This window comes from Silene latifolia, chromosome 11 (assembly GCF_048544455.1).
Source record: "Silene latifolia isolate original U9 population chromosome 11, ASM4854445v1, whole genome shotgun sequence".
Lineage (NCBI taxonomy): Eukaryota > Viridiplantae > Streptophyta > Magnoliopsida > Caryophyllales > Caryophyllaceae > Silene > Silene latifolia.
The window spans coordinates 95,831,402-95,903,490 of NC_133536.1; the positions used below are offsets into that span (position 1 = coordinate 95,831,402).

Below are 72,089 nucleotides of genomic sequence, written 5' to 3' on the forward strand. Positions count from 1 at the left end.
GCCCTTGGTATGGCCGAGGCGGTTTGAATGCACATCTCAACTGAGTAACGTCTTTTATGTACTGACCGATGCGTCCTTGTCGCCTTCGGCCAATTGCCAAGGTAACGGGGTTATGGCTCGGCAGCAATTCTTCTAGCGTACCGGTCATTGTGTCCCCGTCGCTCTCGGCCAATTGCCAAGGTAACGGGGTTATGGCTCGGCAGCAATTCTTCTAGCGTACCGGTCATTGTGTCCCCGTCGCTCTCGGCCAATTGCCAAGGTAACGGGGTTATGGCTCGGCAGCAATTCTTCTAGCGTACCGGTCATTGTGTCCCCGTCGCTCTCGGCCAATTGCCAAGGTAACGGGGTTATGGCTCGGCAACAATTCTTCTAGCGCACCGGTCATTGTGTCCCCGTCGCTCTCGGCCAATTGCCAAGGTAACGGGGTTATGGCTCGGCAGCAATTCTTCTAGCGCACCGGTCATTGTGTCCCCGTCGCTCTCGGCCAATTGCCAAGGTAACGGGGTTATGGCTCGGCAACAATTCTTCTAGCGTGCCGGTCATTGTGTCCCCGTCGCTCTCGGCCAATTGCCAAGGTAACGGGGTTATGGCTCGCAGCAATTCTTCTAGCGTACGGTCATTGTGTCCCCGTCGCTCTCGGCCAATTGCCAAGGTAACGGGGTTATGGCTCGGCAGAAGAATTCTTCTAGCGCCGGTCATTGTGTCCCCGTCGCTCTCGGCCAATTGCCAAGGTAACGGGGTTATGGCTCGGCACAGAATTCTTCTAGCGTCACGGTCATTGTGTCCCCGTCGCTCTCGGCCAATTGCCAAGGTAACGGGGTTATGGCTCGGCAGCAATTCTTCTAGCGTACCGGTCATTGTGTCCCCGTCGCTCTCGGCCAATTGCCAAGGTAACGGGGTTATGGCTCGGCAGCAATTCTTCTAGCGTACCGGTCATTGTGTCCCCGTCGCTCTCGGCCAATTGCCAAGGTAACGGGGTTATGGCTCGGCAGCAATTCTTCTAGCGTACCGGTCATTGTGTCCCCGTCGCTCTCGACCAATTGCCAAGGTAACGGGGTTATGGCTCGGCAGCAATTCTTCTAGCGTACCGGTCATTGTGTCCCCGTCGCTCTCGGCCAATTGCCAAGGTAACGGGGTTATGGCTCGGCAGCAATTCTTCTAGCGTCCCGGTCATTGTGTCCCCGTCGCTCTCGGCCAATTGCCAAGGTAACGGGGTTATGGCTCGGCAGCAATTCTTCTAGCGTACCGGTCATTGTGTCCCCGTCGCTCTCGGCCAATTGCCAAGGTAACGGGGTTATGGCTCGGCGGCAATTCTTCTAGCGCACGGTCATTGTGTCCCCGTCGCTCTCGGCCAATTGCCAAGGTAACGGGGTTATGGCTCGGCAGCAATTCTTCTAGCGTACGGGTCATTGTGTCCCCGTCGCTCTCGGCCAATTGCCAAGGTAACGGGGTTATGGCTCGGCAGCAATTCTTCTAGCGTACCGGTCATTGTGTCCCCGTCGCTCTCGGCCAATTGCCAAGGTAACGGGGTTATGGCTCGGCAGCAATTCTTCTAGCGTACCGGTCATTGTGTCCCCGTCGCTCTTGGTTGTTTCTTTATTTAAGATCACGCGTTGGGGTGTCCACATTGGGTTTTGACACCTCCGCCGCTACACAAAGTACTTTCTCAAGTTGTCGGTGTTCCAATGGCTCATCAAAGGCACACCCTCCATATCTGTCAGCCGGTATGTACCCGGCCTCATTTCTTCAACCACCTTGTAGGGACCCTCCCAGTTGGCCGTCAGTTTGCCGTGAATATTTCCTTTGTTGGTGGCGGCCGACTTTCTTAGGACTAGGTCTCCTACTTTTAAGTCCCTTTTGTGGACTCTTCGGTTGTAGGCTCTTCTCATACGATTTTGGTATACTGCCAAATTGAGGCGTGCTGTATCCCGGCTTTCTTCGACCAGATCTAGGGAGGCTTTAAGGCCTTCCTCATTTTCGACCGGGTTAAAGGTAGCCGTTCTGAATGTTGGCACCGTCGCCTCAATTGGTAGGACTGCTTCGGATCCATAGACTAAGTGGAAAGGGGAGTACCCCGTTGCTTCTTTCTCCGTGGTTCGTAGGGACCATAGGACGCCGGGTAGTTCGTCGGCCCACCTTCCTTTAAGGTCTTCCACTGTCTTCTTCAAACCGTTGAGGATCGTTTTATTGGCTGCCTCCGCCTGTCCGTTGCTCTGTGGGTGGCAGACGGAGGAGTATGCGTACTTGATGCCAAGCTCTTCTAACCAGTTCATTATCAGGTCACTCCAAAATTCTCGGCCGTGGTCGAACACCATGACTTGGGGCAATCCAGGTCTTGGATATGGTCTGCTTCTCCCAGTGCTCCGTTCAAGTTTCTTGGAGTCACGTTCTGGGCCCTGTTCTCCTGGACGGCTTCTGCCGCTTGTGTTGGCGTACCTGTGTGAGCTGGTGTACTCCCAATCAGGTCAGGAGTGTCTTCGTTTCGCTTATGTCAACCACCTGTCCCATGATGGTGACCTGGTTGATGGGCGGCGGTGTGTCCGGTAATGTCGGCATTCCGAATTCCGGTTGGATTATTCCGCCGGTGGAGGTTTGCACTACTCCAGAATGGTGAACTGTATCATCTTGGTGTAGCTCGGTTTCGTCGGTCACGACTACTTGTTGCTTTGACATCTTAGCTTTTGGGGTGGGTTTTTCTTGTGTTTTTGTTTTTGTTGTTTTGGGAATGAATGTGACTAGCTTTTAGTGTCTACTTCCCCACAGACGGCGCCAATTGTTCCGGGTGTAAATCCAGAGCAGATGTTTGATACCACTCGTAGCTAGTAGAATGATGTCCTTGCTAGAATCCTTCCTGCGGTCTCCTGAAACGATGAACAAACTGAGGGCTCGGCTTTGGCCGAGCGTACTCACTCCGACGCTCAAGTCAGTAAACTTAGAGAGGTAAGTCGTTGTTACTTGGCTAAGAGTGTATCGTAGAGAGATAAGGAAGATATTACCAGATGAATAGTGGTTATTAGGTCAATTTGTGGATCCTTTCCTCAATGAAGGTTGAGGAGTATTTATAGGCATTCACCTTTTGTCACGTAGTGGCCAAGTGGCCAAGTGGCTCATTAGGTGGAAAGACCGTTTTACCCTCGGCCGATGGACCTGAGGAGGCTAGCCGAGGGTCTTGGATATGAGTACGCGGATATGCGTCCCGGCTGGCTAGTTGTCTGGCCGAGACCCAGGTGACAGGCCGATGGATTGTGTCGGCTAGGCTGTCTAAGTCGTTGACTTTGCTATGGATACCCTTGACCTTGCTCGATATGTTGACTTGGTCAGCGGTGCAGAATATGCCCCATCAATGTATTTCCGTTTTATTCCTACTCCTACATGTACATTGAGGACAATGTCCAAAATAAAGTGTGGGATGGGAATTTATATTCCCAAAATACATAAAAATTAAAAAATTTCGAAAAATCCCAAAAATATGTTCTTTAATTTCATAAAAACAAAATCCTGAAAAATTTGAAAATTTGAAAAACCAAAAACATGTTCATTTCCTTTGTAGTGTAGTCTTGTATATATTATTTGTATATATTGTGTTTGTTCATCCTTGTTCACATTGATTGACTACGCCACATCCGAGACATAAGGATATTGAAGACCGCATGGTATGATCTTTCCAATCTCCTTTTTTCCTCTTTATGTTAATGAATATGTGGCTTTATTTTGATTGATGCGGTATAACAATGTGAACTTAGGACTTGTATTTAGTGTATATGTCATATTAGTTGGTAGAATCATTTGCATTAGGATGTTTATATGCTAGTTACATCATGGCATGTAGTTTGCATGTTAGAAAAATTTTGCGAAACCGTCTACTTGGGAAGTTTGACAAGTGTATATAGGCCCTAGTAGATGCTTTTTCTTCTTAAGACTTTGCTTGTTAGAATACTTGTAAAAGACCCTAGGATGTGTCATGCTAGTATCCTTTGACCCATGGATTAAGGCCTAGTCAAGAGTACCTTGTGGTGTGATAACTCCTTGGCTACCGTTTATTCCAAGGTGACCCTTGAAACCATGCATCCATCCATCATCCATGTTCTACCACATTTTTTGTCATCAAAGGGAATGGGCACAAAAAGAAATCAATTTGAGTTCAATGAAATGAAAAGTGAAAGAAAGTTTGCAAAAAAATGCATCAAATGAAAAGAGGAGCAAAAATAGAACTCATAAAGCTTCAAATATAAGCCATCCTCACTACATATGGGGTGACTTTGAAAATGTTCAAAAAGAAATGCAAAAAGTTGTCAAGTGTTGAAATGCCAAAAATCAAAAAGAAATGGCAAGAAAGTATTCTCAAATGTTATATGCCACAAGAAATTGGGGGGAAAAACAAAAGCAAAAGCAAACTCCCAAAGTGAAACTCAAATATCTATTCATCCCTTTATCCATCGTATCCATTTTTGTGCATGGTAGAGAGAGGACGACCCTTCTTCTTGTCTAGGCAAGAGGGGGAATTCCGCAATCCTCCAGTGTTTCTAACACCATAGGGAGTCTACTCTTGACAAAAGCATTTAATGATTGAGGACAAAGGTACCCTAGCTTGACACAATTTGGAGGTGATTTATTGGTATCCTTCTAGGCTTAGTAGTTTGAAGAAATTGCATCTATGAAGGAGTGTGTACCCTTGAATTGCTTCCCTTGTAGATAATTTCCGCCACTTAGATGAGGAAAGTGGCTATTCTTTTGTAGATGCATCCACTACTTGTTTTGTGTGCTTAATGTTTGGATGTGTCGCCATTTTGGCAAGACCCACCTTGCCTTGCCAGAAGGCATCCTACCTCATGGTTGTCTTGTTGTGAGTTGAAGGGGCGGAGTGAGACCCGCTAATTGTCTCATATCGGCTATGTTATTAGGTTAGTTTAAATAATGGTCCTAGTCTTTCTCACCTCTTTACTCGGGACGAGCAAAGGTTCGGTTTGGGGATATTTGATGTGACCATAATTAGAGCATATTTAGTCCCCGAATTAGCCTTGTTCCCATGCTTTTTAGTGCATATTTAGGTCATTTATTGTATTTAGTTCTTTGTTTTGCAAATTTTTTGAGGTTTTGTGTCCTTGGTAGGAAAGGAGTGCAAACCATGCATTTTCATGGCAAAACGAGACTAAATTGATTGAATTCAAATGACCAAGCATCAAGGAGAGACAAGATTAGAAGGCCTTTGTACATACTATGGTAAATGGGCAATGATGAGAAAAGATCCTTGCATCCCCGAGGAAAGCCCCAAGGATCTTATGAAGAAAAAGGAAGAAAAGAAGAAGAAATGAAACTGCACAGCAATCTGTGCGCATTGTCCTGAAGACGCCCGTCCTCCACCTTCACAATCCGTGCGTCTTCACTCCAAGACGCCCGGGCAGCAACTCCAGAAGGTGCCCGTCTTCTCCCCAAGACGCCCAGGCAGAGACCCCAGAATCCGGCCGTCCCGTGCTAAAGACGCACGGATTCCCAGGCAGACAATTTCGATTCTTCAAGCTTCAAGAAAGATGCCCATCCTTCCAAAAATACCGGCGTTTCCTTAAGTAGGGACTTAATCGTCATTTAAGCCCTTAGTTAACCCTAATTCTTACACCTAATCCCCACTATATATACCCCATTTGTAATAATCAAACCATCAAGTTTTATTAGACTATAATCAAGTTTCCATAGATTAAATCAAGTTCTCTTAGATTAGATTAGGAGTAGATTAGAATAGATTATCATTTAATCTTTGCACAAATTACACATTAATCTTTCCTTAATTATTGTTCAAGTTTATTATTCAAGTTTATTATTGGGTAATTAGAAGATTATTGGGATTATTGGGAGATTGACAACCTTCCATCAATCATCAAGTTCTATTATTCTTTGCATTATTATTTTGGAATCTCCATAGGTATAATTCTCTTAATCCTTGTTTTAATTATTGTTAATCTTTCTTACTTGTTCATCATGTTTGGCTTTGTTAGTATGATTGACAACCTTATTAACATGTTAAACTTGATCATGAGTGAGTAGTTACTTAGCTAGGATTAATGGGTAATTAGTGGAAATAAACATGGGGAATAATTCATGCTTAATCTAATATGCTTTCATAGTTTATTTGCTTGCTTGTTGTGATCTCAACTTATGCACATGTTATGTTTGATGAAATGCTAAGCCTATGAATCCTTGCATTTACTACCATCACTTACCTTTTCAATGAGACTTGTAAGACATAAACCAACTCGAGTCTCATTAGACCATGCATATAGTTGAGTAGGGTGGATTAAGTCGACTTGTAGGTGTTTTACAATCTAATCGATTCGGCTCCGGGACCCAAACCTCCCTAGGATTGTAAGATATAAACCAACTCAATCCATCACAACAATAATTGCTTGCATCTAGTAGGAAACATGTTAGTATGATCAACTCCCATGAATCCCTTATGAACCCATGATATCCTAGTACTCTTTAATACTTGTTTACACCTTTATTTACTTTATTGCTTTTCATTAGTCTATAACACAACTACAAGCCCAAACAAATCGTGACACTTGCATAAATTGAGATAGATGGACTTAGAACCCAAAGCACACCGTCCCATGGATCGACCTCGACTTACCACTAACTAGTTGTTTGTTGAGTATTATAAACGTGTTTGATTGGGAGACCCGACGACATCACCCACATCAGTGATTCGGAATTTCAAAAACCGTCTTCGGAAACAACACATTGTTTTCAGAGTCGCCTCAATCTCAACTCAAACTGTCTTTTGAAAACAAACTTAAGACAACTCTTCAACTGATCGAATTTCGGAGATCCCTACTCTTCGGAAGCCGTCCATAAAGCGACAAATGAATCTTTTTGAAAATTTCTATTTTCAAAAATTTCAGTCCACCTTTCCGATTCTGCCTCGAGTCGATTAGAGTCCAGTCGATTTCGAGTCAAGTCGTCTCGATAACGTCGAGTCTCTGCAGAAGTTAGTACCTACCTTCTGGTCTAGGTCGTGTCGCCTAATTGTCGATACATCTCCAATTATGGCGTTCGGAGAGTCAAAACCTCTCGGGTATAAAACCCATCTTTCCCCTAAATTACGGGTCAAAGGTCAAGTTTGTGTACATGTCTTGTCCAACGGCGTCACGCCAGTAACGCACATCCAAACTGAGTCAGAAGTCGTCTGTCTAGGCATCACTATGCCAAAGTCGACACTTGAGTCTAAGTTCAATGTCATGCACCAAGAGTTCAAACACCAGAGGTCATTCACGATCTTTAATGAACTCGTAACCTAGTCACACCATCGCATCTTCTAACAAAACTATCTTTTATACATATGTGTCGCACTTGCCTTTGTTTGTGCAATACCTTGCCAAGACAAGTTATAACGCCTATGGTTATGTCAAATAGGAATCCCTTGGGTGCCATCGATTGCCAACCAGGAACTCAAGAAGCCGATCAACCTTCGTCCGCCATGACTTCTGCTAAAACCAACAACATGGTCCTTCGACTCCTAGCTACCGTGGAAAACTTGAGCACTCGTCTCTCCCAGGTTGAGGACAAAATGGCAACTGAGAATTTTCTCTCTTCTGATATTGAGCAAAGGGTTAAGCTCCTTGAAAGCCGGCTATTGGCCAACGACCAAACCAAAACCAGACGACCTCATCGGTCCTTCCCTGATTTGGGTATGCCTTATGCCACAGCCTTGGAAAGGCTAATCTCCCAAGGAAAACTCAAACCGATTGGTCCAACTCCAGACTCTCTACCAAACAAGCGAGGACGTAGATTGGACGGAAGACTGTTTTGCCAATATCACCAAGGTCGCGGACACGATACTGAAATGTGTCTCCCCCTAAAATGTGCCATCCTTGACATGATTGAAAAGGGTGGGTTACCATTACCTCCCTCAACAAACAAAAAGAACAACCCTCCAGAATACCCTACTAAACACAGCCAGGAATCTTCCCTTGACTTCTCTCACCTCAGCCCTCCTGACGATGAGGAAATTCATGCAATTGATGAGGATGGCATACAAAGCGGTATAATGATGCTCTCCGTCTTCATCAACAACATATTCTCAAAACTGCAAGTGGCTATCGATGATTTGAACACTCGGGTGGCTAATTTGGAGAAGAGGTTTGGTAGTACTGAAAATGAACCTAACCATCAAGGAGAAAACCAACCCTCCGTTCACCAACCAACATCTGTTGAAAATGAGGAGTCATCCGATGGTTCCCACATCCACGAACCTACCAACAAAGAACATGAAATTGCCTCACCAAAATACCCTTCAAAATACCAAGCAACATCCCAAAAACTTCCCATTGACAACGACCAAATCCTTCTTCCGCCCAGGATTGACAAAAACAAAAACAAAAACAAAACTCACAAAAACATCCCAAAAAAACACCAATGTTGGAATCATGGGAAAACATCAAAGGGTATTCACAGATCTGGGAATAACATATGGCACCGCTCTGGAGATACTTGCTTCGGAAGGAATGCTCCAACCCATTGGTCCGACTCCGGACAAACCCGAACACAAAAGAGCCCGATCCTGGGATGGTAATGCCTATTGCCAATACAATCAAGGCAAGGGCCATGACACCGAAACCTGTTTCAAACTTAAGCATGCCATTCAAGATATGATTGAAGCTGGCAAAATCATAATTGCACCTCACAGTCAAGACAATCCTTCTGGGTGTCTCAAGTGAAACAACAAGGTTGAGCGTTCTCAAAGGACATTCATTAAACTCAACACAACCTATGCCGCAGCTCTTCAAATGCTTATGACTGAAGGGAAACTAAAACCAATCGGGCCCACTCCGGACCCGTCCGAATGCAGAAAAAGCCGTTTCTGGGACGGCAGTGCCTATTGCCAATATCATCAAGGAAAAGGTCATGACACTGAAACGTGCTTCAAACTGAAACATGTTATTCAAAATATGATCGACAACCATGAACTAGTAGCTTCATCCCTATGCCAACCAAGTGATGAAAATAACCCTCATGAACATCTCTTTCTGCAAGGAGATAAAAGCCTCATGGACTGTTGTCCTCATATCATCCCCAACAACAAGAGTGAAGTGCTCAAGTGGGTCAATGCTCAAAACCAGACAATCAAGCCGTTGAATGCTGCGAAAGAGACCATTGAGGAGGAAAGTGATGATTAAGAGTTCGTATCTACGATTAAGTTCGAGTCCGAGTCCGAGTCTTAGGCGTTCTCATATCTATCCTAGTGTCTGTCCTTTTATTCATAAGTGACAAACTGGGGGGCTGTCCCCATGATTCACATGTTTTCATCGAGTCTGGGCTAACATCTTATTTATCTTAATAAAAGCACAATTTCCAGCTATCATATATTCTCCTCTTTACCATTTCCCGTTGACAACGAGAATTGATTTGAGAGTTGATTTAAAACAAACAATATGTTCAAATTCAATGTGAGTACGCTCGAGTGACGTTCCGTACTGAGTAAGCATAGGACTCGAAACTCCGTGTTCATTCTCTTTACCTATTCCATGTCTGGCAATAGAAACCTTTCAATAGCACCCAATTTAGAACGAGCTTCTATCAAAGGGATCCTACGACGAACCTAGATAACATACCAGAACATCTCCTTGTTCATGATCAATGACGGAAGGCAAGCCCATTCCCCACAAAAACATCCAATCACCAAGTATCAACCTTTCACCAACGGGTGCATCCCCGTCTGCACCTCTACCTTCCTCGAACGAAGGACGACCAATAGCCATTCAACCAAAGCCAAAGCTCAAGGCCAAAATCAAAGGCCCTAGCCAACATCCATTCAGCCAAAGCGAAAGCCAAGGCTAATGCCAAAACAAAAACAAGATAGTGAAATTCAAATTCACTATTTTCACAAATTTCAAACGACGGAAAATAAAACCGTCACTTTCAAATCAAAAAACAAGATAGTGAAATTCAAATTCACTATTCTCACAAATTTCAAACGACGGAAATTAAAACCATCCTTTTTCAAAAAAAAAAAGATAGTGAAATTCAAATTCACTATTCAGAAATTTCAAACGACGGATTTAAAAACCGTCCTTTTCAAACAAAATGAAATAGCGAAATTCAAATTCGTTATTTCCCCACAATGTCAAACGGCAGATTTAAAAACCGTCCTTTTCAAACAAAATTGAAATAGCGAAATTCAAATTCGTCATTTTCTCACAACTCTACACGACGGAATTACAACCGCCCTTTTCACACAAAAACGAAATAGCGAAATTCAAATTCGCTACTTTCACAAATTCCAAACAACGAAATTCAAAACCATCACTTTTCAAAAAAATGAAATAGTGAAATTCAAATTCATTATTTTCCCACAATTTAACTTTTGAAACTTCGGACCAACAGGTCCGACACCAAAACACCAAGTCCAGGACCAACAAGTCCAAAGCCCAGGACCAATGAGTCCAAAATACCAAGTCCAGGACCAACACGTCCAAAGCCCAGGACCAACGAAGTCCAACACACCAAACCCCGGACCGACAAGTCCAAAACACCAAACACTAAAACCTCAACCAAAACTCCTTCACCCCTAAGTCCTTCTACAGACTGTTACAGGGAGACCTATCTAGGATCCTAGGGATTTCCCTCAAGATCATAACCAACATCGCTTCATCCCTAAGTCCTTCTAGAGACTGCTACAGGGAGACCTATCTAGGCTACTGAGAATTCCCCTCAAGCTCGTAATATCACACCTTAATCTTTAAGGTCCAGACATGGGAATCTGATCCCACGTTATTTACCAACCATTTCGTGCTCATGCCACATCAAGCCGGAGACCCCATTTCGCACCACACTACAAGCCGTTACTCATCGGCCTAAACACCACAAAATTCTTGCTCCAGATTTTTATCTGTTAAGCAAACCCATTATTACCAAGCTCCACATTCCCTAATGTTGAAGCCATTTTTCACCACAATCCCCACGGAGTCCTCGAATGCTTTGCTATCGAGAACGGGACATACATAATCTACCCTTAGAGTCCACTTTTTAGTGTGCTCAAATGATAAGGAACATTTTCCCAAATTACACCTCTTCGATTCATGATCAAGAGGTATTTATCTCCAATCAATCTTCGAGTCACCAAACGGAATTTTCCGTCGTGACGCTCAACTCCAGATTTTTATCTGTCAAACAAACCATTATTACCAAGCCCCACATTCCATAATGTCGAAGCCATTTTCACCCTGACCCAGATACGGAGTCCTCGAATGCTTTGCTACTGAGAACGGGACATGCCCAATCTACCCTTAGGGTCCACTTTTTAGTGTGCTCACATAATAAGGAACATTTTCAAAAATTACACCTCTTCGATTCATGATCAAGGATGAATTATCTCAAATTAATTTCTCGAGTCACCAAACGGAATTTACCGTGGTGACCCTCACACTTTAAGGTCCTAACAACTCGCTTAGGCACACACATTCAGAACTACGATCTGGTTTGATTTCACTTCACGTGAATACGTAGGCAGTCCTTCATGGGCGCAACCATACACCTCAAAATCACTTTAAGGTCCTAACAACTCGCTTAGGCACACACATTCAGAACTACGATCTAGTTTGATTTCACACCACGTGAATACGTAGACAGTCCTTCAAGGACACAACCATACCACTCAAAATCACTTTAAGGTCCTAACAACTCACTTAGGCACACACATTCAGAACTACGATCTGGTTTGATTTCGCACGCACGCGAATACATAGGCAGTCCTATTACGAGGACACAACCGCACATCCCTTTCAAAACATTTCCAATTTTCAATCCTCAATAACCAGCTCAGAACTACGGTCAGGTTTGATTTCGCAAACACGCGAATACGCAGGCAGTCCCCCAACAAGGACACAACCGCACGCCCATTTCAATCTCAACCAACAACATCAATCCAAAAAAGCAGCCAACCCAGCTGTAAAAATTAATCTTATACCTCTTTACTGGGGGCTTCTTCCTTAAGACGTCGCCCATTCCTTGTTTTGTCAAATTCCCACCTCTTCACTCTGGGGGCTTCTCTTTCGAGACGCCACCCGTCCTTTATCCACAAACATCTTTTGAGTCTCGACTACGGTCCAAAATAAACCACCTTTAGCCTAGTGCTCGGTTCGGACGATGACAAGATCTTGGTTCCGCTCTCCGAATCATCATACCTCGAGAAGGAATCTCAAGTAAGCAAGCAGGGGCAAAGATGTCAGGAGAAGATAATCAATTCATGTTCCCCAGCCGAGCGGACCTTCTACCTCAGGGATTTGATACGCGTTGTCACCCTTTTCTTGGCTAAGGAGTTGCACTTACCTGTGCAAAGTCTGTCAAAGTAACCCCCGTGTCGTGTCGCTACCGAGTTTGTATCACGTTCACGACTGCCCATTTGTCAGTCTGTCAATATGCGTCCGTGTGAGTCAATGTCGGAACGGTCACGTGTCTCCAATCTATCAAATCACGGATCTACAAGCAACAAGATTCAATATTAAGCTTCACAGCTTTCAAAACTTCTATCTCCCTTCGCGTGAGATATTACATACTAGTTGTTTATATGCTAACTGCTCACATGCTTATGTGCTCATGTGCTTATATGCTTGCATGATACGTGCTTGTCTATGCGACTGCGGATTTGTGTTGTCACTAACCATGCAGGTAATCTTGAGAAGACAAACTCCCTCCAACTGAGTACTGGGTTCTTCCCAACAAACGGCGACCCATCAAGTCCAAGAGCTTTAACCCCGCCGATTAAATGGCTTGCGCTACTTCCCAGCGAGCAGCAACTCAAATCCCCGGCGAGTCCTGAGAAGTTTCCAACTCCCCAGCGAGTGCCGATTTTTAATGGATGTCACACATGCTATTTTCCACAGTCAATCATTCGACCATAGATGGATGGCGAGCCTTACAACGCATATGGTTGGCGAGCCTTTGTCCGCAAACAAGATACAACTCAAGGACGTATCCCGAAAGATGCCTCGGGTACGACTCCTTTTCACAAGCTAGCGAGCCTTTGTCCGCAAACAAGGTACAACTCAAGGACGTATCCCGAAGATGCCTCGGGTACGACTCCTTATCACAGCTGGTGAGCCTTTGCACACACACAAGATACGAATCAAGGACATATCCCGAAGATGCCTCAGGTATGACTCCTTCCTATGGCCGGCGAGCCTCAAAACGCACCGCCTTCAACACCGGCTGGCGAGCCTTTGCGCGCAAAAGATTCAAGGACGTATCTCGAAGATGCCTCAGGTATGACTCTTTATCACAGCTGGCGAGCCTTTGCACGCCCAGAAGATACGACTCAAGGACATATCCAGAAGATGCCTCAGGTATGACTCCTTCTTATGGCTGGCGAGCCTTAATACGTAGTCTAATGGACTTTAAACGACCTGCATCGGAATTCGACAGACTCTAAAATGTTCCCGACGGCAGGTCCTTGACTCGAATCCCCGAGTCGCCTTGGCGTCGCCCTTCCCGACGGCAGGTCCTTGGCTCAAAAACTTTTGAGTCGCCTTGACGTCGCAATGGTCTTCAGGTCTTAATCTTCGATTGACCTAGAGATCATACGTTGACTTTCACCCTGTCCAAGCCTCAGTCAAAGTGGGGGCTCTGTAGATACCCAGTATCTGCACCTTCCAAAAACCACACGATGATGATCGGACTATAACGTGTTTTTGATATGCGTGCATGGATTGGCTATACATGAGACGGTTTAATGCACTACTCGGATATGAAAAATTATTTCAAAAGTTTTCTAACTTCATTTGCAATAAAATAACACTATTTAGAGTTAAAACCGTCTTCGAACCCAAAACCGACTCAGAAACCCGCTACTCGAGTCAACCTGAGTCAACCCAAATCTCGAATGTCAAAAATAATGCCATGAATGTTTTCATCAGGTCATTTCCATTAAAATGACCCTAATTAGAGTCAAAACCGACACCGAGCCAAAAACCGACTCCAAATTCAAATCCCGACTCACACGGGTCAAACCCGAGTCAAGCACACAAATCACCTACCCCAAGTAACACCAAAATCATCTTATTAGTTGCCCATATTGTTACACGACATCCTATTTGATTACCACAAATCAATAATGGATGCAGAATTAGCCACGTCCAAATTGAAAAGGACAGGGCACCCCATTGCATAGCAGGCTTGCTCGCGCCTCAATGGGGTGTCTGCTTAGCCTCCAAGCAAACTCAACCGACCTACCATCCTACATGTCTCTATAAATACCCACCATCACACGACACAATCCCTACGCGAGAGTCCGCCCCCTCACATCTCCCTTAAACTTCTATACTCGGGTTCCTAAGTCACAAAATCGACACGTGTTTACGACCTACCGATCGTAAACACAAGCCTTACACATATTGTTTGGTACCATCGCCGTGCATTCGACCGACCCATTCGACCAACTCAACTCATTAATCAACATGTTTTAATTAACATATTTTCAACTCATTTTCAAAACAAAATCCTTTTTTAAGGCACTCTTTTTAAACTTCTTTGATCGTGAGTAGTCGCTACGAAAAAACCGTCTCTAAAGTCGTCTACGTCGCAAACATCAATACACGTAAGTTTGAGGGTGTAAACAACTCACTCTATTTCATGTCTTTACTGTTTTTATGAGTTTATGAGCATGAACAATGCATAACACGATTCAAATATAGGTTAGACGAGCCAAAACCGAGTTTTGACCTGAGACAGGAGCTCCTTGCTATGCAGGGAGGCTCGCGCCTCTTGTGGGTGTCTGGGTCAGACTCATCCGTGTTTGAGTTCGTCTTTCCTTCAACACTTTCTTTTATTTTTACTTCTTTTCTTTTACGGGTTTTACCATTTCAAATCATTTTTATGACAAATATTTTGACCATTACAAAAATTATCCTTGGTTCTTTATACCATGACGGTTTATTCCGTGACTCGATGATATTATTGGTTAATTACATTTTAATGGGTATTTTAACACCCTTTTCTTTATTTACCATTTTTCTCTTTTATTTACACTTGTAAACATATTAGTCATAATCCATAATCATCCTTGGTTCTTTATACCATGTCGATTTAATCCGAGTACGATGACAAACTTGACTAATTACAAAGAAATGAACTTAACATATTTACTTCAAATCAAACATTTTACATTTCTATTTTTAAACTATGCCTTTCAAACATGCAAGTCCGACAACGAATATTACTAACATAATAGTAATTATTCCGAGTCATGCAAACAACACTTGCAAATCATTCCTTACAAAAAACCGTTTTAAACAACCATTTTAACAACCAGGAGCACCTCTTGGCTCGCCCCATGGCTCGCGCCTCAAGAGCCTGCCTATTTCTATATTTCAAAACTTGGGCAGAGCCCTTCCCTCGCCAATAGGCTCGCGCCCCAATGGGGCTGCCTGCCATCGTTCTGTCCTACTTTGGCACTTGTCTAGGACTATCCCGATTATGGTTAATCCGAATACATGACGGATCAGATTGACAAGCTTATGTTTTTACACTTTGTCATTTGACACCCCTTTTCAATAAATGGATTGTGTTAAGCATCATAACCCGAATCTGGTAAATGGATGTTTAATTTCTTTTCTTACATGCAAATCAACCATAAATCCAACTTGACATCTTATGCTTGATATTTGGATTAACAAACAGACTTAGAAAGCTCACATGTTAGGTTAACACTTTTGGATGTGCATTCATGCATTTACACCGTTTTATCAACTTTTGCACTTAAACAACCACGATCGATCAGTAGAGGCCGCCAACGTGGGCGGGATTGGGTGTCCGATTAAACGGCTTCCCAATACGTACCTTCACCCCTAACTCAGAACCTTTGGATAGTGGATGGCCTTATCCAGGGCATACGAGAGTCATTTTAGTCATAGAATGCTAAAAGGGGGACGAGTCCTTATCTTTAGTACCTATGTCAAACACTACTTTGTGCTTCGTTTGACCGAGGTATAAAGTGGATTTCGAACGGGTTCCAAGCATCCCACAAATTCTTGGTGGCGACTCCGAACATCTCTAATCGTTTCGAGACCTTTGCCGAGACGAAACCGACTGATCTAAAACGATCCGGTCTAAAGCATTTTTTACGCCGCCGAGCGTGGCTTTCAAAAGACCGCTGCATGTCCACAGATTGGCCTGGCGTGCAGGTGGCCTGTGACCGCAGATCGTCTTGTGGCCCAAATCCGCAGACCGAGACGTGGCCCATGTCCACAGGTGCTAGGACTCTAAACTCAAAATTACCAAGAGCCCAAAATGACTCAACAAATGATCAAGATAAAAATTAAAAACAAAGCTAAAGAAGGGGTAGGAGACTCACAATGGAATAGGTTGATGCTAAGCAATCAACCCCGCACTTGTGGTGTCCTCCATTAAGCTTTGTCAACCTTCAATTCTCGCTCATCGCGACATCATCATCATTGGCCTCATTACCGGCATTATCATCATCAATTTCATCACTATCTACCTCCATCGGACTAGAGGATTCACCAACTTCTTCATCATCGGAATTCAGACTTTACTATTCTTCACGGCAAGAACCAATACCTTCCTCATCTTCCTCAACAACAATCTCCCCTCCATTAACCACCCGGCTATCCTTGTCGGCATCTTGAGAAGTACTAGGGAATAACATTTTCTTATCCTCCCAACAAGGAAAAGGACACAAAAATCAAGAAGTCCTTGCTTAGCAAGATATAGTAGTGGTGGATATTGGGCGTGATAAGCATTTACCCAGTCATCATAAGCTTCTATATGCAAGTGTTGCATCAATTGGGTCAAGTAATAATTGCCTACCTCAACATTAGAGCCTCTTGGTTTAAACTCTTGGTAGGCGAAATGATAGGGTGGAGTCACAATGGTGGAGGAAGAGGGCTTTACAATCGGATCCCTTTGTTTCTTGATTATAAAATCGCCTTCTTTGGAGACGGGAATGAGGTAGTTGGTTCGATGGGTGGAGATACGGCAAATCTTGGTTGGCAAGACAATGGACTTGACTTCCTTGGTGAGCCATTCAAATTTATGATCAAGATTTTCATTTTTTTACCCAATCAAACTTGTTGATTGAATTACCCATGTCAAGAAGGTTGCTTCCCTTAACCGGTTTGTAAGTATTATCCTTGTTGAACTCCGGGTTAAAGTGTTTAGCTAACCTTGTCACAAAGCCCCCATTTACAATAAAGGCCGCTCCCTCTTTCCCATTATCAATCTCTAACAACCGCTCAATCGATAATTGAAGAATGTTGTAGTTACGGATAGACTTTCCATTAACATTCATATAGGACTCGAGGTAGACAAAGTCGAGTTCGGTGAAGTGGTTGGCTCCTTTTCTAGCGATTAAAGTATTAGCCAAAAACTTGTGCCAAAACCTTATACCCGGATGGTGAACATACAAGGCATGGCTCTCCCGGAAGGAATTGAATTAACGACCGGTTATAGTCTTCCATAGGGGTGCGACATCATACTTCAAAGGCTTCTTTTCAAAATGATCATATTTCGTATGTCCAAACACTTTACCAAATTCACGCTTAAGCATTCTTCTACTCTCATTTCCATGTCGGAACTCAACATAATTTCGAGTCTCTATGTTGTACTCCCTCAAGGAGCTTATGAACTCCATGGTCAAAGAGGGGTAAGTCAATTTATTCATATCAAAGAGGGTTTTCAACCCCATAGACTCAAAAAATGCTCTAGATTGCTCAAGTACACCCAATTTTTGCAAAGTATCTTGGCAAATAAACTTGGTAGCTTAAACTTTATTTTTGGCAAGGGATTGAAATGCAAGCCTATGTTTGTCGGATAAGAAAGTTACCACCGGATAGTTTGGCAATTGTTCCACAACCGGAATAGAAGGGGTAGCTTCCTCAATGTGATTGGCGATTTCTTGGGCTTGCTCCCTTGGTTGAGCTACTACCAAAGCTTTAATGCTAGAAGAGTTTGTTGCCTTATTGACAAATTTGGGGTTTTGGGTGCCTTAGTTCCGTCTCTAGTCCTTGCCATTGTATGCTCTTTATCAATTTGATATCAACAAACCAAGATGATTCTTGAATGCTCCTTGATTCTTCAAATTTTAGTCAATTCCTTAATCAATTAGGGATTTTCGGAATTTGCCCCAAACCCTAGAAAATTTACTCAATATGTGCGGAAATTGATGATTAAATGGTCTTTTGTTGCCGAAGGAGTGATTTAATTGGTTTTGAGCAAGTTTTGATTTGATTCTGGTGAATTTCGGTGAGAAATTGATGTTTTTGGACGAGGGGATTGAAGGCTGAAGTGAGGGAAAATGGGTGTGTTTGTGTTTGAAATAGGTAAATGAATTGGGAAGAAGGGAAAAATCTCGTGTTATGCTATGTAGCAGGTCTGGGACGGACGGCTTGAGTTTGGCTCAAGCGAATTTTCTTACGGGAAATTCTGAAAGGGGCAAAGCATGTCTGGGACGGGCGTCTTGAGTCCGGCTCGAGCGGATTCTGGGATGAGACGCTCGAGTCACCTTTGGGATGGGCGGATTTCCTTACAGGGAATTCAGAAAAATTTGAAGCCTCCGAGGACCCACGACTCGATAATAGGATGGGCGTCCTGAGGTTGGAGGACCCGCGTCCTGAGATCAGCTTGGGCAGATTCTTTTACAAAGATTTTCCCAAAACATGAAGCTTCCCAGCTCTCACGACCCAAAGCCAGGACGGGTGTCCTGAGGCTCGAGACGCTCGTCTTGCTCCTCAGCTCCCACGAGCTCAGGTCTGCTCGTGGGGATCCTCTTCTCGTGTCATTCCTTCTTCCTTTCCTTGTTAATTGTTGTTGGTTGCACTATAAAGGGTTGGTTAGCCTAGGCATGTGCCATCCCCACACTTGATCAAATACTACACATTAAAATATATTAAAATCCCTCCCTCACTTGCTCTCATGTCAAAAATCTTATAACAAAGCACGAAAATGCAATGCAAAAATGACAAAAATACAATAAAGGAAATGAAATGCTAGTTAAAGGGGTTAGAATATTTACAAATGGTGTTTTAGGGAGGACTCCACCAAAATCTCCTTCTTGTGAGAGGTATCAAGGGGGCAAAGCCAAGGTGTTGTTGATGTTGCTCAACACCTTGTAGAAGTTGTCAAAGGCTTGTTCATTCTCATGGTAAAGGTCTTGCATAGACTTCTGTGCAGTGATTTCTTCATTGTTGTAGTCCGAGTCAAAGTGATAACAAGGATCTACAAAGCCTTGGTCCAAGGTGATAGCATTTCCAATATAAGGATTGACCAATCCTTCAAATTCATCGTCGCATAGACCACAAACTTCGCTTGCTTTCTCCCCTATGTAGGGTGGTTCATGAGTTGACAAGAGCAACTCTCCTTCCTTGCTATTATGGCCAATGAGGCCTTATTCATTACTTGTCATGATGGGTGAGCTATTCAAGCTCTCATTGTTGTTGTTGAAAATTCCATATGGGCGATGTTTCGTTACCCTTGGCTTGATCTTTGCATAGAGATTCTAACTTCTTCCTATCACTTTCTCGGCTATAGTGATCGACCATGAAGCATGGCTCATCTAATCGGGGATCTCTCATGGTTTTGTCAAGATTGAAAGTAATTGTCTACTCCCCTACTTCAAGTGTGAGCTCTCCATGTTTCACATCGATTACCGCTCCGGCGGTATGCAAGAAAGGTCTTCCTAAGATGGTAGGAATGTTAGAATCCTCCTCCATGTCTACAATGACAAAGTCTACCGGGATGAAGAATTTGCCAATTCTCACGGGCATATCCTCCCATACCTCTAGAGGTATCTTTGTTGATCGATCCGCCATTTGAAGAGTAATGTTAGTGCATTTGAGCTCTCCCACTCCTAGTCTTTCACATACAGAGTATGACATGACACTTACATTTGCTCCAAGATCACACAATGCCTTGTTGATTGTAGTGTCGCCAATGGTATATGGGATAGAAAAACTCCCCGGGTCCTTGAGCTTTGGAGGGGAATTCCCTTGTATAATTGCACTACTCACTTTGGTAAAGGCAATAGTCTCCAACTTTCGGATGGATTTCTTCTTAGTAAGAATATCCTTTATGTACTTTGCATAAGCCGGAACATGATTGATCAATTCCGTGAATGGGATTGAGACTTCTAAGTTCTTCACAATTTCCATGAACTTTCCAAGTTGCTCATCAAGCTTAGGCTTAGCTTGGCGACTTGGGAATGGAAGTCTAATCACAATAGGCTCCTTATCAACATTCTTGGCCTTTTCTTCATTTATCTTCTTTGAAATTTCATTGGTATTGGCTCTAGTACTTTAGAGTTCTCCACAACTCTTTGCTTGCTACTATCATCCACAATATCTTCATCAATTGGCCTCTTCGGCCCCTCATATCTTGTACCACTCCTCAAATGGATGGTACTAACTGTTTCATGTCTTGGGGGGTTACTTTGAGGAGGTAATTGCCCCTTTTGTCTTTGGGAGCTAGAAGATGCTAGTTGAGTCATTTGAGTCTCTAACATTTTGGTGTAGACAAGTATGTTGTTGATGGTGGTTTCTTTAACTTGGCTATCTTTTTGCATTTGGGTGAAGAATTCTTGTTGGTTTTTTTGCATTTGGAGGACTGCCTTTTGAACATCAAAGCTTCGGTCATTGGATTGGTTGTAGGAAGGTTGATTTTGATATCCTTGGCTTTGGTTGAAAAAGGGTCTTTGAGTTGGATTTCTCATTGGAGGTGGGGTGTATGTTGGTTGAGGATTTTATACATTTTGGCTCTTGTATGAGAGATTTGGATGGAATTTGGTATTCTCATTGTAGTAGTTGGAAGAAGGGGTGCCATTCTTGTATGCTTGGAAAGAATTCACTTGTTCATTTGTTCCCCTACATTCGTTTTGATCATGTCCCAAGGTTCCACAACTTTCACATACTCCATTTGGGATTGAGGATGATGCCATCCTAGCATTGACATGTTGTTTGGGTGATTTGGAAGCTTCATCATGCTTAGCCATGGCTTTCTCAAACTTCATGTTGATGGTGTCAATATGAGTACTTAGTTGAGCACCCAATTGTGTGATGGAATCTACCTCATGCTTTCCTCCTCTATGGCCATTCGAGGCCTACTATATTGGGAATTATGAACCGCCATCTCTTCGATTTTGGCCCATGTTTGGTTGTCATCAACTTCGGTAAACCTCCCATGGGATCCCATATTAAGCACATTGCGTGAGTCTTCATATAAGCCATTCCAAAACTATTGTACAAGGAACCACTCACTAAGTCCATGGTGTGGAAAAGAACGACAAGTGTCCTTAAATATCTCCCATGCTTCATATAATGATTCCTCATCCCTTTGTTTGAACCCGGTGATTTGGGCTCTCAACATGTTAGTCTTTTCCGGAGGATAGAATTTCTTGTAGAAGGCAAGTGCTAACTTCTTCCATGAATCAATACCAAGGGTAGCCTTGTCTAGGCTCTTTAACCATTGCTTTGCGGTACCAATCATGGAAAAAGGAAATAATACCCATCGGATTTGGTCTTGAGTAACTCTGGTTTGAGAAATTGCATCACAATAGTCACAAAAAGTCTCCATATATAAATGAGGATCCTCACTAGGCATCCCTCCAAATTTACTTCTCTCAACTAATTGTATGAATGCGGATTTGGCAAAGAAATTACCGGTTAAATGTGGTGGTGTAGGAGTACCGTTCGGTAGGTTCTCCTCGGTTGGTACGGAATGAGATGAAAATTTAGGCATTGTGGGTTGATTTTGTGGTTGGTTTTGAATTGTGTTATCCTCTCCTTCTTTTGAAAAATGGTTGACAAACTCAATGTTATTTGGTTGAATTTCCACAATCTCTCCAATACCCACAACTCTTGAAGTACCTCTAGCAACTCTTCTATTGTTGGTTAAGCTCCTTTCAATCTCGAAATCAATAGGTAATGGATTACCTTGTGATCTCCGAGTCATGCAAAATATCAAACAACTAGAAAACAATTAGAACAACCTTGAGGAGATTGACTTCCCCAAGGTAAAGAAAGACACAACTAAAAACAATTAACGAAAATTAAATCAATTGAACACTGTCCCCAGCAACGGCGCTATTTTTGGCGTGTCGTTATTGCTCGTCATTAAAGCTTTCAACCAAAAAAAAATTTATATCTTTACAAACTACTCTTAGTAGAGTGATAAGTAAAGGCCGAATCCCAAGGGACGGGTATCAATTTAAGATTTCAATTGCAAGTAGTTATGTCTTAAGGTGTCACAAATTTGGGTTGAGATGAGATGTGGTCTAAACTAATCAAAAGATGAATGTAAATTAACGAAAACAAAGTAAAACAATTAAAGGGGTTTGTAAACAATTGACTAAGGGCACTAGGGTGTCATGGGTTCGTAAGGGAATCATGGAAATAGATCATATAAACATGTTCTCAAATAATAGCAAGCAACTTATTGTTGTGATGGAATCGAGTTAGTGTATATCTTACAATTCCTAGAAAGATTTAGGTCCCGGAGCAGAGTCGATCAAGACTTTACATCACCTACAAGTCGGCTTAGTCTCTTCCTATTCAACTCTATGCATGGTCTAACAAGGCTTGAGTTGGTTTATATCTTACAAGCCTCATTGAAAAGATAAGTGATGGGTAAAAAATGCAAGGTTTCATAGTCTAGCATTTCATGAAACATAACATGTGCATAGGTTGAAATCACAACAGGCAAGCAATTAATTATGAAAGCATATTAGATTAAGCATAGATCTAATCCCATAATTGATTCCCCTAGTTCCCCATTAACCCTAGCTTAAGAGACTATTCACTCATGATGAAGTCTAACATGCTAATAAGGATGTCAATCATATTAGCAAAGCAAAACATGATGAATAAGTAATGGAAATAACAATAATTAAGCAAAGGTAAAAAGGGATTATACCAACTTGAGATAATCCAAATAATAAAGAAAAGAATAATAGAAGGAAATTTGATGATTGATGGAGAGTTGTCAATCCTCCAATAAACCCCAAATAATCTTCTAATTACCCAACTAAAACTAAGAACAATTGAGAGATTAAGGAAAGAAGATGTGATTAATATTGAAATGTGTATTACAACTTTGATTAACACTAAATTAAGAGATTTAGAAGGAGATTAGAACTTGATTCTAAGATTGATTATGATAAGATGCTAATCTAGGTTGTACAATAGGGTATTTATACTAAAATTAAGTACCAGGATTAGGGTTACTAAGGGCTTAAATGACGATTAAGACCCTAAGAGAAGCTTGATAATTTGCAACTCCCGAGGGACATGCGCGGCCTGAGTAGCAACTCCCCAGGGCTACGCGCGTCCTGGCTTGAAGTATGCTCGGGTCTGTAAGGGGATCCGCTCAACAGGGACTCGGGACGCTCGGATCCTGGGTCTGGGACGTGCGGCTTGAGCTCAGGACGCTCGGATCCTAGGACAAGGTTCTTCTCTTGTTCTTACCTTCCTTACATTCCGTGGGGACTGTCTTAGGGATGCACGGATCTTTTATCATTGCCCAATTCACTTGATTTATTTGCTTAGGCTTCTAGTGTTGGTCTCTTCTTTGATGCTTGGTCATTAGATGGGATCCATTTAGCTCTATTTTGCTCCATAAATGCAAGGCTAGCAATTTTCTCCTACTAAGGACACAAAACCTCAAAGAATATGCAAAATAGGGAACTAAAGATAAGAAATGACCCTAATAGATGCTAGAAAGCATGGGAACGAGGTTAATTCGGGGACTAAATGTGCTCAAATATGAGTCACATGAAACATCCCCAAACGAACCTTTGCTTTTCCCGAGTAAAGAGGTGACTAAAACTATGACCTTTATTTAAACTAACCTACTAATATAGCCGATGTGTGACAATTAGCGGGTCTCCCTCCGCCCCTTCAACTCACAACAAGACATCCATGAGGTAAGATGCCTCCTCGCAAGCCAAGGCGGGGCTTGCCAAAATGGCGATACATCCAAGCATTAAGCACACAAGACAAGTAATGGATGCATCTACAAAAAGGAATAGCCACTTTTCTCATCTAAGTGGCGGATATTATCTAAGAGGGAAGCAATCTAAGGGTATACACTCCATTATAGATATGGTTTCTTTAAGTTACTAAGCCTAGGAGGATACCAACAAATCACCTCCAAGTTGTGTCAAGCTAGGGTACCTTTGTCCTCAATCGCTAAATGCTTTTGTCAAAAGTAGACTCCCTATGGTGTTCCAAACACTGTAGGATCGCGGAATTCCCCTTCTTGCCTAGACAAGAAGAAGTGTCGTCCCCTCTCCACCATGCACAAACGTGGAATCATTGGATAAAGGGATCAATATGCTTTTGAGTTTCATAATGGGAGCTTGCTCTTGATTATGTTATTCCCCCCAATTTCTTGTGGCATTTGACATTTTTGAGAATAATTTCATGCCATTTCTTTGATGTTTGGCATTTTGATACTTGACAATTTTTAATTTTTGCATTTTTTGAACATTTTCAAAGTCACCCTAATTTGTAACGAGGGTGCTTTTATTTAAGCATAGGAGTTCTCATTTTTGTACAATTCTTTTCTTTGATGCAATTTGTGCAAACTTCTTGATTTTAATTTTGATGCTTGAACTGAAATTGAGAATTTTTGTACCCATTCTCTTTTTGTGTGAAAGATATGATAGAAGTGGAAGATGGTTGCATGGTTTCAAGGGTCACCTTGGAATAAACGGTAGCCAAGGAGTTATCACGCCACAACGTACTCTTGACTAGGCCTTAATCCATGGGTCAAAGGATACTAGCATGACACATCCTAGGGTGTTTTTGAGGTATTCTAATGAGCAAAGTCTCAAGAAGAAAAAGTATCACAAGGGCCTTATATACAATTATCAAGCTTCCCAAATAGATGTTTTCACGAAATTTTTCCTAGAATGCAACTACATGCCATGATGCAACTAACATATATACAACCTAATGCAAATCCTTCTATTAACTAGTATGCCATATAAACTAAATAAAACTCCTAACAACACATTGGTTTGTACCGCATCAACAAAAATAAAGCCACATTGTCATTAACATATAAAAGGAGGAAGGAGATTTGGAAAGATCATACCATGCGGTCTTCTATTTTCTTCATGCCTCGAATGTGGCGTAGTCGGTCCAATGTGATAAGAGTGACAAACAAGTACAAATATATACAATATGTACAATTCTACACTACAAAGGAATGAACATGTTTTTGGATTTTTGAGAATTTTTCAAAATTTTATGGTTTTTGTTTTTATGAAATAAAAGCACATATTTTTGAGCTTTTCGATATTTTTTCAATTTTTATCATTTTTTCGATTTTTGAAAGGCTAAGTTAGAATTTCCCATCCCCATACTAGTATGGGCATTGTCCTCAATGGCCAATACGATAGAAAATTATACAATGCAATCTATATGAAAATGCATGATTTCTAAACTAGTATGCAAGCTATATGACATATATAACAAGTGATGCAATCTAATCTATCCTATATGATGCATGCTTTCGATTAATTGGAGAGCCAATTTGAATTGACTCGTATCCCTTGTGAGTGAACTGCCCCAAACCGAACAAGACACTATTTCTAGTCTAGAAAAGAGGGGAAGTTCAAGCACAAGGCAAGAATACAATGCATGAATTCTAATTTGTCATTTTGGATTTTGCAAATGGGAACAAAATATGAAGCACCTAAATGGAACCGAGGTGGGAGTCATTTGAATGGTCCTAGGACACAAAAAATATCAAGAGCCAAGAATGACTCTACAAATAATCAAGATAAAGATTAAAAACATGATATAAAGACAAAGCTAAAGGAGGGGTAGGAGACTCACAATGTAATATGTTGAAGCTAAGCAATCAACTCCACACTTGTTGTATCCTCTATTAAGCCTTGTCAACCTTCAATTGTCGCACATTGTGACATGATCATCACCGGCCTCATCATTGCCATCATCATTATCGAAAATATCATCATCATCATCAATTTTATCATTATCAACCTCCATTGGACCGGAGGATTCACCAACTTCATCGTCATCGGAACTCGAACTTTGCTCTTCTTCTTGGCATGAACCAATACCTTCCTCATCATCAACAACAACAACCTCCTTTCCAGAAACTATTTGTGGGTTGGTAATGAGCAATTGCGACTGTTCTGGACAGAATAGAGAGGATTTGCAGAAACTATTTGTGGGGTGGTAATGAGCAATTCCAAAAAATGCCTAATGTTGCCTGGGAGAAAGTTTGTTGTGATAAGAAATATGGGGGTCTTGGAATTGTGCACTGCAGGAAGTGGAACTTGGCTATGTTGGGTAAGTTTGTATGGTGGTTGGTATCCAAGGCTGATCATATGTGGATCAAGTGGGTGAATCATATTTACATCAAGGGGCAGGACTGGCTCTCTTACAACCCACCTGTTCATTCAAGCTGGTCTTGGCGTATGATTTGCAAGACAAAGGATAAATTGAAAGTAGGATTTTGTGCAGGGACCTGGAATGAGCAACATGGTTACTCAGTTTCTAGTGGTTACCAGTGGTTGCAAGGACTTCAGGTTAAGGTGAATTGGTCTCCTCTGATTTGGAATAAAGTTAATATGCCTAAGCATGCTTTTCTTGGGTGGATTGCTGTTCAGCAGAAGCTACTGACCAAGGATAGGCTTCTTAAGTTTGGGATTATCACTGATGGTTAATGTGATGTGTGCCTGGCTCACATTGAGACGCACCAGCATATTCTATATGACGGTGTGTTTAGTGCTATGTGCTGGAGTCAGCTGAAGACTTGGCCAGGGATCAGCATGCCTAATTCTGGCATTCTGGACTGGAGTATATGTTGGAGATGTAGGTCATTGATGAAGAAACAAATTGTCTTTGCTGCTATCCTTGCAATGGTGTACCATATATGGCAAGCACGGAATCTGTGCAGAATTGAACTTCGTCTACCTAAGCCTGAGGTGATTCTTGCTAGGGTGAAGGTTGATATTCAGTTGCGAGGGCAATGTATAACTTGGCGTATTAAGTTTCAACAGATGCCTTGGGCACCATGGGCTAGTCTTGTTTGATTGTGTATGTTAGTAGGTGTCGCATTAAGAATGATGTACTGGTGACTATGTAATCTGAACTCTTAATTATTCTAATATATTTCACATTTCACCAAAAAAAAAAAACACTTCCTTATCCGCCCAACTAGGCAAAGGACATGAAGAATCAAGAAGTCCTTGCTTAGCAAGATGTAGTAATGGCGGATATTGGGCTCGATAAGCATTCACCTGGTCATCATAAGCCTCTCTATGCATGTGTTGCATCAATTAGGTCAACTAATCATTGCCTACCACAATATTAGAGCCACATGGTTTAAACTCTTGGTAGGAGGAGGGCTTTGCAATCGGATCCCTTTGTTGCTTGATTATCAATTCGGCTTCTTTGGAGACGGGAATGAGGTAGTTTGGTCTATGGGCATAGATACGGCAAATCTTGGTGGGCAAGACAATGGACTTGGCTTCCTTGATGAGCCATTCAAATTTATGGTCAAGATTGTCATTTTTGACCCAATGAAACTTGTTGATCAAATTACTCATGTCAAGAAGGTTGGTTCCCTTAACCGGTTTGTAGGTGTTATCCTTGTTGAACTCCGGGTTAAAGTGTTTAGCTAACCTTGTTACCAAGCCCCCATTTACAATAAAGGCCACTCCCTCTTTCCCATTATCAATCTCTAACCAGCGCTCAATCAATAATTGAAGAATGTTGTAATTTCGGGTGGACTTTCCATTAATATTCAAGAAGGACTCGAGGTAGACAAACTCGAGTTCGGTGAAGTGGTTGGCGCCTTTCCTAGCAATTAAAGTATTGGCCACAAACTTCTGCCAAGTTCTTATGCCCGGATGGTGAACATACAAAGCACGACACTCCCGGAAGGAATCAAATTTACGACCGGGTATAGCTTTCCATAGGGGTGCGGCATCATACTTCAAAGGCTTCTTTTCAAAATGATCATATCTCGTAAGACCAAACACTTTACCAAATTCACCCTTAAGCATTCTTCTACTCTCGTTCTCAAGTCGGAACTCAACATAATTCCGAGTCTCTACCTTGTACTCCCTCAAAGAGCTTATGAACTCCATGGTCAATGAGGGGTAAGTCAATTCATTCATATCAAATAGGGTTTTCAACTTCATGGACTCGAAAAATGCTCTAGATTGCTCAAGTACACCCAATTTTTGCAAAGTATCTTGACAAATAAACTTTGTAGCTAAAACTTTCTTTTTGGCAAGGGATAGAAATGCAGTCCTATGTTTGTCGGATAAGAAAGTTACCTCCGGAAAGTTTGGCAATTGTTCTACAACCAGAGTAGAAGGGGTAGCTTCCTCAATGGGATGGACGATTTCTTGGACCTCCTCCCTTGGTTGAGCTACTACCAAAGCTTTTGATGCGAGAAGAGCTTGTTGCCTCTTTGACAAATTTGGGGTTTTAGGTACCTTAGTTACACCTTTAGTCCTTGCCATTGTATTCTCCTTATCAATTTGGTATCAACAAACCAAGATATTCCTTGAATGCTCCTTGATTCTTCAAACTTCAATCAATTCCTCAATCAATTGGGGATTTTCGAAATTTTTCCCAAACCCAAGAAAATTGATTTAATTTATGAGGAAATTGATGATTAAATGGTCTTTTGTTGATGAAGGAGTGATTTCATTTTGTTTTGAGCAAGTTTTATTTTGATTGTGGTGAATTTTGGTGAGAAATTGATGTTTTTGGATGAGGGGATTGAAGGTTGGAGTGAGGGAAAATGGTTGTGTTTGTGTTCTGAAAGATGGAAATGAATTGGGAAGAAGGAAGAGTCCCCTGTTTTGTTTATGTATCAGGTCTGGGACGCTCGGATTTGGGTCAGGACGCGCGGATTTCCTTGCGGGAAATTCTGAAAGAGCAAGGCAGGTCTGGTACACGCGACTTGAGCTCAGCTCGAGCGGATTTTCAATGAGACACTCGTCTCCCCTCTAAGATGTGCATATTTTTGTCCAGTTAAATTTTATAAGTTTGAAGCTTCCCAGGACCCGCGGCTCGATAGTAGGACGAGCGTCCTGAAGTTGGAGGACGAGCGTCCTGAGCTCGGCTTGTGCAGATTTTCTTACAGGACTTCCTCTCACAATTTGAAGCCTCCCAGCTCCCACGTCCCGACAGTAAGACGCGCGGATCAGGTCTGGAGACGCTCGTCTTACTCTTAGCTCCCACGAGCTCAGGTCTGCTCGTGGGGATTCCTCTTCCCGTGTCATTCTTTTTTCCTTTCCTTTTTAAATGTTGTGGGTTGCACTATAAAGGCTTTGTTAGCCTAGGCATTTACCATCCCCACACTTGATCAAACACTACACATTAAAACACGTTAAAATACCTCCCTCACTTGCTCTCATGTCAAAAATCTTGTAACAAAGCACAAAAAAACAAATCCAAAAATGATAATGATGCAATAATGGAAATGAAATGCTAGTTAAGGGGTTAGAATATTTACAAATGGTGGTTTAGGGAGGCCTCCACCAAACACTCCTTGTGAGAGGTATCAAGGGGACAAAGCCAAGGTGTTGTTGATGTTGCTCAACACCTTGTAGAAGTAGTCGAAGGCTGGCTCATTTTCATGATAAAGATCTTGAATAGACCTTTGTGCATCATTTTATTCATTGTTGTAGTCCAAGTCAAAGTGATGACAAGGATCAACAAAGCCTTGGTCTAAGGTCATAGCGTTTCCAATATAAGGATTGACCAATCCTTCAAATTCATTGTCCCATAGACCACAAACTTCATTTGCTTTCTCCCCTATGATGGGTGGTTCATGAGTTGGCAAGAGCAACTCTCCTTCCTTGTTATCACGGCCAATGAGGCCTTCTTCATTACTTGTCATGATGGGATAGCTATTCAAGCTCTCATTAGTGTTGTTGAAACTTCCATGCTCTCCGAATAGAGCTACATGGATGTCATCGGCTTTCTTCTTCCATATGGGTGATGTTTTGTTACCCTTGGCTTGATCTTTGTATAGAGGTTCTAACTTCTTCCTATCACTTTCTCGGCTATAGTGATCGACCATGAAGCATGGCTCATGTAGTCGGGGAGCTCTCATAGTTTTGTCAAGATTGAAAGTAATTGTCTCATCCCCTACTTCAAGTGTGAGTTCTCCATGTTTAACATCGATTACCGCTCCGGCGGTATGCAAGAAAGGTCTTCCTAAGATGATAGAATGGTTCAAAACCGTCCTTAAATCTTAAAAAAACCGTCCTAAAATCACCCGTCCTCGTTGCCTAAGAGGACGGTTAGAGTGAAGTCAAACCGTCCTCTTTTATTTTTAAAAAGAGGACGGTTGTTGATTTGAACCGTCTTCTTTTCATTTACAAAGAGGACGGCTGCGCCTCTCAACCGTCTTGTTTTAAATTCATGGCGCGCGTAATTTTTGCGCCAACTTCGGGACGCTTTCTCTTGGAACCGTCTTCTACACAATTTTTTTTGAAATGAAGTTAGCGCGAATTTATAAATATTTCCCGCACAATTATGGCGCGCATCCATGCTCTTTGACAACTAGATTTTTGAAATGGAAATTGTTTGATTCATACCCTATACGACAATAGTCGTATAGCTTAAACATTATATCCGACTACATTTCACCAATTCTTACATTTATACTCTAAATCCAACCAAGCAAAATGGAATAAGGTTTGAACCTCCAAAATACAAACTATCAAGAATTAATTTTTTAACACAAGCACTAACAAGTTAAGCCTAAATACTTTAGACGTTGCCATCAAATACTTGCGCCTTAAACTCCAATGCATATTTAGCCCAAATTGACCGCACCTCATCAATTTGCTCAACCAAGTATGTCTTTGGGGCTTTAATCATGAACTACATACAAAGTAACCAAAAAACACAATTACAATTATTTACATATCAACACGTATAATTTATATAAAATGAAGTTAATATTGAAACAAAAGATACAAATGAAAGGACGCACACGTGGAATAATATTAATATATCGCCCTTTGATGATCTCCAACATATATCGGCTTTTCTTTACGTACCCTGCCCTCCACCCTCTTCCCCTCCCAATACCTCTTTCTTCCATATCGAAACAATGAAATTGTTATTAGATATAAAAAGTTGGAAAGAATCATTCTCACCTGCTTTCCTTCAGGTACAACATTTATATCATCATTCGATTCGTGAAAGATGAAGGAATGACTAAAAATCTAAACAGTGATAATCAGGAGGTATAAAGCATAGACAGGGTAAATACCATAGCCGCTCAACAGTCGAAGCAACATATTGTCTGAAATTGCTTGGCTTCAGAACCTAAAAACATCCTAGAGTAAATTAAAACGCATAAGAAAGAGCAAAGATCCCATCGCCAACCAGTTGACAGAACCTACAGATTTTATCGGTGATTTTCTCACCAGGTATTTGTAAAACCAATATCGTTCTCCATCAATCTAAATATCAGAAATATGTAAGAATAACAATTGCTAATTAAAAAGAGATTACAAGCTTAACAATATTAAGCAGGTAAGCACTTGCTTCGCTTGCATATGCATCCAAAATAGAACTCTCAGCCAAACCTTGGCTTCACGTGACCCGCTGCAAACAATCAGGCATGATTAGCTAAGCTTATATTCAGTCTGATATAATTTAGAGATACTTCTACACTATTCTATTAGAGTAACAGCCCTACTTATTCATTGACGGTGATGAAAAACGTGGTACAGTAGTAACTAGTAAGTGATTATTTTCAAGTTAATCTAATAAGCTAAGTACACAACGAGAACATTTTAAGCTTAGATTCCTTAACTGTAATTACCTTGCTTTGTAATTGCCATGAGTTCTCTTCAGTTAAGGAAGCTAGCCCAACATATGCACCGTCAGCTAGAGTATAGTCTTCATCAGAGTAACTGCACAGTATCGGAACTATTAGACTTTCAGGTTAACAAAGGCAAATTTTTTTTGTTTACAACATAATTTTGAGAAAAGAAACAAGGATATAGTAATTATCCATTGTACCAACCAATCGTAAACCAGTAATCTACTAGAGATATTTCCCCGTTGATCCGATATTGGAAAATCTTCTGAAGCAGGAAAAGAGTAAGTCCAGCTTTCTGTTTCAGTAAACAACTGCAGCATTATCGTTGTCAAAGTGTTGTATAATTAAAAAAACAATTGCTCCATACTAAGATATCGGTGCCTTAGAAAGCCAAAAATTGGGAGAAGATATATTAACCTGCTCTTTAGCATCCTCCCACAACCAATTCCAATCAAATCCCAGATTGTTTAGAATGTTCCCTCCAATATTCACGTAAACCCATAGAAATGAGTATGATGGTAGAGTAATAAGGTAATTAGTTTAATTTATCACCATTATTGGAGTAAACAAAGAGGTCCTGATTATAATGTTCCCTCCAATATTCGCGTAAACCCATAGAAATGAGTATTATTCTTCCCCAGCTTATTGTAGTTTATTAGTTCATTGTAGTAAATAGCATAGATTTACTTGCCATTTGATGGTTCTACAATTCTACCCCTAAAAAAGGTACACATAAATATCGACATAATCTTGTAAGGGTATAATCCCTTCTATTATAAACGGGTTTAGGTGAGTACACAAGACTAATTGCTTAATTGCTTTGCTTGAGAATGTCTCGTTGTTGGAAAATACTTTTCCATCTTCATTAATTGTTTACTCTAATTTTCCAATTTTTTTACTTCAATAATGATGATTAAACCAATATTCAATTTAAAAGAGCTCCAGATTACACCAATATTCAATCAGCATTACACCGATATTCAATATTTATTCAATGCTGTAATCATAATACTTCAGTTTCCAAGGAAACTAAAATCTTTAAATTTGCCGATTAGTATTATGGAGAACATTTGTGGGCCGCTCTATAATCTCGAAGTCTCGAAAATGTAATGATTAGTTTAATTTATATAGTTAAGTTAATTAAAAAAATATTGAGAACAAGAATTGCGGATTTCAGTGATGATTCTTTGGGGGAAAACATTAACGTTTTTGAAAAAAAAAGTAAAGAAGAATTACAGATTTTGGGAATTAACTGAGAGACAATGAAGGGGAAAAGCGGAGTAGATAGTGTATGAGAATGGTGGAGTTTCAGAGGACAGAGCCGATTTGGCAAAAACGAGTATATATATCAATTGTCGAAGCTAAACGCTTTTGAATGCCTTCATCGATCAGAGATGGGCATGGTGTAATGGTGATTATGGAGGCGTGGAAAAGATGAGTTAGTTGTAGTAGAGAACGATTAAGGGAGTTAGGGAGATACTATCCCACCAGCTTTGCTCCCACATGTTGGCTTCAGTTTAGTGACACTGATCGACAATCAAGACTGTGACAAACAATGTAGTTAATGCGAGCATAATATGAGTTGATAAGCTAGTGCCTGAACATACTCTCTTAAGGGGGAGCAGCCTCAACATTATGGTACAATTTGCTCATGTATGGTCGTACCCTACTTCTCGTTTTATTGATGACGAAGAACTAAGTTCATCAGATCACAAGTCACTAAATGCTTCTCATTCATTGAATTGTCCATTATTTATTAGCAAATTGTCGATCATTTTGATTTGTTCAAATGACTTGTTTTGTATGGCAGACTGATTTACTTATGACCTATCCAAAGTAGTTACTCATATTATATACATATTAGCTAGAGAACCTCTTCCAACAATTTCTTTCTACCATTCTACCCAAGACACATCAATAATCTAAAAATTTTCCATTATAAGGGTCAGTCTCATGAGAATCTACATATAAAACCGTCTTACGAAAGAGCGTGTAGTAAGAAAGTTTCATAAATTCAGCAAGATGATCAATTACACACATAAGTTTGAAAGCCTTGTACTTCCAATAAAACCATATTACACCTAAAACAAATATAACTAAATCCAAGAACAAAGATTAATCTTAAAACCCACATATACCCTTGATTCTTTCCTTCACTTTTACCACCACATAATCCTGCTAAATCACTGCATAATTCCGATTACCAAGAAACAAACATTTTAAAATCTCACTAGCAAACAAAGGCGGGAATTACGCCAGTAAAGTGATTGTCGGCTAAGTTAATATAATTGAGTTTCTTCATATTTTTAATCCCACTTGGAATGTCCCCAGATAACTCATTATTATGCAAATCTAACACTCCTAACTCCCTCAATTTCACTATAGACCACAACAACTGCCCCGAAAACTTATTATCATATTTACAAAAACGGAGCAGCAAAAATAAGTTAAATAAACGAATTATCAGGTATTAAATAGCGAATATGATATGCAGAATTCATTTGATTGTTCAAATATGGTGTTTACGAAATCAATTTGTACTAAATAAACGAATTATCGAGTACTAAATGAAGAAGCAGTACCTCGGTATATAAGGAGATGATAGAAGCCGATCGGTTTTGTTGGCGTTAGGGCAACGATGAAGGACAACGTGGCGGATTGCGAGGCGCGCTGTTGGTGGCGGATTGGGAGGTGCGCTGGTGGTGGCGTCAGGGTAAGCGACCATGGTTTATGCTATAGGTTATAAAGAGTGTTTGTATTGAATAAGATGATGGAGTAACACGTAGTGGGGAATTTTGATGGTCACTATTAAAAAATAAGAGGACGCTTCTATTAAATAACCGTCTTGTATATTAATAAGAAGACGGTTTTTTGACCAACCGTCTTTGTTACATTTACAACGAGGACGGTTATCTTTATTACCCGTCCTAAGTATGTAATCATTAATGGCGCCATTTTTTTTTACTGATTTAAGATGGTCCCGTCTCCAACCGTCCTCTAAGCAGCGTCCTCTTAGCCTAAAATTGTAGTAGTGAATTGGAATTCTCCTCCATGTCTACAATGACAAAGTCTACCAGGATGAAGAATTTGCCAACTCTCATGGGCAAATCCTCCCATACCCCTAAAGGTATCTTTGTTGATCGATCCGCCATTTGAAGAGTAATGTTGGTGCATTTTAGCTCTCCCATTCCTAGTCACTTACATACCGAGTATGGCATGACACTTACACTTGCTCCAAGATCACATAATGCTTTGTTGATTGTAGTGTCGCCAATGGTATATGGGATAGAAAAATTTCCCGGATCTTTGAGCTTTGGAGGGGAACTCCCTTGAAGAATAGCACTACTCACTTTGGTAAAGGCAATAGTCTCCAACTTTCGGATTGATTTCTTTTTGGTAAGAATATCCTTCATGTACTTTGCATAAGCCGGAACATGATTGATCAATTCCGTGAATGGGATTGAGACTTCTAAGTTCTTCACAATTTCTATGAACTTTCCAAGTTGCTCATCAAACTTAGGCTTAGCTTGGCGACTTAGGAATGGAAGTCTAATCACAATTGGATTTTTCTCAGTTTCCTTGGCCTTCTCTTCATTTTTCTTCTTTGAAAGTTCATTGGTAGTAGGGTCTACTACCTTAGAGTTCTCCACAACTCTTTGCTTGCTACTATTATTCGCAATATGTTCATCAATTGGCCTCTTCGGCCCCTCATAACTTGTACCACTCCTCAAATGGATGGCATTAATCGTTTCATGTCTTGGGGGGTTACCTTGAGGAGGTAATTACCCCTTTTGTCTTTGGGAGCTAGAAGATGCTAATTGGGTCATTTGAGTCTCTAACATTTTGGTGTGGGCAAGTATGTTGTTGATGGTGATTTCTTTATCTTAGCTATCTTTTTGCATTTGGTTGAAGAATTCTTGTTGGTTCTTTTGCATTTGGAGGACCGATTTTTGAACATCAAAGCTTTGGTAATTAGATTGGTTGTAGGAAGGTTGATTTTGATATCCTTGTCTTTGGTTGAAAAAGGGTCTTTGAGTTGAATTTCTCATTGGAGGTGGGGTGTATGTTGGTTGAGGATTTTGAACATTTTGGTTGTTGTATGAAAGATTTGGATGGAATTTGGTATTCTCATTATGGTAGTTGGAATAAGGGGTGCCATTCTTATATACTTGGAAAGCATTCACTTGTTCATTTGTCCCCCTACATTCGTTTTGTTCATGTACCAAGGTTACACAACTTTGCATACTCCATTTGGGATTGAGGATGGTGCCACCATAGCATTAACATGTTGTTTGGGTGATTTGGAAGCTTCATCAAGCTTTGCCATGGCCTTCTCAAACTTCAAGTTGATGGTGTCGATATGAGCACTTAGTTGAGCACCCAATCGTGTGATGGAATCTACCTCATGTTTTCATCCTCTAGTGGCCTTTCGAGGCCTACTATACTGGGAATTATAAACCGCCATCTCTTCGATTTCGGCCCATGTTTGGTTGTCATCAACTTTGGTAAACCTCCCATGGGATCCCATATTACGAACATCGCGTGAGTCTTCATGTAAGCCATTCCAAAAATTTTGAACAAGGAACTACGCACTAAGTCCATGGTGTGGACAAGAACGACAAGTGTCCTTAAATCTCTCCCATGCTTCAGATAATGATTCCTCATCCCTTTGCTTGAACCCGGTGATTTGGGCTCTCAACATATTTGTCTTCTCCGAGGGATAGAATTTCTTGTAGAAGGCAAGTGCTAACTTCTTCCATGAATCAATACCAAGGGTAGCCTTGTCTAGGCTCTTCAACCATTGTTTTGCGGTACCGATCAAGGAAAAAGGAAACAAAACCCATCGGATGTGATCTTGAGTAACTCTGGTTTGCGAAATTGCATCACAATAGTCACAAAAAGTCTCCATATGTAAATGAGGATTTTCACTAGGCATCGCTCCAAATTGACTTCTCTCAACTAATTGTATGAATGCGGATTTGGCATTGAAACTACCGGTTAACTGTGGTGGTGTAGAAGTACCGTTTGGTAGGTTCTCCTCGGTTGGTACGGAATGAGATGAAAATTTAGGCCTTGTAGGTTGATTTTGTGGTTGCCTTGGAATTGGGTTATCCTCTCCTTCTCTTGCAAAAAGGGTTGACAAACTCAATGTTATTTGGTTGAATGTCCACAATCTCTCCAATACCCAGAACTCTTGAAGTACCTCTAGCAACTCTTCTATTGTTGGTTAAGGTCCTTTCAATCTCGAAATCAATAGGTAATAAATTACCTTGTGATCTCCTACTCATGCAAAATACCAAACAACTAGAAAAAAATTAGAACAACCTTGAGGAGATTGACTTCCCCAAGGTAAAGAAAGACACAACTAAAAACAATTAACGAAAATTAAATCAATTAAACACCGTCCACGGCGACAGCGCCATTTTTGGTGCGTAGTGGTCGTTATTTCTCACCAAAACAATATTTATATCTTCACAAACTACTCTTAGTAGAGCGATAAGCAAAGGTCGGATCCCAAGGGACGGGTATCGATTTAGGATTTCAATTGCAAGTAGTTATGGCTTAAGGTGTCACAAATTTGGGTTGAGATGAGATGTGGTCTAAACTAATCAACAAAATGAATGTAAATTAACGAAAACAAATTAAAGAAAGTAAAGGGGTTTGTAAACAATTGATTAAGGGCACTAGGTTGTCATGGGTTCATAAGGAAATCATGGAAATAGATCATATAAACATGTTCTCAAATAAGAGCAAGCAACTTATTGTTGTGATGGAATCGATTTAGTGTATATCTTACAATTCCTAGGAAGATTTAGGTCCCGGAGCCAAGTCGATCAAGACTTTACAACACCTACAAGTCGAGTTAGTCTCTTCCTATTCAACTCTATGCACGGTCTAACAAGGCTTGAGTTGGTTTATATCTTACAAGCCTCATTGTAAAGATAAGAGATGAGTAATGCAAGGTTTCATAGTCTAGCATTTCATCAAACATAACATGTGCATATGTTGAAATCACAACAAGCAAAAAATTAATTATGAAAGCATATTAGATTAAGCATAGATCTAATCCCATGATTGATTCCCCTAATTCCCCATTAACCCTAGCTTAAGAGACTACTCACTCATGATCAAGTTTAACATGCTAAAAAGGATGTCAATCATATTAATAAAGCAAAACATGATGAATAACTAATGCAAATAACAATAATTAAGCAAAGGTAAAAAGGGATTATACCAACTTGAGATGATCTAAATAATAAAGCAAAGAATAATAGAAGGAAAGTTGATGATTGATGGAGAGTTGTCAATCCTCCAATAAACCTCAAATAATCTTCTAATTACCCAACTAAAACTAAGAACAATTGAGAGATTAAGGAAATATTAAAATGTGGTTAATATTGAAATGTGTATTACAACTTTGATTAAGACTAAATTAAGAGATTTAGAAGGAGATTACTACTTGATTCTAAGATTCATTATGATAAGATGCCAATCTAGGTAGTACTATAGGGTATTTATACTAAAATTAAGTACAAGGATTAGGGTTACTAAGGGCTTAAATGATGATTAAGACCCTAAGAGAAACTTGATAATTTGCAACTCCCAAGGGACATGCGCGGCTTGAGTAGCAACTCCCAAGGGACACGCGCGTCCTGGCTTGAAGTATGCTCAGGTCTGTAAGGGGATCCGCTTGAACTGGGACTCGGGACGCTTGGATCCTAGGTCTGGGACGCGCGGCTTGATCTCGGGATGCTCGGATCCTGGGACAGGGTTCTTCTCTTGTTCTTGCCTTCCTAACAATCCGTGGGGACTGTCTTGGGGACGCACGTATCTTTTATCATTGCCCAATTCACTTGATTTATTTGCTTAGGCTTCTAGTGTTTGTCTCTTCTTTGATGCTTGGTCATTAGATGCGATCCATTTAGCTCCATTTTGCTCCATAAATGCAAGGCTACCAATCCTCTCCTACCAATGAGACAAAATCTCAAAGAATATGTAAAATATAGAACTAAAGATAAGAAATGACCCTAATAGATGCTAGAAAGCATGGGAACGAGGTTAATTCGGGGACTAAATGTGCTCAAATATGAGTCACATCAGATTCATAAGGGAATCATGGAAATAGATCATACAAACATGTTCTCAAATAGAAGCATGCAACTTATTGTTGTGATGGAATCGAGTTAGTGTATATCTTACAATTCCTAGGAAGATTTAGGTCCCGGAGCCGAGTCGATCAAAACTTTACAACACCTACAAGTCGACTTAGTCTCTTTCTATTCAACTCTATGCATGGTCTAACAAGGCTTGAGATGGCTTTTATCTTACAAGCCTCATTGAAAAGATAAGAGAATCATGCTGGGATTGTCAATCGAGCATTTCATCAAGCATAACATGTGCATAAGTTGAAATCACAATAAGCAAGCATTTAATTATGAAAGCATAATAAATTAAGCATAGATCTAATCCCATGATTGTTTCCCCTAATTCTCCATTAACCCTATGTAAGAGACTACTTACACATGATCAAGTTTAACATGCTAATAAGGATGTCAATCATATTAACAAAGCAAAACATGATGAATAAGAAATGTAAATTACAATAAATAAGCAAAGGTAAAAGGGATTATACCAACTTGAGATGACCCAAATAATTAAGCAAAGAATAATAGAAGGAAACTTGATTATTGATAGAGAGTTGTCAATTCTTCAATAAACCCCAAATAATCTTCTAATTACTCAACTAAAACTAAGAACAATTGAGAGATTAAGGAAATATTAACATGTGATTAATATTAAAAAGTGTATTACAACTTGGATTAAGACTAAATTAAGAGATTCGAAAGGAGTTTAGAACTTGATTCTAAGATGCTCATCTAGGTAGTACAATAGGGTATTTATACTAAAAATAAGTACAAGAATTAGGGTTACTAAGGGCTTAAATGACGATTAAGACCATAAGAGAAAATTGACGATTTGCAAGTCCCCAGGGACACGCGCGTCCAGGCCTGGAGTATGCTCGCGACTGTAAGGAAATCCGCCCGAGCTGAGCCTTTGGACGCCCGGATCCTAGGATTGGACGCTCGTCCTAAGCTCAGGACGCCCGGATCCTGGGACAGGGTTCCTCCTCTATTCTTGATTGCTTAATAATCTGTGGGGATTAACTTAGGGCCGCGGGGATCTTCATCATTGCCAAATTCACTTTATTTATTTGCTCAGGCCTTTAGTATTGGTCTCCTCTTTGGTGCTTGGTCATTAGATGCGATCCATTTAGCTCCATTTTGCTCCATAAATGGAAGGCTAGCAATCCTCTCCTATCAAGGACACAAAACCCCAAAGAATATGCAAAATAGGGAACTAAAGATAAGAAATGACCCTTATAGTTGCTAGAAAGCATGGGAACGAGGCTAATTCGGGGACTAAATATGCACAAATTGATGGAGTATGTGTCCTCAACAATAGTGCGATCACATGATTAAATCTCATAATAAGAATACGTAAGGGATGATTTATTATATAGTCAACTGATCAACATTAATCGGTAATGATTGGCTAACTAGAGTCTAACATTACTGTCGTTTGACGGTGGTGATCAGTTGATCCTTTAAGGTCACACCTATAGAACGATTCCCAAACAAGAAAGTTAATTAATTGTATATCGATACAGATTAAATAAATCCTTAAATTGAACAAATTTATAAGTGAGAATTATATATCTTATTGTAATGTGATTAAATAAGATTCAATTTAGTAATTAATTTGTAATATTACTAAAATTGATTAATGTTTGTGAAACATTTGAGATAAGAGTAATTAGTTAGTTATAATTGCAAAATGTTGTAGATTATATTAACTAGACTTAATGTGACCCATTTTATATACATGCAATTGTGAATTACTTGTTAATTGGTTAATTGTAATTTATTTAATATATGATGATATTTAATTAGTTAAATATGCATTTATATTACTAATGACATGTTACATGTCACATGTCACTACATATTACAAATGACAACTTACAAAAGATAAAATGGAGTCCATTTTACAAAAGGGGTGCCGGTTTTAAGTGGGTTATTAAGTGTTTTATGGTTTATTGTTTTTTAATCAAAAACATAATCATGACTTCCCTAAACTAGACTCCTAAGCTAGGACATTGAGAAGTAAAATGCATGTGAGACATCCCTCTTCCCTAGCACTTGAAAACCCCCCCCCCCCCCCCCCCCCCCCTCTTTTTTTGTACTATTAAAAGTTGTTCTCATTTGATAAGATTCTTCATATGCTCCTTTTCTCTCTATCATCTCACATAAAAATAGTTTTAATGCATCATTTTGTTCATAGATCTAATATAAAATATTACTAAATGTGTAGTAATTTTATTAGATTAAAATTTAAGATAACTAATATTATTATCTAGTTAGTAATAATATTAGTATTGTGGGATAGTCTTGGATACAACTAAGAGGAGTGTCTCTATACTTGAGACTTGAAGATCTTGGAGGATCATTGCAAATGTATTGAGCTCAAGAGCAAGTGAAGGTTGGTGACCTTGCTTGTGCCCAAAATTCGAACCGTATACAATGTAAGAAATGTGATTTTCTCCTTATTTTTGTTCATTTTGTTATGCATGCAACTAGATCCACTAGTTCTAAATCAACAAGTTATTTACATCACCATTAGAAGAGTCTAATAATGGGTATATGAATCTAATAATTGGTATCAGAGCTTTGGTGTTGCATACATATTATGGTTCTAAAATGTTTTTAGGTCATATTGATGATTTATGGATGATTTTTACTTATTTTAATGAGTTTTAGTGAAATAATTACATTTTTATGAGTAAAATAAACTTTTATTTACTAAAAATAGTTAAACTTTACTACTGGCCGTATCTCACATGAATATTTTATGTATTGTATGTAAAATTTCGTATTAATGTGATTATTATTTCATGATTTATGATTTTTATGTGATAAAAATGGTATAAATGGAGGTTAAATGACTAAAAATAGTTAAACTTTGAAACAGGCCATGAAATTCTAATATGATGTCACATGCATATTTTACAGATTGTATGTAAAATTTTAGATAAATGTGATTTATTTTGCATGATTTATAATTTTAATGGTTAAAATGTTATAAATAGTGACTATTTTTAGCAAAAATAGCTAAAATAAATTTTATGGCATGAAATTTTTTCCTAATATTGTATATTAGATATGAACATCAGATCTAAAGTTGCATGATTAATTTTGATTGATTTGGTATGTTTATTGATTTTTATGTGATAAAATCGATAAAAGGACAACTTTATTAGTCATAAAAAATTAATTCGAAATTTTGGTTGCAATTTTGCCGGCAAATTTTATTGAGTTTTTGGAATCTTGGTGATATTACAGTATTTACAAAATGTGATTTCGAATTTTTCCAAATTTTTATGATTTATTGGGAATTATTTCATAATAATTATGATTAAAAGAAGTTTAAATAAGCAATAATACAAAACCAAGTTGAATTATTGTCAAATGTTTAGTGAAGACTACTTTTTGAGTCCTAAGAAGGTTAGGATAATTAACTTGGGCTTAAATTTGATTTAAGTATTGATTTGTGATTTTAATAAGTTATTATCACGCATTTCCATAAAACCGGATTAAATAAGATATAAGATTTAAGTAGGGCGATTTGGCACATTAATTTGGCATGTTAGACACATATATTTATGCTGCATATTTTATTTATGAATGTCATATTTTATTTATAAAATTTTGAATTGTGTAATTTTTATCTTAGTATGGCCTTAGTTTTTAATTGGTATTACCCGTAATGAAAGGAAATATCAATTTGGTTGTAATTTAATGTGATTTCGCATCACCGTTTTGTAATTTAATAGATTTAAATTTTTATTACAAATGTATAATAGGAATAGCTATGTATTTTTACTATTATTTTGTAATTCCGGAGTTTCCTAAAGACGGAGTCATTCAGAAAGGAGTTCCGGCCAAGACGATGTTTTCCTTGGGAGGCGTGTCACATGAAGTTCAAGGGACCAAAGTGTTGGAATATGTGTCCTCCGACAATAATGTGATCACAACTGTTGATCATGATGATCACATGTTTAAGTCTCATTTTAAAGAATACAATTGGGAAGTAATATTTCTTGTCAATTTGGTCCACACATATCGGTAATGATTGGCTGACTAGAGTTTGACATTACTGTCGTGCGACGGTGGTGATCAGTTGATCCCCTAGGTCATACCTAAAGGATAATACTCTTAATTGATCATTTAATTAATCGTATAACGTTACGAGTTAATTAAATTACTTAAAATATTGACGGACGATTTTGGAAGTAAAATTTACGTATCTCATTATAATTTGATTAAATAAGATACGGTCTAAGTGATCGAATTGTTTTATTACTTGGATGAAATTATTGTTCAAGGAAACAATTGAAATTGAATGAATAAATTATTATAAATACAAGATGTTGTGATTTATAATTGGTAAATTGTTTTGGTACAAGTAATTGTGAATTACTAAGTCGATTTTGTATATGACGTATTTTTATTAATGCGTTGATTTTTAACATGTTAAAAATACATAACAATTTTACATGACATGTGACATGTGACAAATTGACAAAGATAAAATGGAATCCATTTTATCTCCTAATGGACCGAAATATTGGGTCGTATTAACAATATATATTATGTTAATTAAGTTAGTGGAAAACATGATTATTTTTCTATGACTAGGCATGCAAACCTAGTGCCTCTTGTGAAGAGCACCAAGCTCATGCATTGGCTTTCTTCCCACCCTCCTACCCGGTTTTCTTTGGAGAAGAGCCAAGGGTCTTTTGCTCCTTTTAGTCTTATATTCACTACATGCAAAGTGTGTGAATTATTCATTCATTTTCATCAACACAAAAATATTTTAGAGAGATAAAATATTTTCTTCCTTCTTCTTCCTCCTCTTGACCGAAATCCAAAGAGGACAAAAATATTTTTGGGTCATTTTATTTAAATTAATGTTATTCTAGTAATAATAATATTAATTTTATTAAGAGTATATCTTGGGTATTATTCCTTGGGAGGGATTCTATATTTGAGTCCTTTGTTCATCCATATAAGGAGAGCTCAAGAACAAGAGAGTAGGAGAACTCTCTTGTGCCCTTAAGATCCGAAAATACTAATGTAAGAATAAAGATTTCTTCCTTTTTAACTTTTGTTTGCATGCATAAGATCACTATTTAATTTTATGACTAAATTAAAATAAAACATATATGAATATGTTGAGTGAAGAGATCTAGATTTCTAACAAGCGGTATCAAGAGCCTTGGTTGTTTGCATGCAAATCGGTTATAGTTTTTCCGAGTTATACGATTAACATATAAAACTTGTAAATTTGTGTTATTATGATATATCACGAAATAATATTATGCATGTTAAATTTTCTGGTCCTAAAATGTTTTTAGGATATTTTGGTTAATTTATGGATTTTTATTGTTCATCCTATATTATAATGGCATTAAAAATGTGATTTTATGATTAAAATGTCATTTTCGGACTAAAATTAGCTAAACTTCGAATTTTCCAGTGATTTTTGGATATGTTATCACATGATTTATTTTGAGATGACCTGTAAATTTTCAGAATTTTTGGAGTTCCTATGCTCGAAATATGGATTTTTCATGTTTAAAATCGGATTTAGAAGAAAAATAGGTTAATATGAGATAAATTTCGAATCTGGTCATAGAAATTTAGTATGTTGTCACATGCAATTTTACAAGATGTGTGTAAAATAATAGGCTATATTGAAGTCTTTATGCATGATTTATGATTTTTGAAGAAAAAAAAATAGCATAAATAGTGACTTAATTAATGAAATATTGCTAAAACATACTCCATGACTAAGGAAAAACGTCACATGTTGCATTTTATTATATTTTCCAGATCTAAAATTCAAAAGTTGATGAATATAATTTTTCTCATGTTTTTATGATTATTATTGATAAATCCGATAAACCGCAAAATAGTTTTTCCGATAATTTTACGAAATTGTAACCTAAGTTTTTGAACATTATGAGTGTCATGGTATTTTTCCAGAATGTTCATAAGTTTAAATTTCAAATTTTGAATTTATTTGGAATTTTTGTGATTTATTTGAAGTTTACAGCATTTTTATTGTAATTTTAGGTCCATTAATGAACAATTTTAGAAATATGAGTTAATTATGGTCAAATAGTTAGTGAAGACTAATTTTGAGTCCTAAGAGGTTAGGGTAATTAACTTATGCATAAATATGAATTTATGTATTTTATTGTGATTTTAGAAGGTTGAATCACGCAAATCCGTAAAAACCGTTAAAATATATGATATTGGCTATTTAAAGGCGATTTAGCATAAAATTGGGCATGTTCATACATATTATAATGCTGCATTTTATTTATGATTGTCATAATTTTATTTTATGTTATTTTTGAATTATGTAATTTTAACTTAGTATGGCCTTAGTTTTTAATTGATATTACCCGAAATGTATGGGAATATCGATTCGGTTGTAATTTATTGTGATCTTGTATCACCGTTTTGTAATTTAATAGATTTATTTTATTTTAATTACAAATGTATAATAGGATATTATGTAATTTGTTATGTAATTTATTTATTCCGGAGTTCCATAAAGACGGCGATACATAAAGACGGTGTTACCTCGAGATGCGTGCCTCAACCGAAGTTCAAGAGACCAATGGAGTTGGTTTCCGAATGTGTAATAGTTAAATAGTTTTTCTATTTTAGGAAGGCCATACTAGGATTTATTTTTATGCTTTGCATTTTATTTATATGTTGCATGCATCGCTAAATCTCCATAACTAAAACATGCATTATCTTTTTATCGAGTTTATCGACCGTGTCAATTAGAATTATCTTAGTTCACCGCTTTAGTTCACTTAAAACGTGATAGATAATAAATTGACATGACCTCTCGCTAAAATAAACAATTGAGACATAGCCTTACCAAGTAGTAGAAACCATGAAAACCTATTTCGCGAGGGAGTGCACTCGGCCCTACCGGGGTACAAACCTTGTTACGTAGGGGAAGTGGGTGATAAATGTCTACCCACCGAATTCATGTTGATGAGGGTTTCATCGGCCATACCGTGCCCAAGTTGATGTGGATTTGGATCATAGACACATTTATTCGAAATTTGGATTGAGCTCAACGGAAGTATTCGTGACCGTAATCGCATGTGTTCCGGGCTAAAGATAAATGTTAATGTAATTTTATCGACCAAGAGTTCTAGAAGTAGAATCGATTAAAGCGTTAATCCACCGAGTTATATTGATAAGGGTTTCATCGGCCCTACCGTGCCCAAGTTAATATGAATTTGGATCTTGGAATCATTTATGATAGTTGGGTAGAGGTCACTATATAAATGCTCATATCTTTTTAATTTATTCACAAGTATGATTTAAAAGACAAATGTTAATATTTCCTTTCCTCCATACTTGTAGTTCATTACAATGAATCCATCAAACGCTACCGCACCGATAACTATTGAGTCATACCACAATGTTTTTGACGACGTTTGCTCCAACAATGATTTCGACACTACTAGAGAACTTCATTTTGGGATAGGTTCGGATGGAAACCTTAACTTCATCACTTCTACTAGACCACCTACTAGTACTAGATCTCGTGTGAGCCCGTCTCAGGAAGACCGCCTCATACAATCTATAGGATCTTTGTCTCTGGAAGATAAAGATGCCGAAACTAGTGGGAGCTCAAGCAATCAAGTTCTTGCTATAAAGGGCAAAAAGTTCAAGATTTCAGGGAAAGAAAGTCAAAAACTTCAAGAAAGTTGATGATGAGTGCCATTATTTCTATGGCATGGGACATTGGCTTAGGAATTGTCCCGTATATTTGCGAAATATAAGGGAAGGAATCATCACTCCAAAAGGTAAAATTCCTAAGGAAATTTATGTTATTGATATAAATTATACTTCCACTACGACATGGGTACTGGATACCGGTTGTGGTTCTCACCTTTGTAATCATTTACAGGGTTTAAGAGATGTGAAGAGGCTTAGCAAAGGAGATGTGGATCTACGCCTTGGAAATGGAGCTCGAGTAGCGGCCGAATCCAAAGGAACTTATGTTTTAGCTTTGCCTAACGGATTTGAGTTGTATTTACATAATTGTTTTTATGTGCCTACACTCTCTAAAAACATTATTTCAATCGCCATGCTAGACATGGACGGTTTTTGTTTTGTCATTAAGGACAATCGTTGTACTATTTCAAGGAATGATTTGGTTATAGGCCAAGCTTCTTCCATCAATGGCATTTACATTTTAGAGACCTCAAATCCGACAAATGATATCTATAACATTCAATCAAAGAAACTCAAATCAAGTGACCCAAGTGAAGCGTTCATTTGGCATTGTCGATTAGGTCACATAAACGAGAATCGCATTAAAAGATTAATTTCAAGTAATGTGATTACACCATTTGATTATCAATCATATGGAACATGCGAATATTGCCTTCTTGGAAAAATGACTCGTAATCCTTTTAGTGTTAAAGGGACACGAGCTAGTGAACTATTGGGACTCATACACACTGATGTATGTGGACCAATGAGTATCACCGCTCGAGGAAATTATGACTACTTCATAACCTTCACCGACGACTTGAGTAGACATGGGTATGTCTATTTAATGAAACATAAGAGTGAAGCGTTTGAGAAATTCAAGGAATTTCAAAACAAAGTAGAGAACCAATTGGACAAAAAGATCAAAGCACTACGTTCCGATCGTGGTGGAGAATATCTTAGTCTTGAATTCGATTCACACTTGAAAGGTTGTGGTATTATATCACAATTTTCTCCACCCGGAACACCACAACTCAATGGTGTTGCCGAAAGGAGAAATCGAACCCTACTTGATATGGTTCGATCAATGATGAGTCAAACCGAGCTACCAAACTCGTTTTGGGGATTTGCGATTCAAACCGCAATTAGATCTTTGAACAATAGTCCCACAAAGACAACCGACAAGACTCCATATGAGATGTGGACGGGAAAAGTTCCCAATATATCCTATATGAGGATTTGGGGATGTGATGCTTACGTCAAGGCAAAAACCGACAACAAGCTTGCCCCAAGATCTGAAAAATGCACCTTTGTAGGTTACCCCTCGAACTCTCGAGGATACTACTTCTACAAACCTCAAGAAAACAAAGTGTTTGTGTCTTGCGAGGCTGTCTTCTTAGAAAGTCAATTTATTTCTAAGAGACAGAGTGGGAGAAATTTTGAACTTGATGAAGTTCAAGAGCCACAAACCGAAATAGAGATGCAAGAAGATGTTCCTTCGTCGTCTAACACGGTTGTCTCTCCTCCACTTAGAAGAACAAGTCGTGTTATACGCCATCCCGATCGATATGTGGGACTTATCGAAGAAGATGGAACACTCGATGTGTTGCTTATAGATAGTGACGAGCCCGCCACCTACACGGCCGCAATCTCCAGTCCTAATTCCTCCTTATGGTTTGAAGCCATGAAGTCCGAAATGGATTCTATGCATGAAAACCAAGTTTGGGACTTGGTAGATTTGCCTAAAGGGGCAAGACCTCTTCAATGCAAATGGATATTCAAAGTCAAGAATGGCATAGAGGGACATGATGATGTCTACAAAGCTAGGCTAGTGGAAAAAGGATTTACCCAAGTCCAAGGTCTCCATTATGATGAGACCTTCGCCCCCGTAGCCATGCTAAGATCCATATGGATTATGTTAGCGATCGCCGCATTTCATGACTATGAAATTTGGCAAATGGATGTCAAAACCGCTTTTCTAAATGGGCATTTAGAAGAGGAGGTGTACATGATACAACCCGAAGGTTTTGTTGATTCTAAAAATCCTAACAAAGTGTGTAAACTTAAGAGATTCATTTATGGTCTTAAGCAAGCATCTAGAAGTTGGAATCATCGATTCAATCATGTTATAAAGGAGAATGGTTTCACTCGAAGTGTTGAGGAACCATGTTTATACATGAAATTTAGTGGGAGCAATGTTGTGTTCCTAATCTTGTATGTCAATGACATACTACTCATTGGAAATGATATTCCGATGTTGTCTTCTGTTAAGAAGTGGTTAGGTAACCACTTCCAAATGAAGGATTTAGGAGAAGCACAACGCATATTAGGTATCCGGATCCATAGAGATAGATCCAAGAGGATATTGGCACTAAGTCAAGAGTCTTATGTTGATAAGATTCTTCGACGGTTCAGCATGGACAAATCCAAAAGGGGTTTGGTACCTATGGTAACTGGGACGATATTGAGCAAGACTCAATCTCCCTCCGAACCCCATGATGTTGAACGCATGAAGACGATCCCTTATGCTTCCGCTGTTGGATCAATCATGTACGCCATGATATGCACACGTCCTGATGTCTCGTATGCTTTGAGTATGACGAGTAGATATCAAGGAAATCCAGGAGAGAGTCACTGGATAGCCGTCAAGAATATCCTTAAGTACTTGAGAAGAACTAAGGATTCTATCCTAGTGTTTGGAGGAGACACTGAGCTACGTGTTAATGAATACACGGACTCGAGTTTTCAAACAGATAGAGATGACATAAAATCACAAGCTGGTTTCGTTTTCATGCTCAATGGTGGTGCCGTTAGCTGGAGAAGCTTCAAGGAAGCTGTAACCGCGGATTCAACAAAAGAGGCTGAGTACATTGCAAAGCATCGAAGCGCCAAGGAAGTTTGTGTGGATCGTGCAATTCACGGAAGATCTAAGAGTAGTACCTACCGCCAATGATCCCATCACTCTCTATTGTGATAATAGTGGGACGATCTTCCAAGCTAAGGAGCCAAAGTCTAGTAATAGATCTAGACATGTACTTAGAAAATATCATGTAATTAGAGATTTCATTGAAAGAAAGGAAATTGCGATTTGTAAGGTTGGGACGGATGACAACATAGCCGATCCGCTCACCAAGCCTTTATCGCAGGCTAAACATGATGGACATGTTGCATCCATGGGAATTAAACGTGTACCAAGTTTATGTTAGATTTTGAAATGTAATAAAAGTGTTGTTTTTGTTCATGTTCATAATCGAATTTGTCTTTTATCTTTAATTTATACATTGTTACATCCAAACGGGTTGTAGTGACAATTGAACCCCGTTAAAGTGAACACGGATTAACATAATATTTGCCCATAGTCACTTGTATGAGGTGACGTCTCGAAGTGACTAGAATGTGATGCGATTGATGGAAATTTTAAGTGCCATAGAGTCATGTGAGATGACTAGTCGATCACATAGGCAGACTGTTAGGAACACTTTGTCGGGCCCTATGACCGCTTATAGAGTTCTGGCAAATTTATATAGCCTGGTCGTGGCGAGAGCTACTATATTATTCAAATGAGTCGATTCTTTTGACTAAAGACTATTCCCCTAAGATGGCACAGTTTCAGATTAACTTTGATTTGTGTTACTACGACCTTCGTAAATGGGGTCAAATGGGCACATTTTGGGTTATGATGGCTGTGGCTAGTCGAAGGGAATGTGTACGATAGGAATTGTCCACCCCTAGTCAGGGTTATAACAATATCTCAGGGCCACTCGAGGAGTAATGAACTGGAAATGCGTGGCCACGCTCGGAATGAATCCATGGTGGATAAATCCGGTCAATCAGTTATTCTCCAGATCGAGGAAACCACTCTCGATATGATCACTTGCAAGTACGACCTGAAAGACACCTTGCATTGAGTGGGAGATAGTAATAGGACAAGAGAATTGGTGACGCACACTTGTCGAGGACAAGTGGGAGATTGTTGGAATATGTGTCCTCCGACAATAATGCGATCACAACTGTTGATCATGATGATCACATGTTTAAGTCTCATTTTAAAGAATACAATTGGGAAGTAATATTTTACTATCAACTGGTCCACACATATCGGTAATGATTGGCTGACTAGAGTTTGACATTACTGTCGTGCGACGGTGGTGATCAGTTGATCCCCTAGGTCATACCTAAAGGATAATACTCTTAATTGATCATTTAATTAATCGTATAACAATACGAGTTAATTAAATTACTTAAAATATTGACGGACGATTTTGGAAGTAAAATTTACGTATCTCATTATAATCTGATTAAATAATATACGGTCTAAGTGATCGAATTGTTTTATTACTTGGATGAAATTATTGTTTAAGGAAACAATTGAAATTGAATGAATAAATTATTATAAATACAAGATGTTGTGATTTATAATTGGTAAATTATTTTGGTACAAGTAATTGTGAATTACTAAGTCGATTTTTTATATGACGTATTTTTATTAATGCGTTGATTTTTAATATGTTAAAAATACATAACAATTTTACATGACATGTGACATGTGACAAATTGACAAATTGACAAAGATAAAATGGAATCCATTTTATCTCCTAATGGACCGAAATATTGGGTGGTATTAACAATATATATTATGTTAATTAAGTTAGTGGAAAACATGATTATTTTTCTATAACTAGGCATGCAAACCTAGTTTCTCTTGTGAAGAGCACCAAGCTCATGCATTGGCCTTCTTCCCACCCTCCTACCCAGTTTTCTTTGGAGAAGAGCCAAGGGTCTTTTGCTCCTTTTAGTCTTATATTCACTACATGCAAAGTGTGTGAATTATTCATTCATTTTCATCAACACAAAAATATTTTAGAGAGATGAAATATTTTCTTCCTTCTTCTTCCTCCTCTTGACCGAAATCCAAAGAGGACAAAAATATTTTTGGGTCATTTTATTTAAATTAATGTTATTCTAGTAATAATAATATTAATTTTATTAAGAGTATATCTTGGGTATTATTCCTTGGGAGGGATTCTATATTTGAGTCCTTTGTTCATCCATATAAGGAGAGCTTAAAAACAAGAGAGTAAGAGAACTCTCTTGTGCCCTTAAGATCCGAAAATACCAATGTAAGAATAAAGATTTCTTCCTTTTTAACTTTTGTTTGGATGCATAAGATCACTATTTAATTTTATGACTAAATTAAAATAAAACATATATGAATATGTTGAGTGAAGAGATCTAGATTTCTAACACAAAGGAGTTGGTTTCCGAATATGTAATAGATTTTTTTATTTTCTATTTTAGGAAGGCTATACTAGGAAACTATTATTTGCTTTGCATTTCTTTTAATATGTTGCATGCATTGCCAAATCGCCATAACAACACATGCATATCATCTCGAGTCTTCGACCGTGTCAATTATAATTATCGATAATTCGATTTTTAGCTCACTTAAAATTGATAGATAATAAATTGACAAGATCTTTACTTTTAAAAGATTGAGACTTAGCCTTACCAAATAGTAGGAGCCCATGAATCTCAATTTCATAAGGGGTACAATACGATTTTTCGGGGTGCTTCTATTGACGTTGGGTAAGTGGGGTAATAAGTAGTTATTACACGTCGAAAGTTTGGTTGATCTCAACGAAGGTATTTTGCGACCGTAGCCGCAATAGGTTCGGGCTAAAGATGAATTTAATGTAAAATCATCGACCGGGAGTTCTAATTGTAGAATCAGTTAAGAGGGTTAACCCACCAAGTTATATTAGTAAAGATGTAGAGGGCCCGTAGGCTCACATCCAAGTTAATATGAATTTTGGATCTCGGAATCATTTATTATAGTTGAGTAGAGGTCACTATATAAATGCTATACTTGTATTAATCTTTACAAGTATTATAACGATGAATGTTGTATCTTCCCACTATTTCGTTATTATTAATGTTGTTCTATTTCATTACTCCTACTCATATGCGATATCATTCGACTGTAACACGAGTCTCCGCTAAACCACTATTGCTAATGACAAAGAATCTCTTTCTAAAATAAACCGTATCATAGATTGTGGACTAGCTCCATAGGAATCGTTCTATTCCATTGAACTCCATAGGAGTTGTCCTATGTCATATAAGATTAGCATCTTAAATTCCTAACATACCTATGTATGATTTCTTGTGAAGAAATATGACTAGAGGTAATGATTAGTCAAAATATGTTTTGATTAAATCTTCTATGCATCCATGGTTCAAAAGTCTTATTGCTCAACCTAAACACTTGTCATCAAGCACTTAAGTTGTTAAGAAGATGACAATGTTAAATTGGTAAATTAATTTTTTAGAAATTTTGATCGACCAAATACCACAATAGAGTTCATCCTTGTGAAGGATTAACTAGGAATTTATATGAAGATAAGTCATCATCAAATAGAAATTCTTGAACTAAGTGGGAGCAATAAGAAGTAAGTATCTATCTTAATTGTTAAGGATAAAACTAGGCTCGAAAGAGAAATTGTTAGACACTAAAATAGATACAAACCCCAAATAAGTAAAGATCTAGGAAGTTGGTCGTGTGACTCCAACATATTCCTCCTTGAATATCTATGACATTGACATTGCATTCTTGCCAATTACCACATCATGAGTATTTGATACAAATTTATTGATTTCGTCATGATATTTGGCATTATCGTGTGACGACTAGCAAGAATAAATTCAGAAATTTACATGAATGGAACTAGGGTAGTTACCATTTCATCCATGGACATATATGTGTTATAGTGTACTCATTTTAGTTTTGTATTTAGAAATGTACCTCAATAATTGTTATGATGTACACTAACTCTAAATAAGAATATAATTCAAGTTTTTGTAGAAAACCGCAAAAGGGTTTCTCAATTATGCAATTAATACAAGCATTGTGCCCTAACATACCACGATTAAGTTTAGGGTGAGACCATACAAATCATGGTAATTATATTCAAACTAAAAATAAATGTCATATATACAAGACTCAACTTGGTGTCCCCTATCATTCCTCAATTCTCGATTGAAAATCGCATTAAGAAACTAGTTTTGACTAGTCTCCCAAACCATTTGATTGGGAATCTTTTGGTGTGTGCAAATCTTGTATTCAAAGCAAGATGTTTCGTGACTTTTCTTGAAAAGTATAGCGAATATAATAAGTTATTCACCAAATTACACTTCAATGTGTATGGTCAAAAATATTTTCAATCTGAGAAAGTCATTATTACTTCTTCTCTTTTACCAACGGATTGGGTAGATACTTGGTATCCACTTAATGAGGTAAGAAGAGAAATTCTTTGAATAAGTTCAATAAATGTTTAAAAGGTATTAAAACCTACAGATTATAAAACCAAAGTATTAGTACTTTGTTAAAATGGGGAACAATAAAGTGATGACTTTTATCTGCACCAAAAAGAGTGTGATATCGTATCGCAACTTCACTTTCATTATGATATGATTGAATCTTTACAATATAGTTGGAGGTATTTTCTGTTATAAAATTTGTTTGGCATTTAAATTTTCCACTAAAATAAAACATGATAAAGCAATCATCTACTTTTCATATGAGATATGATTAGGCATGGTACCTAAATTGTAGCTTGTTTCGATAGTAAACATATGCTCTCTCTTCCTACATAATCACGGGAACAAAGGGTTTGTGGCTTGTGATGCCGTCTATTAAGAAAAGAGGATTATTTCTTAAAGGCAGAGTGGGAGAAAATGTTCAAGAGCCACAAACTGAGAATAAGACGTAGGAAGATGTTCCTTTAAAATGAGAATAAGATGTAGGAAGATGTTCCTTCTTGGTCAAAATCAGTAATTATTTCTTCGAAACCTAAGGTGGACAGGAGTCATGTTACATTTTGAAAGTAACAAACCTGTAACTTATTAAGATGCTTTATCTAGTCTCAACTCCACAAGAGTCCGAAATGAGCATAAACATGAAGTTGTTTACTTAGCTTGGTTGATTGGAAGCAAAGGGTTTTGCACGCAACAACAACGCCTCATTAAATTCGGATTTTATAGTTGGATTTTAAAATCATCTTGCATGAGTATTGAAAATCGCAACTATCCTAAGCTAGGATGGAAACTTAAGAAGAAGTCTTAAGTACAAGTTAAGGAGTTGAATTGTATGTTTTGATCATGTGATAAACTTTTCTCGATTTGTCGAGTAATTTATACATGGAGTTTAGTGCGAGTAATGTGGTATTACTAGTCTTATATGTAAGGGACATATTGATCATTGTGAATGATGGAAGACTTAGGAGAAGATAAATACATCTCTAAAGTATCCATACCTATAAAGATAGTTCTAAAAGGATATTAGCGTTAAATGAATATTCTTATGTTAATAAGAATCTTGACAAGTTCAAAAGTATTGAACATGTAGAAATTGAATCCACATGCTTCCGCTGCGGGATTAATTCATTACGCTAAGATGTATCACCATTCTTAAACCTCGTATACTTGGAGTATGACGAAATGTTACAAATCGAATCTTTGAGAGAAGTCTCTATATAGGCACATAGTTCATTAGTTAGTACTCAGGAAGTACTAAAGAGATGAAGCTAAGCATTTAGAATCGAGATGGACTTATGTGCAAGGAGTTACACAAAACCATATTCTAAACACATAAGGATGGCTAGAGAACCATCTTGGCTATATTATTTAAGGAGGATATCTTCTAGGAACATCCTAGGCAGTTGAACAATGAGATGTACACAACGAAAATTGAGAACACTTGCAATAATGAGATATGCAAGTAGGAAGGGATGATATTAGGATTCGGTTTTATGAATTGGAGGAACTATGGTAGTTCGTTCCAATAACCAAAGGTCCTATCCCTACACACTGTGAGGACAGTGGGAGTTATTCAAGGTAAGAGAGCCTATGTCCAGATTGGATCTAGACACGTACTCAAAGAAGTTCTTATAATACAAGATTATTCACAAGAATGGGAAATAATATATAGTAAGGTTAGGGAAAGTGCAAGTATTGCTAAAACTTGCTAACCAAGGCTTTTTCATAGGCTAAGCATATGATGAGTCATGCCATTTCAATTGAGTTGAGATGTATAGTTATATACAATATTAAGTATGGATTATAGATTATGTAGTAATTGATATGGTATCAATTTTACATATGTGATAATGCATTCATCGTTTGAGTTTTATACAAAACTCTTTTCTTTAATACTTTGTTTTTCCAAATAGGTTGTCGAGACAATGTTGAACCCTATTTAAGTGAACTGGATTAACACAGTATTGGCCCCTAGTTCCTTATATGAGGTGACGTCTCGAAGTGACTAGAGTATGATGCGATTGATGGCAAGTTCAAGTGCCATAGAGTCATATGGGATGACTAGTCGATTACATTGGCAGACTGTATGTGACACTTTGTCGGGCAGTGAACGTTTATAGAGTTCTGGTAATTTTTTATAAAGCCTGGTCGTGGCGAGAACTACTATAGTATTCTTATGAGTCGATTCTTTGACTAGAGACTGTTCGTCCAAGGTGGCACAGTTTCTGAGTGACTTTAATTTATGCTCTACGACTTTCGTAACTGAGGTCAAATGGGCATATTTTGGGTCATGATGAGCTGTGGCTATTCGAAGGGAATAGTGCGATAGAAATTGTCCACCCCCTTGTCAGGGTTATCTAAAATCTCAAGGCCACTCGAGGAGTAGTGAACTGAAAATGTGTGGCCACGCTCGGATGGTATCTACGTTAGTAAGTACGAGGAAACCACTCAAGATATGATCAAATGTAAGTACGACCTGCAAGACACCTTGCATTGAGTGTGAGATTGTAATCGGACAAGAGAATTGGTGAAGCACACTTGTCTCAGACAAGTGGGAGATTGTTGGAGTATGTGTCCTCGACAATAGTGCGATCACATTATTAAATCTCATAATAAGAATACGTAAGGGATGATTCATTATATACTCAACTGATCAACATTAATCGGTAATGATTGGCTAACTAGAGTTTAACATTACTGTCGTTTGACGGTGGTGATCAGTTGATCCCTTAAGGTCACACCTATAGGACGATTCCCAAACAAGAAAGTTAATTAATTGTATATTGATACAGATTAATTAAATCCTTAAATTGAACAAATTTATAAGTGAGAATTATATATCTTATTGTAATGTGATTAAATAAGATTCAATTTAGTAATAAATTTGTTATATTACAAAAATTGATTAATGTTTGTGAAACATTTGAGATAAGAGTAATTAGTTAGTTATAATTGCAAAATGTTGTAGATTATATTAACTAGACTTTAGGTGACCCATTTTATATACATGTAATTGTGAATTACTTGTTAATTTGTTAATTGTAATTTATTTAATATATGACGATATTTATTTAGTTAAATATGCATTTATATTACTAATGACATGTTACATGTCACATGTCACAACATATTACAAATGACAAATTACAAAAGATAAAATGGAGTCCATTATACAAAAGGAGTGCCGGTTTTAAGTGGGTTATTTAGGGTTTTATGGTTTATTATTTTTTAATCAAAAACATAATCATGACTACCCTAAACTAGACTCCTAAGCTAAGACATTGAGAAGGCAAATGCATGTGAGACATCTCCCTTCCCTAGCACTTGAAAACCGGCTCCTCCCCCCCTTTTTGTATTATTAGAAATTGTTCTCATTTGATAAGATTCTTCATATGCTCTTTTTCTCTCTATCATCTCACATAAAAATAGTTTGTATGCATCATTTTGTTCATAGATCTAATATAGAATATTACTAAATGTGTAGTAATTATATTAGATTAAAATTTAAGGTAATTAATATTATTATCTAGTTAGTAATAATATTAGTATTGTGGGATAGTCTTGGGTGAAACTAAGAGGAGTGTCTCTATACTTGAGACTTGAAGATCTTGGAGGATCATTCCAAATGTATTGAGCTCAAGAGAAAGTGAAGGTAGGAGACCTTGCTTGTGCCCAAAATTTGAACCATATACAATGTAAGAAATGTGATTTTCTCCTTATTTTTGTTCATTTTGTTATGCATGCAACTAGATCCACTAGTTCTAAATCAACAAGTTATTTAGATCACCATTAGAAGAGTCTCATAATGGGTATATGAACCTAACACAAATATGAGTCATATCACATATATATGATTCATTTATGCTATTTCATCATGATTCCCCTATTATCCCATTATTCCCTACTATTGTTTATCATTTGTTTACATCTTTTAATTTATTGCTTGTTTTACTTTATTGCTTTCATTAGTTTAGACTCATCAACTTCAAACCCTAAAAATTGTGACACTAGCATAAATTGAGATAGATAGACTTAGAACCCAAAGCACACCGTCCCGTGGATCAACCTCGACTTAACCACTATCTAGTTGTTTGTTGAGATTATAATGTGTATGATTGAGTGAACAACGACTCGCTCACCATCACTTGTGACGTAGTAACCCTCTGAGTTCTGGAGACTCGATCAAGCGCAGGCTACTCGATGGAGTAGCTCAGTCACTCGATCGAGTAGAGGCCACTCGAACGAGTAAGTTACATACTTGATTGAGTTAGGGCAGTTCAGCGGAGAAGTATAAGTCGTGATATCGTGAAACCCAAATCACTTCATTTCCTTTTCTCCTAAACCTAGATACCGTCATACCCCTATCAATTCTCCTATTGTAACACCCCCATACTCCAAGTGCCTTACCAGGACCACTCAGGTATAAGGATACTACCATCTCGGTTGCCCGAGGTACTGAATATCATAAGACAATAAAGAAACGTACTTTTAAAGTAATTATAGATTAAGTGATTACAGGTTCCAAAACCAAAACTAATAAAAGGAATTACAAGGTTCTCATACGGTCTACAGCTAAAACTATCAAAGCTACTAGACTTCGTCGACACGCCGGAAGACTTCTAACCGCCACGTGATGACTCATCCCGGCTATCCCATACGCGTCATATCACACCGCTCAATAATCGCTCACCACCCCCGAATGGATCACCACAGTTTTTAAAACATTTAAACGGGGTCAGTACTAATCACACAATTCAATACATATATCAACAATAAGATAAACAGACAGCTGAACTGTCACACACACACACACACACACACACCACCAACTCCCATCGTCTCAATACTGACTGTCCACTGGACCAGCCCTGCCAGTGGGGGACCGCAGCCGTTCCCACCTAAGCCCCGCTCATCGTACGAGCGATAACCCTGTCCCATTAATGTGCACATCCCCTTTCGTGGCGGGTTCCACGAAGGGCGAAACTAGGGCGTGAGATCACTCCCGCAAGTGACCCCACTCAGCCGAGAACGCATCTCGAGAACCATCACAAACACAACCACAATCACAATCACAATCACAATTACAATCATCATATCAATCAACTAACTACAAAGACATCACCAATATCCCATTATGGGACTAATACGAGTAGGAAATCCTACCTGGAAAGCACAACACGCAGACGGTATCTACAGCTGTATCAAAACGGCTCCTCTACGAATTCTCCTCCTATCATACAGCACATAAAGACTACACATCACAAACTACACACCAAAACCCCCAATTCCTAAATTAGGGTTTAACCAATCTTAACAACACATTATAAAAACTATATTAAAAGCTTACCCTCGATGCAAGGAATCCAACGACACGAAAAACGACAAGAACCGACCGTCGAACCCCGGAATTGCTAAGAATGCGATTAGGAAGATGAAGTGGTCGCTTTCTCTCTTAAACAGGGTTTTAGGTTTTGTAAAAGTGAATTAAAACAATGACGAATATGTTTAAATACCTTAATCGCATAATTAACAAAACCCGAGAAAACTTCCCCAGTAAAAACCGGACACTCGATCGAGTACCCAAGGTACTCGATCGAGTACCCCTTACTCGATCGAGTACCCCTTACTCGATCGAGTACCCAACAGTCGAAACTATTTTATCTCGCAACTTACCCTTACTCGACAGAGTAAGGGCTACTCGATAGAGTACCCCAAGACTTATAAATACGGAGTATTACGGTCTTCCCTCCTTAAAAGGAACTTCGTCCCCGAAGTTCAACCCATACATAAAAACAACCATACCGACTCGACCAAGACACAACAACTTAGCTAAGGACTCAAGAACTCGACCGAACATAGAACATGAACTCTTAACACCCACTCCACCAACTATGTTTACTTCCACAACATGACTCACTATACCGTATCTACCACATATATATCTCTCACGACACCAACTCCATACATAACCAACTACCATCCTCTAATGCTGCTAGCTCCATAATATCATCAACTATGAAATCCAATACCAAGACACTCATAGACATCAAACGGGATGTTACATTCTACCACCCTTAAAAGGAACTTCGTCCTTGAAGTTTACTCACACTCGTAACCTCATCACCCAACTGTCAACACTAGCGAAATATTCTCACACTCCTAAACATCACGCTACTACAAGCACGGTCATGACCTTTAATAAAATCACCCACAACACGAATCGATCTTTTATTCTACATCAAGACTCAACTTCCGAATATATTACCATATGTACAACCATCAAAATCTGTTTTATCGCATCCTACTCCTCTTAAGACAAACGTTACGTCCTCGTAACTCACTAATACCAAACCATATCTATATCTCATTACCCTCTGTACCACCACATGTCTAAGATAACCGTCTATAACCCAAACACTCACCATTCTTATATCCAAGGCTCCCATACATAAACATTTCCCATTCCTCAACTCATTCGGCAGCGCACCTAACCTATACCATAAACTCGTAGCAAATCACCATACCCACTCTTCATTATTACTGTCAAACAACATACCTCTCTACGTAAGGCACTTATCTCCCAGAAGCATAACTCACGATCCGCACTCGTTACGTACACGCACACTAGATCCTCAAATTCTTTCTTTCATTACCGCAAAATTCATACACAACTTAACATGACACTAATTTCCCCAACACCCTACACTCACTGTCTCAACAAAAGATTATGAACTACCCGCCGCTTTGGATCATTACCACACATGTTCCACGAATTATTTTCCATTACCATGTCTACCGATGTCTCATCTGAAAACAAGATCAAAATTACCGTAACAACCTCTCACAACCGTGTCCCATCAATGATTATCGCTATCCCATGACAACAACGAAACATATACAACTCTATTTCACATCATACTCTACCTCATTCCCAACTTAACCTGGTAAAGAAAACATGAATAAGCAAGACAATCGTCTATCAAAGACAAACCGAAACTCGCAGAGCAACATCAAACAAAACAACAATCTATGTATAATCGGTATGTACTTTTGAAACTCGAATCATAATCATCCCGCCTATTCCACCACAACCGGTGACGGCATCACAACACCGCCACCAACAGCCACACCGTAGTGCGAAAATACCCGCATCACAAAGACTATGTACCGTGCCCGGATCACCACCCGAGGCACCACAACCACACCGATAGACATCACAATCGCATACAATTCCATAAAACCGACTCAAAGATATAACTTCTCGACAAGAAAAACTTACTCAAATCCACCTTATTAAATCACCACGCAACATATTATATGGATAAACAAGAAATGCAGATAACATCTCATGAACATCATCTCTATCATTTCCTAGGAATACACATGTGTTATCAATACACATTAAAATTATAACTAGCCATGTCAAATCAATCAAATTATTACCTTTTTGGATATCATTCAATTAAATTACCGTGTCCAACATATATATTACCGAACATTCATAAAACAATTTTATAATTATCATACCATACCACTTCTTGTGAGGTCAGAACCTCACACAAACATTTACACATATCATAGACCCGTAATCACAACCAACTAGTCAATCCTGACCACGTAAGTTACCACTCGAAAAAGGTTACCGCTGCCCGAGTTTAACTCATATGCCCCTCATAACATATTCCCCATTCGCACAACCATCACTTCCTGCCAAATATAACCATACCTTCACTATTCAACTAATAGCGTCCGCCTCATCTAACCACATCTTATACCCTCTCACAATCATACACAACAATCGGGTCCCTACCAAATCAACCTCTTTAGAATTGTTACCTTTCTAATATTCCATCACTCTTAACCATTAGTGATAACACCACAATGCCACCATTGCTCGTATATCAAATCTCTTACACTCATATCAAAATAACATGGTTTTTCTACCATTTTTGGTTAACATTGCAAATAACGAACATCAAACCCATCCACAAAATTACCTCAACATTATTCCCAATGCTATCTTATTTGTATTGTCATCCAACTCTCCACCAAATATCTCGTATCGTGCCAATACTCCACCAACTTCTTACTCCCTTAATTCCTCGAAACTCATTACCAATCATGTTGCCCTGAAACTCCTATATAACCTTTAGCTAACATCCTCGTGATACCATCACATATTTCGATGATTCCTTATCTTTATATCACATAGCTCCGGTGAACATTTTCCTCAGCTTACTTTTATCCTTCTTTTCTCTTTACACTCAATAATACCAATTAATAGTTCAACTCCTTATTCCTTCTAGCTAACTCTTTAGAAATCAAGTTACCCCTTCATTGCTCCAAAACTCAATTCCATTATTTTCTACCGACATCATCTCACTCTTTCTTACCATGGATCTTCTCTTATTATGCTATCACTCATACTTGCCACTAATCTATCCATAGAACCAACGTTTAATGTTCAAACAACATCCCCCTTTTTACATCTCTAGAAATCAGAATTCATTTAATACCGTTAATTACCCAAGGAAATCACACAGTAGTTTCATCTTTTAATAAACCTCCCAAACTCACTCCTTTGTCTATAAATACACCTCGCGACATGTCTCCACAAAGTTCACTATATATTACTCTTCTCAACCCCTTTAAACGAACTTTCACTACATAAATCCATAACCCACACAACTCCTAACCATTTCCTTCCATAACTCTTTACACATCTCAAGCTGCCACTATCCACATTCTTACTTTCAATCTTTTCATTCTCACGTTCATTATACTCACATCATCCCTTGCCTATATTCACTTATTTTTACATTACTCAACACACAATCATATCACTCATCCCGTCTCGCAAAACGTGCGCCATGCCTCAATAAACTATACCAATCTTCCTTTTCTTTTTCCACCATCTATCATAATCACATATAACTCATGTCCTCCCCACCGAACTCATACTCATCATAGTGCCACTCTTTACATCATAAGCTTGGGTAACTTACGCTTCAGGACCAACACATACGTAAAACAATGCATAAAGAAGTAATACAACACCTTTGAATTAAACATAATATGCAACGAATGTCAAAAGACAAACATATGACCCGAAATACGCATATGACCTGCACAGACCCCACTCGATCGAGTACCAGAACCTACTCGATCGAGTTGAGGCTACTCGATCGAGTGCCCAACATGCTCGATCGAGTGCCCCGACTCCAGAACCCAAACAGACCTTCTGATCTCTTGACTTACTCGACCGAGTAGCCCGGCTACTCGATCGAGTGACCCCATACTCGATCGAGTGCCCGAGGTACTCGATCGAGTGCCCAAAAACACGATTCTGGTCAAAATAACGACAAGTACCCACTCGATCGAATCAAACCCACTCGATCGAGTCATATAGACTCGTGAATACTACCCGCATGTTATCTCACATACCCCAACGTACTATGCATTCATTATTATTTCAACATTATGATTACAACTACGCATTCAAATCTGCGCGACTCCTCATACAATTATCAAAATAATCTACTTCGTGTTATCAAGTGCCACGTTATAAACAACCATCATGCTTTTCATCCAATTCGTTATATAAACCACATATCATTGAACCTCTATTCTTCATGTTACTACTCACCAAAAGCCAAACATTACCATCTATCATGCTCATATAACATTCAACTTTCTATTACCCGCATGTTTTAAATTTTCATAACTTTTCATAACACAAACCACACCCATACACTACAAATCCTATTCCCATGTTGCTAATACAACAACATTACAAATCCACTTCATCACACATCATCATATACGAACTACTTTCTTTTTCTACCATATCATTCATCATTCTCATATACTTTTCCAACGATTCCAACCAACATGTAAGCCAACTATCATGCAACATGCTTTCAACAAACCATATACAGCACAATTAACATACACGTCGCACATATACACACGGACTCCACGTTCCCATACCATGTGACTGGCTTAAGTATCATGGGGCCAAGATTTTGAAGTGAGGGCGCCTACTCACCCAAAACCTAGCATCCTTTTGGGGCTCCCATTACACATACACCAGGTTCATTTTATTAGACTCCCTATGTTCATTATGTTCATTTGTTACAGGTTCCAAAATCGTCGCTCTGATACCATTTGTAACACCCCCATACTCCAAGTGCCTTACCAGGACCACTCAGGTATAAGGATACTACCATCTCGGTTGCCCGAGGTACCGAATATCATAAGACAATAAAGAAACGTACTTTTAAAGTAATTATAGATTAAGTGATTACGGGTTCCAAAAACCAAAACTAATAAAAGGAATTACAAGGTTCTCATACGGTCTACGGCTAAAACTATCAAAGCTACTAGACTTCGTCGACACGCGGAAGACTTCTAACCGCCACGTGATGACTCATCCCGGCTATCCCATACGCGTCATATCACACACCGCTCAATAATCGCTCACCACCCCGAATGGATCACCACAGTTTTTAAAACATTTAAACGGGGTCAGTACTAATCACATAATTCAATACATATATCAACAATAAGATAAACAGACAGCTGAACTGTCACACACACACACACACACCACCAACTCCAATCATCTCAATCCGATCGTCCTTTGGACCAGCCCGCGCGATGGGGGACCGCAGCCCGTTCCCACCTAAGCCCCGCTCATCGTACGAGCGATAACCCTGTCCCATTAATGTGCACATCCCCTTTCGTGGCGGGTTCCACGAAGGGCGAAACTAGGGCATGAGATCACTCCCGCAAGTGACCCCACTCAGCCGAGAACGCATCTCGAGAACCATCACAAACACAACCACAATCACAATCACAATCACAATTACAATCATCATATCAATCAACTAACTACAGCACATCACCAATATCCCATTATGGGACTAATACTGAGTAGGAAATCCTACCTGGAAAGCACAACACGCAGACGGTATCTACAATTTGTATCAAAACGGCTCCTCTACGAATTCTCCTCCTATCATACAGCACATAAAGACTACATATCACAAACTACACACCAAAACCCCCAATTCCTAAATTAGGGTTTAACCAATCTTAACAACACATTATAAAAACTATATTAAAAGCTTACCCTCGACGCAAGGAATCCAACGACACGAAAAACGACAAGAACCGACCGTCTGAACTCCGGGAATTGCTAAGAATGCGATTAGGAAGATGAAGTGGCTGCTTTCTCTCTTAAACAGGGTTTTAGGTTTTGTAAAAGTGAATTAAAACAATGACGAATATGTTTAAATACCTTAATCGCATAATTAACAAAACCCGAGAAAACTTCCCCGTAAAACCGGACACTCGATCGAGTACCCAAGGTACTCGATCGAGTACCCCCTTACTCGATCGAGTACCCCAGCTACTCGATCGAGTACCCAACAGGTCAGAAACTATTTTATCTCGCAACTTACCCTTACTCGACAGAGTAAGGGCTACTCGATAGAGTACCCCAAGACTTATAAATACGGAGTATTACACCTATATTCATTCTTTTAGAGCTTTTAAGAGTGCAGACACCATGGGGATGGGAAGCATGAGTCGAGTAGCGGTCTTGTCGCCGGAATGCTATGTAGAGGTATGTTGTCATCATAATCATCGTCTTCCTTGGTTTCACTTGTGATTGTGGCAGTAGTAATAGATGGTCATACTATTTGTTTTAGGTGGTTATGGTGGTTGCTTGTCATCTTATAGTCGTGTGCGGAATCACTGCGGTTTGCTAGAGGTAGGTTTTCCTACTTAGTACTGTTGGTTGTATAGTGTATAGTTTATAGAATCTGGTTGTGTTTGGTGTTATGTTTGGTAGTATGGATTGGTTGTGGTTGGTTGTTGTTTGTTTGTCTCTAGTTCGCGAGGCGCGTCCTCGGCTGAGTGGAGTCGCTTGCGGGAGTGGCTTCACGCCCTTGATTCGCCCTCTATAGAACCGGCCACAGGAGGGGATGTGCACATTAAGGATCATGGGTTTTCGCTCGAGATTGATGAGCGGGAATTGGGTGGGTATGGTTGTGGTCCCCCACAGGCGGAGTGGATTATTGGTTACGATTGGTAATCTGGCAGGACTGGACCTTGTGTGGTGTTGTTGTGTTTTCTTCTTTTGTTGTGTCTGCCGTGATCCACTATGGTGAGCAGTCGATCTTAGCAGGTTGATATATGGATCATAGCCAGGTGCTTGGAGGGACGAGTCTACCACGAGTCATGGCAGAGATAGTCGCATATAGTTTATACATGTCACGAGTTGCATCTTTTATTTTGTTTAATAACTTGTAATTAAATATAATAATTCTTTTATCGACATTTGATTATTACTGTTCCTCGGGCAACCGAGATGGTAACACCCTTGTCTGCTGGGGAAGGTCTTGTTAAGGCTCCTTGGTAGATGACGGTGTTACAAAGTGGTATCAGAGCGACAGTTTTGGAACCTGTAACTAATGAGCATAATGAACGTAGTGAGTCTAATAAAATAAACTTGGTGTATGTCTGTTGGGACCCCCGGCAGTTGCTTGATTTTGGGTGAGAAGGCGCCCTCATTTCAAAATCCTGGCCCCAATATGCTAAAGCCAGCCACTTCGTATGAGAATATTGACTCGGGATTGTGTGTGTATAGTTGTGTGTGGTATATAGATTGGATATAGTTGTGTTTGAGTCTGTGGTAATCTCTGGTACGTGCAAGTAGTAGTGATAGATCGTGTAAGTGTTGTGAATCGCTGGGAGTGTGTGTGTATGTGACAGGAATTGTGGATGCATTGAGAGTGCATACGAGTGATGAGGCTGTTGCAACCCTATCAAAGATAAACCCGAGGGGTCTCTAACTAATGCAGCTAGGGAAGTTAGGGTCGAATCCACAGGGAGGCTATCTACTTGCTAATCTAAGTCTGTCGGTGTCACAAGATTGGGGTTTTGATTGGAAACTAAATTAAAACAAGGATAAATAAAGATTCTAGTAGTAAAAGAAAGAGACTAGGATTGTTGGTTCATCAATTAACGTTAAATGGTCGCAGTTAAGGTCACAAATCGATCACATGTATCAGTCTAAGGGGCAGTGAATACGTCTTTCCGGTCCTCTATTTGCCCTAAAATACTACTAACTTAGCTTCCGCCCTCATTAGAATATCCTAAAGAATTGTAGCGGGTCTCACTCCTTCCAATCTTCCGATCTAGGTCAGGGTTTACCAAAAACAATTAGTACAATTATGCGCATTAACCGTCTAATCATTATTAAATGCTATTTATAACAACAAAAACATGATAACAACAACAGATCTGCAAATCTATTTAGCAACTATCATCAATGCCCTAAATCCTACCAAGGGAATTAGCTACTCATAATAATTATAATGAAATTAACAATAACAATAGCGATAATTAATAACAACATGAAGTATAGATGCAAATAAATAATTAAACTAAAATAGAGAAAAGAGTAGAGATTACAGAAGTATAGATCTGGAAAATAAAGCAAGAACAACCGTCACATGTTGAACTTGAAGAAGCGTCAAACTAAAACTAAACTACAATCTGATATGTCGTCCTTTATCGTCGTCCCCCTAATCTGACCTAAAATCCTATATTATATAGGAGGGATTTTTTTTTATAAGATAAAACTAAGATAAGATAAATAAGATCTCGACTTAAGCGCTGCGTTAGACTTGGTTTTACTCGATCGACCAACATAAAGTTAGTCGATCGAGAGATATCTTCCCCAAAAGCACTCGATCGAATACTAAAGGACTCGATCAAATATAGTAAGAATCAAGGTAGTCGTTCAAGAGATTTAAAGTATTCGATCGAACACATAAAGTACTCGAACACTAAAGTAGTCGATCGAGTGGTTTCAGCGCGTAATTACTACTTCGCACACTGAATTTCAAACGGCCGCCATTTCTTCATTACTTGTCTGAATCAAGCGATTTTCATGGCGTTGGAAAGCTAAGAGGATAAGCTTTCATCTCAAATTAGAATCACCTGATTATCATTTGATTAACTCGAGATATGGCCATTCAATGTAGGTACTGGTTATATGAAGCTCTTCCTTTGCTCGCCTAGCTACCTTACTTCCACGCACATCACAAATTAGTAGTTTCCAAGCTCCGACTCAACTCATCTCCAAAATGTATGCAAAGGGACAGATTTTAAGCTTGATTATGCTCCTCTCCAGTTCATACCCGCAAATAATACAAGACAAACCAAAGTAGACTATTCGGGGGACACTTGTAGCTAAACACTACATAAAATGCATAGAAATGCGTGCAAATACGGTACAAAAAGTCTATATAAAATGCAAGAATCAAAATTTCCCAAACCAAACCTTTGCTTGTCCCCAAACAAACTAAATGCAACTAACTAGTGGAACGGAGTGAAACTCAGAGCTAGCTACAAATCGTCCACGTAAACCAGTTTAATGCAATAAATCATCAAAATAGCAACATTGTGAGATGCAAACGAGTTATGAAGATGTTTATAAATATAGCTGAACCGTCGACCTTGCTAGACCTTAAAAATTGGACTCTCACGGGTCACTCTCTCTCAATGAAGCAAAGGGTAAGCATATAAATGTAAGAGAGAAAGAAATATAGTCGCTCACCTAGACTCTGACCTACATAAACATGCATGCAATCTAGTATGATAAATAATTCTAGCTACCGTACACATACACTACATCCAACGAGGTCCTGACACATGCCGAGTGCTTACAATGGTATGGAAAAGTGAGGCAATGGGTAAGAAGAGGCAAAACATTTTGGGAATGAGAGGGTATAGGCCAAGCTAGTATCCTAACAAAACCAAATAAGCCATATCGAATTCTAATCCAACTCCAAAACTGAACACAATGCCTCCAACTCGGCATAAAACTCACTAAACCAAATATAAGCAACTCCTCATAAGATATAATGAGAGCATAGGAGTAAAACCGATATCATTCAAATTCTTTTTCCATTTTTTTGATTATTTTTCCTCGGTTTCTGTTTTTTTTTTTCATTCTTTTTTTTTTCAACATTCACCTTCTCCAAAACTACCAACTCCCAACTTTACAGTGCAAACCAAATTTGACACAATAAATGATATACCCCCAAAACAAACGCTAAACTAGCTTGACAAGGTAGGCTAAGTTTGGATGTACTTAAGGGTCAAAAAGGCAAATTTGGCTAATTTGGAGTTAATGGGTAGTAATGAAATAAAGGGTATGTAAGCATCTCTCCTACATCTGACACTGGCCACTAACCCGAATGTATGCAGGCAAAAAGCAATTGAATTTCATACTTACACAAATTAATGTTACATGTTATGCAAGGAGTAACTACTCACGATCGTACATGAAACTGGTCATGGATGACACCAGTTTATAGGGCTCTAAAACTTAGAATTTATAAGTAGGTTGCCAAAATATCAAGTCAAGTCTATTCGTTCAGCTAAATTTTAACATAAACTGGTAGATTATGCAAAATGACTATGCTAAAAGATGTTAAAATTGGAAGGCTTAAGCAAAATGACTAAGCATAGTGCAATTTCATCATTGGAAACTACCGTTCCGAGTCAACCTATGTGCAAAAATAAACGTGAAATTTTTGAATTTTGAATTTTTTTTGTTTAATTTTGTTTTTTATGGTTTTTGATTTTTTGAAATAAAATAACAATGCATACGGAAATGCAATAAACATGAAACATAAATGAAATAAGAACAATATGCAGACATAGATATGAATGCATGTACCCTCTTTTAACCAAAACGTACAATGCCCTCATTGTACTCAACAGCTAACAACAGCAGCAAATGGGGAAAGGGAAAATGCAAACTAATGAAAATGAAGGGGATAAAGAGCTAAGAAACTCACAAAATAACGTGACATAGAGGGACCTCCCCAAACCAGACAGCAACATGGGAGGTCGTAGTCGTCGGATTAACACTAAATGCGCAAACAAAAGGTAGGATTGTACCTGCAGATACGCAAATAGTGACCACAAATGCTACCAAAACCAAGTCTAAAATGTTTCGCAGTCTATCGTCGATAAAACTAATTATTAAGCACACAAAACTAAGTAAAAGAATGTCTTAAAACTCCAAATAAAAAGCATTAAATGCTGGGGTGCCTCCCGGTTAGCGCTAGTTTCAGATAGGTCCCAGCTCGACCTTCTTGTCTTTATCCACCAACGCAAACTAATGGCCCACAACAAGGCTTCTGACTGAATGCAGTCCCTTCAGCATCCATTATTTTTTACTTTTGGCCGCCACAGCAAAGCATCAGAAGAACAACGGCTCTTTACAACATCAATCACGCCACCACCTTTATTGGCCTTGTCACGGGCCCTCTTCTTATGTGGGATGGAATCATCAAATCCTCCTCCCGGGTCTTCTAACCTGTCAAGACCTGTATAAGAAAAAACAAGACGATATTCTTCCAACTTGCTCCCAAACTGGGTGGAGGCGTCAAATCAACAGCAATATATGATATAACGGAAGGAATAGAAGGAATCCCATCCGGTTCAACAGAAGGAATAACATTACCTCAAGTTAGATAGAATTGGTCTTCAAATACCTTCTTACTGTCATCCGGAATAGGCGTAAATGACGAGTCAATACTGTTCATAGCCAAATAATTCGATCGAGGATGAATAGTGCTCGATCGAAGGGTTTCTTCACTAAAACTACTCGATCGAACAATGCTGACTATTCGATCGAGTTCTTCCTCGTACAAACTGTTCGATCGAGTATTGTTAACTGTTCGATCCAACCCTTCCTCATATAAGTCATTCGATCGAACGTTGTAGGTAGTTCGATCAAATTTTTGTTGCTGTACAGTGCAGAAGTCTTCGTATGATGCTTCATTTTCAACTAAATCTTCGAATTCCGAGTCATACATATCATCATCGTCAATAGGGAATTCAGGTCCTTCATAGGAAAGACCGCTTTCGGTACAGATAGCATATACCGTCTCTGATTACCTAAAATCAAACTCGGCAACTACTTGAGCTATTCGAGACTCAAATATCTTGAAATAAGCTTCTCTAGATTTATCATATTATTGCACTTGGAGTCCAAGTGTCTTCACTAAAGACTTCAATTCAGCAATCTCTTCCTTGTTGATAGTAGAGGAAGGAACCTGCTGCCGCGGAAAAGAAAATGAAGGCTTTTGAAAGCCTTGCTGCTGAATCGGATGTAGGGCACATAGTAATTCTGCGACGGAAGTTGAGAACAGTTTAGGAAACCCCCACTCTGAGAACCATAACGACCTTGTCTATGCTGCCGATAGGCATAGAGTCGGTCATTCTCCGCATAACAAGTACCAGCATCGTGCCCCGTAGCACCACATCTCTCACTGTAGACCACCTATTGTGCCATAGTATGGAACTGAGGTGGACCACCCCAAGATTGTCTACTCTCCAGCTTGTCAGATCTTTCAGTCTGAGCTTCAAATTGTGCTATCATTCTGGAGACGTTAGACATCTTGGTAGAAGAATCAAAGGTACTAAAGCTTTCCCTTTGACGCTTTTCTCCAAAAATCCTGTCTCAGTAGGACCTGTAGGACCTATCAGACCAAAACTAGAAGAAAAGTTAAAAACTGCCTCAAGGAATAAATTCCTTGAGGCCAAAGACAAGCAAAAATAAAGCAAGTAAAAAGCGTCGCATCCCCGGCAACGGTGCCAAAATTTAATGAGGCTGTCGCAACCCTATCAAAGATAAACCCGAGGGGTCTCTAACTAATGCAGCTAGGGAAGTCGGGGTTGAATCCACAGGGAGGTTATCTTGCTATCTACTTGCTAATCTATGTCTGTCGGTGTCACAGGATTGGGGTTTTGATTGGAAACTAAATTAAAACAACGATGAATAAAGAGTCTAGCAGTAAAAGAAAGAGACTAGGATTGTCGGTTCATCAATGAACGTTTAATGGTCGCAGTTCAGGTCACAGATCGGTCATATGTATCAGTCTAAGGGGCAGTGAATACGTCCTTGTGGTCCTCTATTTGCCCTAAAATACTACTAAATTAGCTTTTGCCCTCATTGGAACCGTTTGAATACCT

General features: G+C 38.9%; 2 non-coding genes across 2 annotated transcripts; both read left to right on the forward strand.

The window, feature by feature from the left end:
• Positions 1-21,256: 21,256 nt before the first annotated feature.
• LOC141616141 (small nucleolar RNA R71) lies at positions 21,257-21,363 on the forward strand. Its single transcript, XR_012530510.1, has one exon. It is a non-coding gene; the product is annotated as a small nucleolar RNA R71 (small nucleolar RNA).
• Positions 21,364-36,431: 15,068 nt separating this feature from the next.
• Positions 36,432-36,538, forward strand: LOC141615954 (small nucleolar RNA R71). Its single transcript, XR_012530338.1, has one exon. It is a non-coding gene; the product is annotated as a small nucleolar RNA R71 (small nucleolar RNA).
• The last annotated feature ends 35,551 nt before the right edge of the window (positions 36,539-72,089 follow it).